Source organism: Durio zibethinus, chromosome 6 (genome assembly GCF_047325235.1).
Source record: "Durio zibethinus cultivar Kanyao isolate XHJ-2024 chromosome 6, ASM4732523v1, whole genome shotgun sequence".
Taxonomy (NCBI): domain Eukaryota; kingdom Viridiplantae; phylum Streptophyta; class Magnoliopsida; order Malvales; family Malvaceae; genus Durio; species Durio zibethinus.
In genome coordinates this window covers 12,042,459-12,114,547 of record NC_143167.1, presented here as the reverse complement: position 1 = coordinate 12,114,547, position 72,089 = coordinate 12,042,459, and the positions used below count along the sequence as shown (strand labels likewise).

The window sequence follows — 72,089 nt, the reverse complement described above, 5'->3', positions numbered from 1 at the left end:
ATAGCGACAATAACGATCCGTTATTGTCGCTATTGTCCGTTACGCTGTTATTTTACGATCGTTACTCTCCGTTTTGTTGTGAATGAATTTCTCAACCGTTTTCTATCTATTAACGGTGACGAAAGGCAACGCTATCGTAATTTTGCGGCCGCTATTCCGTTATCAAACTGTTATTCGAATCCCTTGATCCACTCTTTATGGTAGCATAGAGCTGCAAAATATGTAAATTGTTATTTTAATAGCTTAAGTACAAGGAATGAGTAACATTCACACCAATATAGCGGATGCAGTAATTCTTCAAGTAGATAAGTTTGATCTTGAAACAGGTTAGAAAATATCACCAAAAAAAAAAAAAAAAAAGAAAAAGGAACCTTAAATGACAGCAAGACAATATTTGCAAAATTCGAAATCTTCATGGCTCTTTCATGTTGTGCCTGTTCTTCGTCTTCATCCTCTATGCCGTCAATGCTTTCAGAGGATGCATTCAAAGCATCGACTTCTTCGAAGAATTTCAAGGTCTCAAATTGTGTTTCATAGTTTTCCTTTTCTCCTATTGAAAAAAAAAAAAGAAATGAAAAGAAAAAGAAAACATGCTTTCTTTCTTACTGTGAAGTGAAAGATAACCAACAAAAGAAAAAATTGAATGAGAGACCTGTTGTTAAGCCTTTGGTTTTGGAGACATCAATGTGAAAAGGGGACTCAGCAGCCAGACCAGAAGAAACCTTTTCAGGCAACCTCGACACGAACTCGTTCCTCAGGGAGTTCACCGAGACATGCCTAATGAACCGCCCACGTTTCCGCTCTCACTCTTCACCAGCAACGCCGCCCTTACAACCGAACCCGATTCATTCTCCATTTTTGGGATCAACCTATGCTTTGCTTCTAGAATCCTGACTTTCTTCAATGAGATGATATTCTCAAGAAAATAAAGATTTTGATTGTCTCCTAAATCCTAACAGACACCATTTTAGACCTTATTAATTTGTTTAGGTTGGTACAGTTCGTCCTTGACTTCTTGTCTGGAGTGGATTTTCTTTTCTTTCCTCCAGGTGGTTTGCTTTTCAGAGGAATGCAATTGGATTCAGAGTTAAACCTTCTCATTATGGTGGATGCTGGTGGTATCCTGCCTTCTTCAATTCTTACCACACAAAAATATAAATAAATAAATAAAAGTACAACAACAACGACGACAAAATCCTTCTCATTATGGACTTGTTTTCTTCTCTCGTTTTGTTTGTAAATCCATGCGTGATTTTGATATTGCCAAAAAAATTAATATCTTTTATATTGAAATTTTAATAAGTTTTTAATAAAGTTGTGTTTAAAAGTAATAGTCAAAATTAATATATATATATATATATATATGTAAGCGATGGAATCAAAATCCGAACGTTAATAACCTGAATTTTTTAAATTTAAATTTAAATTAATTTAAAATCAAATTAATTTGAACAAAATGATCAGAACTAAAATTATTTGAAACGTTTATTTTGAATAGAAATTAAATTAATTATAATTTTTTAAAAATATTAATGTAATTAAACATAATAAACATATTGTAGATTGTTAATTTATTAAAATTTAATAGCTTCGCATCATAATTTTAATTATTATTATTATTATTTTAATTATGTATAAAAAATTAAAAGAATTATTTCTATTATTATAATTAATTAAAATTTATATTATTAAACAATTAACATCATAGAATAATTTAACCTTTTTTTTTCTCTTGGTTTAACTAAAATAAAAAAAATAAGCAAGGCAACATAAATTTTATTCTCCAAAAGATAAAAATATATATGACTAGATTTACTCATAAATCGAGTCGGATCTAATATAATATTTCAATATTTTAAGTAAATTTCGGTTCAACTTAATTTTTAAAATTTTATTTTTTATTCAAATTCGTTCCTACATATAATAATAAAATTTAAACTCATCCAAAGTATTGATATTTAAAATTGGAGAAATTTTTTTTTATATTTTTAACATTATTAATTTAATTAATTTTTAATTAAATTTATGAGTCATTTAAGTTTGGGTTCAATTTAATTTTATTGAATGCAATTTAAAATTAAATCATTATTTTATATAAATAAAAACTGAACTTTATCATATTATAAATAACAAAGCAAATGAATCTTATCTATTATAAAAAATAAAGTAAATGAATTTTGTTTCATTATGATAAAAAGTATTTTTGTTTTTTACTTTTTATGTTAGACTAAGCTGGATAGAAACTTAAATAGTAAAACCTAAGTTTGGCCCGCTTTTTTTTTTATCAAATCTCATTTATTTTTTTAAATTCATTTAATAAATTTAATATTCATATTCAAACTTCTTAAAATTTGAAATAAATTTTTGAGTTCAAACAAGTTATCTGACTCATAAACATATCTACAAATAATTCTCTAATTAAAATAAAAAAAAATTATCATCACTTGCATGTTTGCTTATAATCTACGAACAAAAGGAAAATATGATACTTGTAAATAGATAGTTAAATTCTGTAACACCCAAATATAACAAAAGTTACATAGATTCAAACCAACATGTATCACATAACCCACAAGTAAATATCCCAAAAAAGAAAAAAAAGAAAAAAAAACAGTACCACTAATCCTTATATCATGTTGCGAGCGCAAATAAAAATAATCAAAATCTTTAACTAAAAATTAAAATTTAGCTCAATTAAGCAACACAAACCCAAATTTTTAACAAAAATGAAAACTTGGCCCCATTAAGCAACAAGCCGATGGCCGAACCATTAATTAAAAGTTGTAATGCCAACTGCTTATCAACTTTCAAGTCAAACATATAGTTCTACATAGTCAAAATAATCCAAAGTCAAAAAATTAAATTACTAATTCTAAGTATTAAATCAAAGGAAACAATTAAAAAATTCATAACTATTTTATTACATATATATATCTTAACCTCGTATCCATCCGTATGATCGATTATAAGCAGTAATTATCACATTTGTCCATGAAAGAAACCCTTGCCACTATCCTCTTTAATGATTAAAAAATTTTTGATTTGGAACCAAAACTTTTTCTCCTTTTTTATTTTATGAACATGTCTATTCTATGTTAAAAAAAAAAATTCCCATTTGTATACGTGTCATGGGGCTTGAATATGCACCCGAAGACCCTAATTCCGCGTCTGCGCCTCGGGTGTGTGCCCACGGCCTATGATATAGGCATGAAGATAGAAAACAACAAATTGTACCTTGCAGCAATAACTGGGCGGTCCTTAAAACGATTTGATGTTGGGTAAGGTAGATAGAATAATTAATTTTCTATCTTTATAAAACTTTAAACGTTTACCACTTGAAGAAATCAAGAGTGATATCGATAGCTTAATTAAAGTAGAAGAGAAGGGACAGTAACCTTTCTAGAAGTTAATATGCTTTTAAAAGTAAACAATTTCATGGTGATATATTTCAATGACGATGAAGCAAATAAGGTGGCCAATTCTTCATTCCGATTAGAAAACTATTTAAGCCACGGCAAACATGACCAATGCGTTGAATAATAATCATGTGACAACACAACCAATTAAAGAAACAACAAGCATTCGATGTTTTAAGAAAGTCAGCTCTTTTAAGTTGAATGTTTGATGACATAAATGCAGTCTTACAGTTGTACATCCTTGTCATTGAGCCATCCACTCTGAAGAGCGTAGCCAGCTGAGCACAACGTTAAAATGTAAATCATTAAGGAGAGCAGAGTTTCTGTAACACAGTCAAAAAGAGTATCTACCAAAATAATTCAAAAAGCTTTAATGATGGTTGCTGTCACTGTTATTAACGTCTTCACTCCAAATTAATATCACCTCTGAAGTTTACAACTGTTAACAGCAAAATAATAAAGTTCTGATAATAACCTTAATTTAAATGTAAAAAGCAAAGTAATTAATGTTTAATCAGATAATATTTTGATTTTTTTAAAAAATATAATATATATTAATATCGGTTGTTTTGATATTTTATTTTAAATTTTTGATTTAATATAAATATGCATAAATATATTATAATATTATTAATAAGTCATAAAATAAATATGCAATATATTCAAATCAAATAAATAAGTTTAAAAACATAAAAAATAATATCATAAGTTTTCACGATATTTTTAAACACTTAATTTGATCATATGATATTTAAATAAGTATTTTATGCATATAAATATTAAGATAAAAATTAAAAAATTAAAAAAAAAACTTTATGATTATTAAACTTTATAAAATGAGTATAATTGTTTTCTTGAAAAGATAGAAAATACTTATAAATTTTAGTTTGAAAAAATAAAAAATAAAATTATAAATTTTGGTTTTAAAAAAATAAAGTAGAAAAAAAATTAAAATAAAAAATAAAGAAACTCAACTTTTTATTAGGTTAAAAATAGTTAAATAACAAAAAATATGTTAAAAATTACAAAATATATTTCATATCTATGTACCGATCGAAATATACTATTCTACTGAAATTCACTAAAACAAGTTAAAACTAATAAAAACAATTGGAATTATCTGGTACCAAATTCGATACAAAAAATTATCCTTAAGTATATCGTATTTTTGTATAACTGGAGCAAACCGACCGTACGACCGATACCAAAACAAAATTAATAACTATGAATAAAAGAGATTGAAAATATATTGAAATTAACTATAGGAAATATTATGGCTTACCTACTGCATATTTAAATTTAAATTTGGGAAAAAGAGAAAAAAAAGGATGGAATTAATAAGTTTTGAGCTTACACTACCAAAATTACAGTTAATATTGATGGAATTTTATCGACAAAATTTTTTCATTATTAAATATTGATGGAATATCGACATAATTTAAAAAAAAAAAAAATTTTATCGATGGATTATCGATAGATTTAATTTCATTGGTAATTTGTAAGTGATAGTTTGGTGTGAATTGCTCGAATTTTACTGACGAAATTTTTTATTGGGAAAAGATTCCTACGGATTTAGTGACAAAATAATCCATTCGTAAAAATATTTGCAAAAGAAAAATTACACATTATCGATGAAAATTTCATCGCTAAATCTGTCAGTAAAAAATTTTGAAAAAAAAATTACATGTTACCCACAAAAATACCATTGTTAAATCCATTAGTAAGATAAAAAAAATTTGAATTCCTAATTAGGCAAACATTGATTTCCCCTAATTGTTTCTTCATATCCTTACCCTTAACTTTTCTCCCCTCCCTTTTCCCACTCTCCCTTCCCTCTTTCCCTATAGGCAACCAAAGTCCTGCCTACTGTCCGATTGCACCAACCGGCCAATCAAGTCTCCCTTTCTGTTTGATAATTTTTTATTAAATATTTTATTTTATCATGTATTTTGTGTAGTGTATTTGTTGAGTTTAGGGTTTAATTTTTTTGTTATAAATTTATTGAAATTTGTTTGGGTTTTGCTTACTAATTTCTTGAGTTTTTGTTGGTTATTTATTTGTTAAAAATTGTTTGGGTTTTGGTTACCAATTTGTTGAATTTTTTTTTATTTTATATTTGTTGAAATTTGTTGGGGTTTTGGTTATATATTTGTTGAAATTATATATTTTTGTTGGATTTTTTATTATGATATCCATTTTTTGCAGAAACTCAACCTTCTCATAACAGATTCAATGAAGCCCCGTTCTATCTTATCGTATGCTTTACTCATTTCCAATTTTATTGCCCCATAACCAGTCTTACCATTATCTTTGAGTTTTAGAGTATGCATCAGTTCATATGTAATGAGTACATTGTTTGTGAGACAAATGCACTTTGGTTTTTGCTTATACAAAAAGGTATAACTTTTTTTAGCCTATTAGCTAAGGCTTTGGCAACAATCTTATCGAGAACGTTATTGTCGCAACATTTCGAGTCCAAGGAGCATTGGGGGAATGAGAAAAACATGGGCTTAAAAAAATTTATTTTTCGATGAAAATTAAAATAAAGAGTCATCACAAATTTTTTTTGGGTGTGATTGATTAGCTATCAAAAAATTTGTCCCTTGAATAAAACATTTAAAAAGTTTATAAAAAAAACAAATTTATGGTCTGCGAAATCAAATTTTGGCATTACAGGAGATTAGATTTTTAGTGATGTCAAAGTGAGACCGCATGGCTTCAAATCTTGGGAATGCATGTATGTAATAAAGAATGAAGGAAATAAGGCGGCCCACTATTTAGTAAAATTGGCTCTGGAGAATGGTGATAGGAAAGTGTGGCTAGAGGGATTCCCAAACATGTTAAATGTAATAGTCGAGCAGGACTATGCAGCAGTAAATTAATTAAGTTTATTTCTTTCCAAAAAAAAGAATTTATGTGATTTCACTTGCCTACACTCATGAGTAAATAGTTCTTCTGCTATTAAAATATTAAAATACAATAAGTATCTTTCGATGGTTATCCAAACCAACCCAAAGAATCTTTGCACGCATTCTCTCTCAGTAGCCTTGCAATACCCCCTAAATATTGTTATTCTAATAGCTTATAGTAGTAAGAATTCTAATTAATGTTGTGTTTTGTTATTTATTAGATAATATTACCAAAAACAATTCCCTAATAAATATATATATATATATATGCATCTCTTTCTCTCTAACCTTAATATAAAGGAGCCTCTAGTATATCTCTCTAGTTGTACACACTAGAACCTTGAATAATGTATAATACTCTTGCCTATATCTCTCTTGTTCTGTTTAGCTTATATTACGTAGTAGCTTGGGTAGCTAAACCTTAGAATAGTTAAATCTTAAGAGTCTTTTATGCCCACGTACCTAGTCCAAGTAGAAAGTTGAGGTTCAAAAGCCACTGCATAAGATACAAATTATGTTTTGATAGGACATGTGTTTTTATTATTATAAAATTCATAAATAAAGTAAGTTACAAATTCAGTGTTCGTAGGACATATATTTTTATTATTATGAAATTCATATACAACGAAATTAATTCGTGAGGTTACCGACATATATTTCTATAAATATAAAATTTATAAACGAAGTTGAAGTTACAAATTTCATTTCAGCAAGATATATATTTTTATTATTATGAAATTCATAAATAAAGTAATTAATCCTGAAGTTATCTTTATCCTCTTTTTGTAGTGATGAGGTTGAGGTTCAAGAACTGCATAAGCCAAGAGCTGAGTTGAGTAGGTGACCATACAAAAATTTCATATTATTGTCTTTTCCCTTAATACAAAGTTTTCATCTTTCATACAGTTCAGATATAATTATAATAATTGTAGTATAATTAATTAATTGTAATTTAAAATTATATAAAATTTATTAAAATTTTATACGAAGCACTAAATTTATAAATAATGAACTCTTTAATAATTTATTATCATTATTATAAGTTTATAGTGCAAAATAGTAAGAAAAATTCTCTCGTCCAAGAAAAGTAGGAGTATGCACTTTCAGCCTTTCTGCTTTTCTCATTTCAAGGAGGTGCCGAGTTTTTTTTTTTTTTTTTGGAACTGCAATATGGGTTTAAGCATTGAATTCTCTAATTACAATCAAACAAACCAGATATTATGCCATAAAGCTGCTTTGCTGTCCATGTTACATCAACAATGCTTCCAAGTGGAACTGCAATCTCTTCTGCAATTGTCATTAGCAGGACCCTGCATTCTGCAATACACCAGCGGTCATTTTAAAGCATACTTCAACTCCACTATTTCTTCTTTCAATTGCAAACCATTTATATTTCCCATGGCAGAAACCTCCATGGTTAAAAGCTATGGTTTCTTATCATTGGCTGTAAAAACTTGAACGAAAGAGTAACAGGATACCCCTGTCCTCCAAACTAGATGCTGGGGCAACCAGATGTAGGGTTCTCTCCATTTCTGGTTCTCCACATGGAACGTTTAGATTGTTTCTCACTACAAGTTTTAAGAGCTAAATTCAGCACACAGGTGAGGGCTGAGCTCTATGGTTCAATATTACAAATGTTACTTTTTATTAAAGAAATGAACTAAGCAAAAGTTGCTAACCTGAAATTTTACTCAAGTTCAGCAAAGATATTGAAGCAAGAACCTTATGTTGAACTAGTGCACCATTTTCCAGGCTCTGTTTCAGCTGAGAGATAAGAGTAAAGAAGGTAGAGAGCTGCAACCGAGCATCAGTTATTGAAGAAAGTGCACCGGTCAACCACGCTACAGTAGTTAGGCAGGCAGTCACCAAATCTGAGTTTCCCGAGCCTAAACACTTAGAAATAGCCTCTAAAAATGATTTTTTGCCACTTCCAACTAGTGATGTTGACAAATTCCTCAACCACTCTTCATTGGCACATTCTTCATCTTCCTGGTTGGTAATTAAAAATTCATAAGATAAAAGCAAGCACACACTTTTTCTGCAATAAATATGAAGTTATCTCTCTCTTTACTTTCCCTTATTTTCTGTTTAAGGGGAAAAAAAGCAATTTTTCTTCCATCAAATTGTTTTGCTTCAGAAGATAAATCGTTGTTATTTTTGCCAGTAATGAATAACAAACACTGAGAGGCAACAATTTAACTATACCCGGTGTCAGGTTTTAGATGCATTCACTTGATTCAACTAAGCCACATAACATAAATCAATTGGTTCCACTGCAGCCTTGTCCCTCAATAACAAAGAATTATGAGCAGTGAATTTAAATTCTTCAACAACAATACCAGTCCTATATAAATATCATGGAAGAAAGGAGAAACAATGGTGAATGGACCGTAGAGACGAAACTTACCAATAGAATAGTGTCATCAACCTCTAAATCCTCGTCTTTTTCAATAAAGTTCACTTCACGATCATCATTGAACCCTGCTAGCTTCAGAATCCAACCCTCTGTCAATAACTTCCCAGACACAGTAAAACGTCCTCCCAATATAAACAGTGCTCTGCAACAATTTTCTCTAACCTCCTCATCAAGTAAGCAGCTATCTAGTGCTGCTGTAATGACATCAACAGCCTCCTCTCTGTATAAGCCATAGTTTGGAGGATCTGCCTGCTGCATGTGTTGGTCGCGGTCATGGCAAAAAGACTTGGTCCATTATTAAGAAATAACATCAGAATAAGAAAATGAGAAAAAGAGTAAACAATCAGAATATATCAGAAAAAAAAATCAGAATACACTGCTAAATCTAACGTCAGAACCTTACCAGCAGATCTATGTTCAACAAAAGTGTAGCAACCAAGGGTCTTTGATCAGGAGGAGAACTTTGGAGATAGACATGAAGAGCATGCATAACATCCATTATCTCTTCATGCTGCAGGTCACTCAGAAATAGTGGGACATCTTTCCTCCTGTAATGATGAAGACAAAACATGGAATCAGTGGGAACAAGGAAGGAATGCTCATCTAAATCAATATCAAATGAATCAGTCTCACTCATGATTAGCCCATGCTTTCGTAATTATATATATATTTGCTACGGTTTTTTGCTTTAAGGTCACTTCCGCAATAGGGAAATACTTTATTGACAATCCCCCTTGACTTATAACACAACATCTAGAGGATACTATTGAGTGATTTCACCATTTTTATTTCAATTATTTTATTAGGAATATGTTGCTACAAACACAATTACAGGTGATAATGGCAAGACAGACAAAAGGGTCTTTTTCAACAAATATTGGACAAGTCATCTATGATTAAGCATCACAAAAGAGAGAAAAGAAAATTAAAACATGATTATTAGGGGTTTTGAGTACTAAATAAGAAAATGGAGCTAGAATCTGCAAAAACTACAAACCTGAGACCAAAATAGCCTTGCAGCATCATGAGTTCAGATCAATAAATAAATTAGAAGCATCTGAACAGGTGATCGTGGATTTAAACATAAACAGAATTTTAAATATAATAATTTTCTCGAGTTTAGATATGGATTATTCCAGGGACATCAAGGTACATACAAAACTATACCTCTCCCTTACCGGAATAGAAATAGGACATATATACATGCTCCCCCTCCTCACTTCAAATACACACACTCTCCCAAAGAGAGGAGAGTGAGGTGGAGTAGAAAGATTAGAAGGAACTCTTCTCAGAATTAAATTCGTCACTTCCCCTCAGCAATTTTTTCCATCTACCCTATGTGCTGCACAGAATGGGAAGCAAGCAAACATGTAGAAACTGTCATAGAAAGATTAAATATCACAAACCTGCTCAAGCATATCAGTTCAGTCAGTAACAACACTGCATTTCTTCTTGACTTAACCTGCTTGCTGCAAACCAGCTCAAAAAGACACTGTTTTTTAATGTCTCTTGCTATGTCATATCTGCAACCTGAATCTGCTTCAATACAACAGGAAAGAAGCATTGCAACTCGTGTTTTCTCTTCCATATTTTCTGATTTAAACCTTTGAATAAGAAATGGCAAGCCTCCAAGAGAAATAAGGTGTTTGATATTCATTATTCTTTCTTCTCTGCTTAAAGTCGTTATACATTGCTCTAATATGAATGTAGCTGTTTCACCCCTGCTTGGTGACCCATGTTCCCTTGAATTCCCAACTATTAGAAAGGCCAATGCCAAGGTATGCCTACAATTCTCCAATTTCCAACTATCAATAACACGTTTCAAAATAAAGTTGGTCAGCGGCACTGACAAATATTCCAACATTTTTCCTGTTACTGGACAAGTTTTGTTTCCCTGATTAAACCATTCCTTGATGGCCTCTCTCTCAAAGGTTTGACCTGTCTCCAGGGTCACCGGCTCTTCAAACAATTTCCCTGTCAGACGGCAGATAAAGTCCTTGGGTATGCTTGAGAATAAGGATCTTTCATCAATATATCTATCACTTTCTAGCAACTCTGCACTGGGACAAGACCAATATGAGCAATCATTTCAAAATCTTGAATATAAAGCACAAGCATTCATAATATTTTCCCTTCAACTTACCTTCAAAGGAAGGCCTGAATTTACTTGGCTTCTCCATAAAAATAAAATAAAAAGAACTTATTAGTAAATAACAACACATCATACCATAGATAAAAAGGGAACACAAATGTTTAAGAGAAGAATAATTTGATGAATGCATACATTTTCAAGAGAACTGTGCATCGGCTCCTCACTAGGATTTTGAAGACTAGAGAGAGTAAGATCATCAGTGCCCTCAGTTTGTTGCGGCTCAAATGCAGATTTTGCTAGCTGCTTGAGCATGAGTTCATTGGCAGATAAAAGAACAGGTGCCTGTAGCATATCAGAATCTCGTGCGGTTGTTTGCCGTGTATTATCAGCTTTAGTGCTATTATTGGTACAATGGATATCTTTTTCCCGCAGCATACTTAGTCCTGGCAGACTCCATTCTTCCTCAGCCGTTGAGGATATGCGATCTTCCTGCAGCATAGTTAAATCCTCAAAATTGTTACTCCAAAACATTCCTCTGAGATGAAAGTTGGAAAAAAAACGCCAATATTAGTTATTTTCTGAATGATATGCTTCTAATAGAAAAGCCTCTAGCACTTAAATAACCCAGCATGCAGAACAAGCTTTATGTCTAATTGCCTATGTTATGCATCTCAAGAAAATCATCTTTGATGCATGCAATTGTTGAAGCTTAATTACTCACATGATTAAATCAGCAGTTAATTTGGAAAAAAATGGAAAGTATTGGAATAAATACAAAAGAGTATCATTATGTGAAATTTTCATTGTTTCCAACACACCAACATTGTATGTGAATTACTGGCAGATTCTATTCATTTCCAATCAAGCAAATCTAAAGCTGTATTGGTATTAATGAGAGGCGATAGCAGATTCTCGCATGCTAAAACTCAACCGGACAACTAATAATTTTATTTGTTTGATGTACTTAGAAAATAAAACAATTTGTAATAGATAAAGTAGCAATAGCAGTAAATGGCATGATCGAACTATAAATGATATATGCATGAAAGCCAGAACAAACAGTCTTCAGCAAAATGGGCACATCTTAAGTGCTTTCATCATTTACTTTCTTGTTTTCCACACAAACAAGCTACTAGAAGTTGCTCATATTCTTTTGAATATGAAGATGAAAGCATTTTTTCTTCCTGATTTTTTTTCAAATTTCTTGTAAAACAATTGTCTGACTTTCAGGTTTTATTATATTTGTCATTATGACCTGTTGCTAAATCAATAATGCAAAGATGGCAAATACAACAGGCAACAGAATGTAATGTAGTTAGGGATAGTTATGAAGAGTAAAGGTATATGTATTTGGGAGCAAAACTTGATCATGCAGTAATGAACCTCCGTTAAAAGGAGAAACACTCAACTTTAAACAAACATCCTGAGAAAGCAAGAGGACCGGCGCCTTGGCTCTCTCTTAGCCCTGTCCATGAAATGGCGAAAAAAAAAAATGAGGGTGTGTGTACGATAGAAGTTACTTACAAGAAAGGATGCATCATCCTGTGGACTTTTGGAGGAAGCTTCACCAATATCTTGATATGGATGTTTAACTTCCTCATACGAGTATGTTAATGTTTGTTTAACATCAACAGTAGAACCATCACAGCTTCTCCTACATGTATCATAGCTATGTGACTCCGAATTATCTTCAGTTTCCTCTAGTCCAGGTTTACTGGATCGGCCAAATACAGCATCGTATAACTTTTTACTCACCATTGGCTGAGGTGAGAAAGGACCAGCTGGACTACCTAGATCTGGAGAATGAGGAGGTGAACCCTCCTGCAGAACATTTCCAACTGATACAGATGGAACATGGATGGAAGGAAAAGAAGGAGCTTCAACCCCCTCTGTGAGCCAATCCTTGTAATAAACAGCTAACTGATAAGTGCTAGAATCCATAATTTCGTTATACACTTTCTCAAGAAGCTTCAGTTTCCTTTTCTTGCTTGGTGCATCTGATAGAGAATTAGCTTCCTGATTGTACCAAGCCTTCAGATGTGAAAGATGCGGAAAAAATAGGTTGTCCCACAGTTCAGGCAACAAATTCGTCCGTGCCTGAGAAGGTGAATCACAAAACACTTGCAAGAGATGCTTTGCTGAAACCCTGTCTTTTTTCTGTAGCTTATATATCACACTGAGGTAAAGATGAGCACACGATGACAGCATAGCATTAGGAACCCCAAATGTGAAGCCATCCTTCAAATCATTTGAATTCAAGCCAGTTATCACACTAAGCTGCAATGAAGCTTTTTTCAGTTCTTTTGCACTTACAGACTCTTCAACGGCTTTTTCTACTATCTCAATTGCTTGTTCAAGGTTGACAATGATTTTGCCCTCAATGTTATAGTCTTCTAGCATGATACAGTTAAGGGAGGAGAAACAGTTGTGGTGAAGGGCAGTCCTAAATTCCTCATTTTGGAGAAAACGTTTAATATAACCACATAAGATGGATACAATTGCTCTAATAGCAACTCTATCAAGAGCAGGATGAGAAACTGTTGGTACCAAATCATCACGCTTTTGATGCTGGCCATCTTGAAAGCTTTTGCTAATCTGTGAACCTCTATTAGCTTTGTCATAAGCAGTCTCCCGCTGCTGCAGGCTGTTTCGATGCTTGTCACTGTAGCTTCTTCGTCCAAGCAGATGTTTAGAAGAAGCAATATCATTCCTCTTACCTCTTCTCCCTAGGCTATGCCGCCCTTCATTAGCAAAGACATCCTTCACTCTCTCGTTTTCTTCCACACCAATCTCAACTATCTCATTTCTCTGAGAATCTTCTGAAGAATTGATATTCAACCAATTATCTTCTTGCCTATCAATAGAACCTCTTCCTTCAAGTCTTTCTTTATTTTCTTTCTTTAATTCACCATTTATTTTCTCTCTTCCAACAAGTAAATCTCGTGGCCTCCTACCGATGGTACTATCACTTCTTGATAATTCCCCTCTCAAGTTGTTCCAAGAGACATCAGACCTTCTTCTCTCAGTCTTAACTCTGTTACTAAATGGAGAGTCTGTCTTGCTCAAAGCTTCTGATCTTAAGGAGGATCTTGACCTCGCACCGGATTTTCTTCCTCTAAACCCTTCCTCTGCAAGAAGCTCCTCCAAAGATGACTCCATTTCTTTATGCTATTAGACTTCCCCCCTGTACAATGAATCCTGCAGGAAAGAAAAATGGGCAACAGAAAGTGAGGAGATTAGAAATATAGTACTAACTGAAATCAATTTTCTTCCATCAAGTGTCCACTAAAACCAAAAAGATTCATAGAAGGCCAACATTCAACCAGTAACATCAAGTGGGAGAGAAAATTGAGTTGATATAACCATATAAATAACTATAAATTTACTTAATCCGAAATGGGATTTCACCAGAATAAATTCATTTTTACTATTCAATGGAAACTCCATGGAAATTTCACTTCTGAATGCCAGCATTTCATAGCATAAACATTGTACTCTCCTGGCCAAAAAAAGAAACATTGTACTCTATCGTTGACAAGAAAGTGTCTACCAAACTCTGATGCAGACCTACCAATTGAGACACATACAAAACCAGAAAGATAAATATGATCCAACTACCTAAACCACCTAAAATAGCATGCATTAAACACCAAACTGGCAATATTTTCCATCAAAAAATGCAAAATACCTTATTCTATCTACTTCAAACTTACTTTCATTAAATTCGAAAGAAAATATAAACAGTAATTCTAAAGTTAGTATATACAAATACTTGCTTTTCACTCGCATAAAATCCACTGCAGACAGAAAAAGATGGTGATATCCTCACTTTTGCCTTTGTAATGTGATCCAGTTGGAAACAGAATTTGACACGAAACCCGAAAATCAAATCTTGCTAATAGACAATAGAAACTGAGCTGTGAAGGAGGCTTAGTGGGTGGAAAGCAGATATGAAGAATAATGAAGAATTAATCATAGAATGTGAAAAGAATGGAATAAAGGAGATGCTGTGTGAGGAAAAGACATTGGGGATATACATGAGTTTTGGAGACAAGGACTGCAAAACAAAGAATAAAACAAAGAAAAAAGAAAGGCAAAAAAGAACGGTGAATGTGGAGGGACATAACAACGGGCAACAATGCAAGAGCCCAGGCTTCAAGACTGACAAATGAAAGCAGACAAAAAGGAGGGAAAGGAAATTGTCTAGCTTTTATCATGTACACAATATGACTCATCTTTCACGTTTTTCCCTTTTTGTTTATTAAGTATAACACTTCAACGGTCTCAACAGCCGCCCTTGAGCTTTCCCTATATATAAAACTTTTCCCAGCTGGGAATTGGCCGGTTGCTACTGTTACTATATATAAGTTTTAAATTGCATTGTTCTCTGCTTTGTGACATTTACAACTACTAGTTTTTTTTTTTTCCTTTTTTGGGTACATTAATTGAATCTCTAGTGACACTCCATTATACACACACAAATGAATCAATGCCAGTCATTAACGAGAAATTTTTAAAAGAAATCAAGTTTTTGTGTATTTAATTTAAGGATTTGTCAAAATTTATGTTTGCATAGTTCACTGATCTATACACTCTCCATGCATCAAATATAAAATCTAAAATAAAAACTTTGAGAGGCGCAATATATTGACTAGGTAAGTACCTAAGGATAAACCAATGTTGAGGCGAAACAAATTCGACGTGGAGATATATCAAAGTGTAGGATCGAAGTGTTGTAAAGTAAATACTCTCAAACAAACAATCCAAGTATTCTTTACTCAACTTATGTTTGTTCTGTCTATTAATCCATCTGTATAAAACCTTATCTAAAAGACAAGCCCCACAATCCCAAATCATCACTTCATTTTTTTATCAAGGTTGTCTATTTGATGTCATGATGGATTTGAGTTGAGGTTGCCAAATTCCTTTTTATGATAAGAAAAAGAAAGGTAAATATGTCTTGGTATGAATTTGATGTGCAAAATCCATATTTGCAAAAACGATAGTGAAAGAGATAATGATAGAAGATCCCAACTGTGCAAAACAAGATGAGAAAGAATTATGTGCATGTTTTATACAATTTAAAAGATACGGAAAATAATATTAAAAAAAAATACAAAATTCATAGGAGTTAAAATTTTGATAGAAATTATATAAAAGTTTAATAAAAATAAAAAAATTATTTTATTTTCATATCAATACAAATTATAATATATAATTTTAATTAAAATATAATATAAACATATAAATTATTAATATTTTATATAACACAATTAAATTAACAAATATAATATTATCTTCACATTCATTACTATAGTTATATATTTGCAAGCAATCAAGCTCAAATGAAAAAGCTTATACAGTAGGTGTGTGAATTTCTTTTTTAACCAGCCAAGTACATTCGGCAAGATCGGAGTGCTTTTATTTGCACCCACATATTTACTTTAACCATCCAAATACTAAATGTACCGCATATTCAAAACTTAAAAACGAATTTTCACTCGTAACATCCCATACCCTAAACCTTCATTTCTCATACACCCTCACACCCATCACACTCTCAAACCCAAATCTCTGCCATAAAACCGATTCACCCTCTTTCAATCTTTAACCCAAAAATCACCCCAAAATACTAAGATTTAGAATTAATCAAGTCATCAAACTTAAAGTAATTTCCTTTAAATTTGTTTGATTTTACTTAAGTTGCATTTGATTTCACAAATTTGAGTTAAAATTTGTATTGGAATTCATAGCTTTTGGATTCACATATCTAGAAACTTTTGAAAGTTTCTGAATTTAAAAATTTGGAAATTTGCAAAAGCTTCAGGAAATACAATTTTGAAAACTTGTAAAAATTTTTAAAAATATAAATTTGAAAACTTATAAAAATTTACAAATATGCCAATCCAAAAACTTAAAAAGCATCCAAAAATGTAAAATCAGAACCTTAAAACCCCAAAGTTTAAACCTCAAATCATACGTATATACCCTTAGGTCATTTTGGTACAAAGATTATGATATAATAAAATAAGATAATATTATGAATAAGATTAGATTAAATAATATCATCCTATCTTATGTTTGATGTGTGTAAGGATTAAGATGGAATAATTTATTTATTGGTCAAAATTATCCTTCCTTAAAGTCTATACAATTTAAATTATTAATATAATTTTTAAGGGTATAATAACATATACAAGTTTAATCCCATGAATTAAAAATAATCTCTTACCTTTCTAAAGCATAGAGTTATTCTATTAGCATAGAATATTTAATCCTTTCAATAATATAATCATTTATTTAAGTACATAACAAACGTGTGATAGGATGATTAATATCTTATCTTTCAATTAATCCTATATGCCAAATGCAACCTTAAACCTTAAAACCCAAACTCCAAAACACTAAACACTACTCTATAAACCTTAAACCATAACCCTAAACTCAAATTCTAACTACTAAACCCCAAACCATTTTGTTATATGTTAAATTGTTAAATTGTTGAATTCTTTTGAATAAAATGATTAAGTGTTTGATATTGTGTTCTATGTCATAATAGATATGGTACAAATGAAAGGAGATAATGTTGATGAGGAGGCATTCAACTATATTTGAAAGAAGACAATGAGTTAAAGAATATGTTGCTTAGAAGGTTAATAATACTAGCATTTTTCACCCCATAAAAATTGATTTTTTATCTCAATAACATTCTTATTCAAGAACAAGCCCACTTATTACAATATCTTATATGATGAAAACTATCTTATATGATGAAAACAATCTTACTGCAGACATTAGCACTCAAGATGCTAATTTGAAATTCTTTTCATCATACAAGACATGGTAATGAATGGGCTAGCTTGTTCTTTAAATAAGAATGCTATTAAGAAAAAAAATCAAATGCTGTGAGGTGATAAATGATAGTACTAACAACTTTCTCATCAACAACTGTCCCATTAAACCTAAACATGTTTATTTGCAAAATAAAACAGAGAGTGATTAAGACTTTATATGTAAGTTTCTTTTTAGCATATATTTGTACAAAGATATTGATTTTGTAATTTAAAATATATTTAAATTTATGTTAATATAACAACCGATAGTCATATACATGTATTTGTACAAATTGCTTATGGATATTGAAGAACCTGTTAAAAAATATATAACATACAACATAGTAGTCTGGTACATAAACCTTAAAAGCTTGCTAAAGAACCTAGTAACATATAACACATCGATTTAATATTAAACTTACTAACATGCCACAAATGGATTTAATAAAAAATATTATTCTAACAAATACAATTATTCTAACTTATACATAAATAAAAACTCAATATTGAAATAAATACAATTATTCTAATGTATCAAAGTCATCAATTTAGGCTAATGGTTTCTTAAGTAGCCATATCAAAGTTTTTGGTAAATAATAACTTGAAATCCTCGATACAAGATACATATGAAGCGCTTTATCCCTGAACATAAACATATCGATGATTATGCAAATTGCAAGCAATCGAAAGGATTGCTGAGACAGGATTCATTAGTCATACAAAAAAAGATTTGTTAAAATGTTTATGGTATATAACTATTTAGATATAAAACATGATAAATATTAAATATAATTCTTAGTACCTACACAAAATGATAATCATTAACAAATTTAACCATAATGACTAAGTACTCCAATGGTATAGGTGGTACAGATCTAAGTGAAAGATATGTCAAACACTGTTTTGAACTGATGTAGGATGATGTCATACCATTAGGCTATCAAAGGATCCACATTAAGTAATGCTATCAACTTATCTTATGAGGCATAAGTCTCGAAACTTAATAAAGGTTCTAACTTCTTAACATGCTCAATAGTTCACACAACATCACATATTCACCTCAATATCCATTAAACTCATCAATTAAATCTCATCTCACCTATGCCCAACCGTCTAAATTCATTTCAAATAACCCAACAACAGAAATAAAAACTACAGTGTCCATTTATCTCAACATCCATGATATCTTATATGTATCGATGTAACTCCAAGGGTAAACTATTCAAATATAGCATTTTTCGTTTACCTTGGGAATGATGAATGGAAAATGTATTCATCTACATTGTCATTTTCACTCAACTATCTTTGCAGATAACACAATCTATCATACAAAGGGTCATATCATGTAGATATATCTGCTTTTATAGTTCAATGACCATTTGTCTTAGCCATTTCAGTGGTTGAACAGGAAAATTGTTAACCGATCATCTAATTCTCTTAACTTTTTTTCATAGCTAATTTACCAACTCTATCACATTTGTTAAAACATTTTATGATTTGCTTGACCTCAAATATAATGGTTAACTTAAAGGATACCTCATTAACTTTGCTTTTTAGTAAGTCTAACTTCGTCCAATATGATGCAATTCAAATAAAAAAATTAGGCTTTTCATCCTTATATGCTGTACAATTTCAAGAGCACAATATAATTTATGTGTGTATCTAATCATGTAACCACAAGTCAACTTGTCAATCCTAAAATGATTTGCTCCTTTGGCTTTCATCAAAATCATATTAAATGGGCTACTCGATATCAAACCTCACAATTTTTTAAACAATGTTGGCTTGTAATTATATTTAATAACCATAAGACTTCTCTTAAATTAATCCTTTATCTCTATATATTGGAGCTCAATAAGTGAGTTGATTCAAAATCCCTTTAAGATGATTCAAGGTGCCTCTTCAACTTTGCATGTACACTCTAGACTTTAAATGAATTTAGAAAGGTATATTACAATGATTGTTTTGTTATGAATTGTGAAAATCAAAATAATCTTAAGAATGCAATAAAAATCATACTTATTTGATTGTTTTGTTATGAATTGTGAAAATCAAAATAATCTTAAAAATGCAATAAAAATCATACTTATTTGTTGTAACATTATCACAGTACATTATTTTGTTTGACTAAATAGTAATAAATTTGTCTTTATATTTTGTCTTCCCCTGCTCTTTCAAATATTTGATTGCTCTTGGATAAGTTTAGTAACCAATTTCCAATAAACTTAGATGCCTTTAGTACTCATCATTGGTAGAATAAAACACAACGATGCTCTACCTTGACATGAATGCCTCTAATTTCTCTTTGCACTTAAAAAACTTCTTACAATTTGCAAATACATTTCTTAAAATATGCAATCTGCACAAAAGATTATTATACTGGTGAACATAGTCTGTACTATATTCATCAATGCCAAGTCTCTATAGTAACAATGACAGTAAAAAATGTATCAGAAGAAACTATCATAATGGTTTTGAATACCGGTAAACAAAAATTTTAAAAATCTCAAAATAAGAAATTATCACTAATCAAAATAAAAAAACAAAAATAAGAAATTAAAATATGTATAAATCCTAATACACATCAAACATAAATTAACCAATATAAATCTTACATCTAAAAGTTAATAAATTTATAAGAAAACCCAACAAATCTCAACAATAATTTCACAAATAAAAATAAATTACTCAACAAATAATAATAAAAAAAATCCCCATCAATACTAAAAACAAATCTAAAAAAATTAACAATACTCAACATCAATACTTAACAAAAATTCCAACAAAAATATGTAACCAACAAATTTCAACAAATATATACCAAAACCCAAACAAATTTTAACATATAAATAACTAATAAAAACTCAACAAATTGGTAATAAAAACTCAAACAAATTTTAACAAATTTATAAAAAAAAATTAAACGCTAAACTCAACAAGGGGAGAGAAATAAGGTGAGTGAAAATGGGAAAGGGGTAAAGGATTTGGGGAAAAAATTGGGGGAAATGAGTGTTTGCCCCATTTGGGGGATTTTTTTTGTTTTATCGACAAATTTACCAATGAAATTTTCGTTGGTAACATGAAAAAAAAATTCAAATTTTTTTTACCTAAGGATTTTTTTGTTGCTAAATTCGTAGGAATATTTTATAGACAAAAAATTTCATGAGTAAAATTCACAATAATTCACTCAAAACTATTACCTATGGATTACTGACGGAATTAAATGCATCGATAAATTTTGTTGCTAATCGTTGGCAATCTGTCAGTAAAAGTTTTTTTTTTTTAATTATGTCAGTATTCCATTAGTATTTAGTGACGAAAAAATATTGTCAATAAAATTTCATTGGTAATAGTTGAATTTTTGCAAGTGTAATATTCTTAATTTCTATTATTTATCACAATTTTGGTTTTTTTTTTCATTTTTTAAAAATTTTATCCTTTTATTTAAAAAATATATTGAAACCTTATTATTGAAAAATTCTCAAAATATTCTAGTACGTTGGTAATATTAGGAAAAATTTTCTCATATATGGGTCTGTTAAAAATCACTACTTAGATTTCTCAAGAATTCTATCTTTGACTATTCATATTTATCTTTACAATCAATATTTATAAAGCATATAATAAAATATGATAACCATAAGTTAATTTAAACAATATTTTTTATTTTTTATAAAATTTCATTTTTTATTTTTTGAAAGAAAAGGTAGAAAAAATTATTGAAAATTTCAACTAATCTAAATACTTCAATACTTTGGTAGTATTTTAAAAAAATTTTCTCGTATAGAGATTTTTTAGAAATCACTACTCAAACTTTTTTAAAATCTCATTCATAGAAAAATTTTCGTTTACTTTTAAATTTTATTACATTTATATGGTTGAATAAATATAATTACACCAGATTAAATTCAAATTATAATCTTAATCATTTAATATGTTTTTCAAAAAAATATTTTTTTATCAGCAACAACTTAAAATAATTAAATATATATCGATTCAAAAAGAATGCATGCAAAAATAAATAAGTAACTAAGTGAATTAAAGTAAGGTTTAAATTCATCCCACTGCTAGCAATCTCTCTTGGTGAATGATCAATAAATCTAATGTAAATCCTCTCTGCAGCCTAAGGTATGCCCCAGCGTTGAACAGGGAAACCTTCCCTCACCTTAAACTTTTCTTAACCAAAACAAAAAAAAAACACTTATCTAATGTTTAAAATAAATGTACAAAATAGCTATTTTATCCCTTAATCAAAAAAAAATATTCTAAAAACATATATTATATAAAATTCATGTGTCTCATTCCATTGTTTAAAATTAAAAATATAAATAATAAAAATTAAAGAAATATTCTGAAGTTTAAAAAATAAAAATAAAAACACAAAATGAGAAGTAATCAAAAGTAGAGGAGAAAAGGAATAAGCCGTTCATTTCATAAGCATTTATAAAAGAAAATTAGGGAAGAAATTTGGATAAAGAGTTTCAAACTTTGTTCTTACGGTTATTGGGTTTTCTAGATAACAACAACAACAATAACTTGATTAATAAATGTTATTTGAATTAATTAAATTGCAAACCACCCTTCAAAAAGCTAAGGATAACTAAACTTTTAGATTAGATTTGGGAGCTGAATAGCTAATAGTCCATTATCGAATTTAATAAAAAGAAAAAGAAAAAGCCATAATGGAAAGCAATTTTGTTTCGTTAAAGGCAGGAGTGATACTAACATTTTGAAAAAAAGACAATAATCAATATAATTATACACAACAATAAACAATGACATTAGCAATTAACAGTAGCATTGCATAAAAAATTAATAATAGCAAAAAAAAAAGAATCAGTAAAAAAAGATAAAGGTTTTTTAGGACTTTGATTTGGGATTTATTGGAACTTGAAATCATTAGTTAGGGAGAAGAGAATGGAGGAAACAGTTTTAAGAGCTGAGGCTTTTTTGGTGGTGTGAACAAAGAGAAAACATGGTGACATTTTTTAAATAAAAACTTAGATTTTGGGTTTTTTGTAAAAATTTTCAAAGATCTAATTTGGAAAAAGGAATGAAGAGACTAATAGAATTTTGAAAAAGGTTTTCTTTTCAATTTTGGTGATAAAAAAATAGTGACTTTTAACCGTTTGTGTGAAAGAGACGGTAAACAACTTGATTTTGGGTTGAGACAGGTGTTCTTGAGAATAACGAAATAGTAGAGAGAATGGAGAGAAATTTCATGGTAGAGAGAGAAAAAAAAGTGAAAAATAAAAGAAGTTTGCTCCATTTTGAAGTTTTATCGTAGACCAAAACTTTTCAGGAAATAGCAACCCGCTTCAACAATTTGATACCCATCCATATTCAACCTAGATATGCTTTAATGGCCCGTGATTCACCTGATACAAACCAAGCCCAATTGAATTTCATCAACAATTCTAGATTTGATTTTTTTTATCTTGGATTAAAGCTCAATTTTAATACTATATAATAAAATATTTTATTTATACTATTATTTTATAATATAAAAAAGAAATAGGAGAAAGTATAAAGCTAATATGCTTCATTAAGATTAAATAATGCATGTGAAATAATTTTTTATTTTATACGTAAAATATGTATTGTACAAGAAATAACATAATACATGAAAATTATATTCATGCTTAACCTTTTTTAGTTTAATTTTTGAAAGATTGAGTTTGAAAACTAACTCTTTAATAGGCACTTACATATATTTATTATTAAATAAGATCAAATTATACCAAAATTCATTATATTATATTAAAATTTGAAATTTAATTTATGTATTATAATTTATATAAATTTAGACCTTATTTTGATTTAATAATCTAGTCCAATTACTAATTTCATCAATTTTTTATCTTTAAAAATTTTAAAATAGTCATTGACTTGATGTCATGGACAGTGATTTTACTAACGTAGCATTAACTCTGCTCACACAACAACTTGAATTAATAAAATCAATTATTAAATTATATAAATAGTCACTTTACTTACATAAAATTTAAAATTTATTACATTTAGTATAATTTTCTAAAAATCATGTTCCTTTACAAGTTAAAATTAATAATGTTGGTCTAATTACTAATAAAATTTATATTTTTTACTTTTTAAAAATCATATTTTAATTTTTTTTAAATAAATATTTCAATTTTCTTATAATCTTTTTCATATTTTTAAAACATTAAAATTACTATTTTAAAAATATTTTATGTTAAAAAACATATATTTTTTAATTCTTTAAAGCTATATTTTTTAAAAAAAATCAACAATTTGAATCTTTTTGGAAATTTTTTAGATTTTTTGAAAATATTAAATTCACTTTTTTCAATATTTTAGTTTTATAAAATTCTTTTTTTTTTAATTTTTACCTTTTATTTAATCAAAATATTTAATTTTTGTAATTTTATAAAATTTTTTTACATATTTAAACAAACAAATAAATAAGTTATTAAGAAGACATGGACCTTAAAATTTATTTTGTATTGGCATATTTGAGGTGGGAAAGCGTAAAGATTTTGGATAAAACAAAGCAATAACCAATTACAGAAATATTCTTATTCTTATTTATTCTTCATATAATAACATAAAATAAGTGTAGAAAATTTTAAAATTTTATAAACTCTTTTTAAAAACATAAAAAAGAAAAAAAGAAAATTTTATAAAAAATTTTAAAGAATTAAAATAATAAAATTAAATATTTTGTTTAACAAATGTTAAAATTTTACGAAATACAAAAACTTTCAGAAAAAGAAATTTAAAAAAATAAAAATTTTAAATTTAATACTTAATATTTTTTAAAAAATTTAGAAATTTTTTAAAAATCAAAATTTTGAATTGTTTTACAAAAAAAAATGAGTTTAAAATTTTCCAAATTTTTTTTTAAAAAACTAAAATATTTAAAATATTAAATTTAATATTTTAAAATTTTAAAATTCAAAATATTATTTTTTAAAAATAAAAAAATAATTTTATGAATAATTAGACTAATATTATCAAATTCAACTTGTACGAAGACAAAATTTTTATGATATTGTACTCTATGTACTAAAATTTAAATTTCATATACATATAAAGATTATTTGTATAATTTGACTGCTAATTTCATCCATCTAATTTTTATATTAGCAAATCAATATTACGTCAACAAAATTAATGTCCACATCGTCAAGTTAATAATTACGTCAACATTTTTAAAGATAAAATTTGATGGATTTAATTATTAAACTAAAATTATCAAATTAAAATAGTATGAAAATCAAATTTTAAAGTTTGATTAAATTTGATTAAAATAGAATGAACATCAATTTTCATTTAATCAAGATTAAATTGGGAGAAAATATATATATAAAAGTTTAATTGGATAAAAATATATAAATTTAAGAGCTCAATTGAATGAATATAATAATTTAAGAAACTAATTGATTGTAATAAAACTATAAGCAGTTGATTAATTATTTAATTTTTGTTTAAGAGTTATTTTATTCATAAGTCATTAAGAACCTTTCATCAAGTCGGCATTTGTTATGTTGACTAACGTGGACACGATATTAACCAACTTGACTAATAATAATATGATTGTTGATACGGCATTTATCATCTTGATTGATGATAGCATGGTGTTCAAAAGAAATAATTTTTTATTTCATAGTTTTTAAAATTTTGGAAATTTAAAAAATAAATTGTTTTCGATTTTCAAAAATTTAAAAGATAAAAAAATAAATTTAATCTTTTAAAATGTTGAAAAACTGCAAAAAATAATTTTTTATTTTTGAAAGTTTGAATGGGAAAAAAATAGTTTTTTCTTCACTAAAAAGTTAAGAAAATAAAAATAAAATGATTTTTATTTTTTAAAATTTTTAAAATTAAAATTTTTTTCTTCGAAAATTCTAAACAATTGAAATAGACATGAATAATATTTTTATTTTTTAAAAAATATAAAAAATTTTAAAACATAATTATTTTTTTATTTTTCCACAACGCATGAAAATTTAAAAAAATGAAAATGAAAGAGATCATAAAGAGCGAGACAGAAAGGGTCGTCGATGAAGAGGAGAAAATGGGTAGAATAGTCAATCATATTTATTTGTACCGTATGGCATCGATCCGGTGACAAGCAAAAAATATATATATCATCAACAATTATTATAATAAAATAAATTAATTATAATTCATATAATAATTATATGAGATATATAAAAATTTTATATGAAAGCCGATTGACCGTTATATAATTTTTTATTTTGATTAAATAATTATAGGATTGTAGTAAAAAGAATGGTCGGTGAACTACTCCATTTAAAAAGAAAGAAAAAAAAAGCAAGAAAAATAAAAAGAGAGAAAAGCCAAAATGACTCTCTTTATTTTCTATTTTTCAAAATTTTTTTTAAAATAAAAAATATTTTTAAACTACTCAAAAGTTTTTAAGAGATAAAAATTATTTCTAGTGGTTTTAATATCGGAAATTTTTTTTCAAAAACTAAAAAAATCAAAATTTAATAAAAAAGTATAATTGATTTTTTAAAAAATTTAATAATTAAAATTTATTTCATTTTCTCAAACATTAAAAAAAGCATTTTTAGCCTTTTTAAATTTTCAAAATTTTTGGAGAATTATTTTTTTATTTTTTCACATTTTAAATGAAGTAAAATTATTTTAGTGTTTATCAATCTTTTAGAGTTTTTAAATAATAAAATAAGTATTTCTAAGTTTGTAAAATTTTTCAAAAAATTTTAAAAAAGAAAAAAATTACTTATAATCCATCCCACATCAACAACGAACTTGATCAACTTAATATGCCTACTCCACCAGTCATGCTACTCTCGTCACTGATGTTTATTCGTTTTCCTGTTGCATTGTTGTTGACACGTTCGTTTCTATTGCATATTGTCCAAGATCATACTATATCACACCAAATCCTAGCTCACTCGTTTCGCTTAGAACTCCAATTATCATCTGGAATTTTGAAAAATTTGTAAATTATAAAATCCTTTAGTTAATATTAGTTTCTTGTTATTAATATGATAAGCATGTGACATTCATTGTCTATGAACACATTATATAGTGTTATAAATGTTTTGACATGCTATCTAGTTTAATTTAGGTTTTATCAATTTATTTTCAACTATGTTTATTTTCAAAGATGGAATATATTTCCTCTATAGTAAATCCACATCAAGTCTCCAATGTATAATTGTCATTTAAATTAGTTAAGTATTTTTGCATAAATATTCGTTGGCAACTAATATTATTAGTTGCCGTTTAGTATGACATATAGATTAGATCATTTTATCATTCATGCAATTTTTTTCTGGTTACTTATTAATAAAATTAATAGCATGAATTATTTTATTTTTCCGCATATGATTGTTATTACAATGATTGCATCATTTTAATGGTCATTAGACCATCCGAGATTATCAATCCATATGTGTATCTTTAGATACATGGATAATAATGTGGGACATTAAATTGATCATTAATTGCATGATATTATGATTTAAAGGGTGATGTGTACTCTTTGATTCATAAGCCAAATAAGATACTATCTTAAATGCAAAGTAGAAATTAGGTTTATCTCAAGTGAAATTTTAAAGTTTTGATTCTTTTAATATTTTATGTCGAACTTCTAATGTATGCTTTTTGGTAAAGATAAGATTGTAATTTTAATATTGACATCCATTCTTGAGATATAAATAAATTGATCGATGACCTTTAATCAATCAAAATCACTGTTAGAGAATGTAAATTATGATATCTACATTACTCACACATATTTTTTTATTAATTGATCAATGAAAAATAGCATCATATATAATAGAATTTTCATCATTTTGAACGAGATTTGAATCGTTATTAATATGATGATTTGATCAGTTTTGATTATGTGAAATCATTGTCAAATAAGGTTTTTCCTATTCAAGTTACTAGTGACATGATGAGCTAATCACAATGAATAGATGAGTCTAAATTTTAAGGTGATATGTATAAAATGCCATCTAGAGGTTTAGATAACAGCAAATTAGGTGATTAATTTATCAATACCAAACCCCTTCATTATGCATAGTTTTATTTCTTCTCTTAAAAACAAAACATGATTTTGACTGACAAATTAACAAGTTATTATCTCATTTTCGTCCAAGGAAATTCACTTTCCTTCCCTTACTTTTTTTTAAGGTTGTTCAATAGTGATTTTTTCAATTCTTTCAAAAGTCATATGGAAATTGATTTTGATGATGAAAAGTCTCATATTAACTTTCTCTTATTTTTTCGTGATTTTTTTCATGCATTATTATATTATAATTATTAAAATATTACAAATATTATAAAATGTTTCAATCTAAATCAAACATATAATTAAAGTTATACACGCAACATATAAGAAACTTTACTAAGCAACTAAAATTTTGACATAATTGAAGAAGGGTAATGTTTTTGTTCAAAAGCTTAACAATCTTTCCTCTTAAAATTGTTTATGTTGCATGCATTCATCATATTCGTTGCAAGGTTAATTTATGTGAAAATTGATAGGCCAATTATATGAAACAGTATCTTGGATCTCTATGAATTTTGATTGCCTTCAATTGATGTAAGAGACTTATTTGCTTAATGACATTATTGGTGTATGCTACCTAGATATGAATTAGTTTTTTTTTTTTTTTGTAAGAAGAAATTCGAGGGTAGATAAGCCGCTCAGTCCCCCAAGTTAGGACAATATGTGCCATACCTGATAGCCTAAGACAGGTGACTGCGGGTCATGCATTTGAAATGATCCCGACAAGTGATTACCGGCAGGACTTGAACCCAAGACCTCTTCGATAATGAGGACGGACCTTAATCAATAGAACTAATCACTTATTGGTTTAGATATGAATTAGTTACCACTTACTATCCTACTCTCATATATATATATATATAACTAATTACCAACTAAGCTTAACTTAAATGGCATGAGGTCTGCTGCATTTGAGAGCTAAGCACAATTTGAGAGATAATGTATTCCTCGTAAGTAAGTAGTTGGGTTAAGAGGACTTTAAAAATAGATTAAGAAATTAAAAAAATAATTTATTAACTCCCATTGTTGAATAATTTACTAATTAAAAATACATTTATCAAATTATATAAAAATAATATATATCTTCATATTTAACACATAAAACTTGTGGAAAGATTATCTTTTCATGAATATTTGTTATTTGTTATGAAGCAGCTATTAATTTTAGATTAGACCCTATATTGGAGCTCTATTTGAGAGGGATTTGATCATAAATATAGCAAAAATCTTTCAATCAAGTTATCAAATGAATTCAAGAAAAAACGTGGGATCTACTATAGTATTAGCATTACTAATTTCAAATAATCTAATTTAATAGTATTTGAGTAATCCCATATCAAGCAAATTAGATATTGGTTTATTAAAAAGGAGGAAGTCCTAAAATCATGAAGTTTTAAATTCAAATATCATTATAGTTTGATTGTTTAGTTACGTTTTAATTTGTTAGTTGATTATTCAATGATAATAATTGTAATATGATGTAATAGTTGATCATGCAAATATACTATTTGATTATGATTAATTACAAAGGACTATTACAATATAATAATTGATTATTTAAAAGATTATGTGAATGTAATATTTGATTATAATTATAGAAGAAGAATTCACTTATATTAATATAATTCTTACACTTTTTTAAATCCAATGATCAAAATTATTAAAATTAAAAATATTATTTTGATTTAAATTAATCATATATTTAATTTTGATTAAAAATAAAAGAAATATAAGAATTATATTAATGTGCATTGATCGTACTCATAATTATAACTTAAAAATATAATTATTTGATTATCATTATAATTTAAAAAATTAGTTTCGTGTCAAAATACTACCAGCATTTAAGTGGTATTAATAAAAATAATTAATAATATTAATTATAATATGTTTGTTAGATTGTTAATTTCTTGAAGGCGATTGGGTGACTCAAAGTCTCGGTGATCAATCGAATCATGCCACGTCACTATGAAGAAAGCGGACTCATGTGCGACTGTGGCTCCAGCTGGGAAAAAGCGTTCTGGGAATTTCCGAGTTAGGACAAAGCAAACCGACAATTATTTCCAACCGTAGGATCAGACTTTGAACTGTCCATTTCCCGCCCTCTTTTCACCAAATCTCTAATTTACCCCCATCCAACTGGGACACAAACAAAGAGGATTAAGAGGCGACTTGTGAATTTACTGTACAGACTTAGGTCATGTGTAATTTTGTAACACAGTTTCGTACCTGTCAGGTAAACTGCGAATCTAATAAATTTACTGAGGCTAAATTGGTATTTTCAAGGATCGGAAACGGCCTTTTTTTTTTTTGAAAAGGCTACTTTCTCTTTTTTCCCGATAACTTTGCTTTGGATCATTAGGAATCTAACCTTTTTGAAATTTGAAATCGGCTAGCGTATATACCCTTGATTTTCTGTGATTTTTCATGCCTGTCCCTACTTGTCACTGTATTACCCCATACCATCATGAATGCTAAGTGCTAAACAAAAGTTTCTTTTTATGTTTTCTTAATAATTATCGTAGTAGTAGAATGTGGAGCATTTATAATTGAATAAAAGAAGAAAAATAATGCTACTAATTAAGAGTTGAAGGTTTAGTCTGGAGAGTGGCAAGTTCGTAAATTTAAAAAACTTGAAGCCTCATTCTGTGCCATTCCCACTCGGCCGGTAGCTGTGGGCTGTAACTTTCTTTTTTCTTAGCTTGGGTCTCCAGTTTGCTATCTTTGATGCTAAGTAGCTTAAAGTAGCTGTCCATCCCTTCTGTCTCGCACTCTCTCTCTTTGTTTCTCCCTCTATATTTGTCTTTCTCTCTCTTAGGGTTTTTCTCTGTGAGCTCTCTTTCCCCTTCAAACTTTCTCTTCACATTGCCTTTACTGTTTTAAGTGTTTAATCTGTTCCTGTTTTTGCAGATGATTTAGTAGCTTAAAAATTAAAATCTTCTCTTTAATCACCTGGTACTTCACTTTCTTTTTTCATCTCCTATTATCTTCTTTTTTTTGGAGCGTGTTTTTGATGTTTGATTAGGGTTTTGGTGCTTTACTGTAGTTTCTTTTCTTATAAGAGCCTTTATATTCTCTTTTGAACGTTCGATTTACTTGCTTTTGCTTTGTTGTTTTCTGAAAATTTCTTTCTTTGTTTTATTTTTTATTTCTGGGGCTTTATCATGTACTATTAAGTTAAGAGAAGGTTAAATTTTGGGTTTGATTTTGTACTTCTTAAAAGCATGATATAAGATGAAAAGAATGCTTATTTTTTCTTGCAGGTAAGTGAGTGTTTTTCCCACTTTTATCTGTTGAGGTTTTGGGTGGAAGGCGGGGGCAAAAATGTCCTCGAGCAGGGGGTCAGATTCATCGCAACCGCCGCAGAGGCGGATCACACGGACGCAGACTGCGGGTAATCTAGGAGAGACAGCTTTTGACAGTGAGGTGGTGCCATCTTCTCTTGGCGAGATTGCACCCATTCTCCGTGTTGCCAATGAGGTCGAATCAAGCAACCCAAGGGTGGCTTACCTCTGTAAGTTTCTGTCTTAGTTTGCTTTCATAATATGGTTATGGATTTTCTCTGTGTTTTAATGCCGTTAGTTTCAGTACTATTTTCATATATGTTGTGATGAGTGCATAAAGTATAGCAGTTCAGAATCACAATAAATCTAACCTGTTTTTCTGATTCTCTGTGTACGTTGTATGCTTCTGGATATACGTTATGTTGTTTGCACATGTGGGTGAAAATATACTTACGCATGCAGCCGTTGACATGTTAGTGTACACTGTTGTCTACATCACCGGGTTAATTATTTTGTAGTGATACTTTGATTTGCATCTCACTTTTTTGTTAAGATACTTAAGTTAGAAATATATGCCAAGCTAGAACTTGCCAAATTTATAATGCTTGAAAATGACATTTTGTGGTTTCCTATTGTTGTGTTATTCAGAGGCATTTCATGAAGAGGATGTATTTTCTTCCCTGTAATCTTTTATAAAATAAGTAGAAAGGATTGACACTGTGAAGTGTGAACCAATAAATGTTTGTGACATTTTCTAGTTTTGAAGTTATTTTGCTAAGAATTTAAAAATAATGGTGTTGTTTACAGTTGTCTACCGTCCTCCTAGATCTTAAAAGCATACTCTATAGAGAGCAGTGATTTAGTGGGTGTTAAATGTCCCTGCCTATTTGGTTTTCCTTGAAGAGTGACATTTCAAAATCTTGCTCTAGATCTGCTTCTTGCTTTATGGTTACTTGCATTGTGATTGTGTCAAATATCTGCAATCTCAAGTAGAATCTATTCCTTGTGATTTTCTGTGTAGGTCGATTCTATGCATTTGAGAAAGCTCACAGGCTGGATCCCACTTCCAGTGGACGTGGTGTTCGCCAATTTAAAACTGCACTCCTTCAACGTCTTGAAAGAGTGAGTATTGTTGTGTTCTTCTCATCTAAAGAATTTGCTTAGCATATATTTTCAATGCCTTTGAAATGTAGAACTGATCTTCAATTTGGGTAGAGTAGTGTGAGAACAATGGCATGATTTATAGGCATTGCGGCTTAATGATTGTGGACAATTAATGAATTATTTATTGAGTGTATTTCTGGGACTTTTTCAAAATTTTTGTGGAACCTTGTGTTCTTGTAGTTGCTGTGCTGAAATTCAGCAGCTTAATACAAGAGAAAAAGGGGAAAAACATAGAAGGAAACAAGGTTTTCAGTTTACACCCTTTTATAATTACTGTTTTCTTGTTGGTTATAGTTGTTATTTAGAACTTTGGGATCTGGTAGAAAGTTGTGTCTATGCTCTCCCTATTGGCTTTTTTCTTAAAAATGTGAGTTACCATTCCTGCAGCTCATTTCTCTTTTGGAAATCCATGCCTGCCAAAATGGTTTTTATAAATTTGTGTAACTGAGAATGAGCTTATGTGCTTGTTCAAATTCACTTATATTGTAGAAGTCCTCTTAGGTTCTAAGTCAACCCAACTCTAAATTACTGTCCTTCTCCTTCCTTTCTCTCATGCATGGCGTATATTTATTTTATGTAACTTGTTTTTCTTTTTTGTTAATGAATTTTTATGCTTAGTTAATTTTTTTTAATGAAAACTTAAATTAGCTTTTACATATTTTTTTAATTGTATGCTTTGTGATTCATATCCCAAATGGTGGTTATATCTCTTATAGTGATTTGTGACATGGGCCTCAGTCTGTCCCAGAAGGACATTGACTTTGCAAGACAAATTGCCTGTGAGTGCCCTGGAATTTAGAAAAGGGCCTGCAATATTTGTTTAAAAAATATATTTTGTGTGGGACCTTTCTTATTCATTTATGTGATACTTGTGTTAATGGTCAAAGGAAAACATATTATTTTGTTTGGTCTTACATAGTTCTTACAAGTTACCGAGTTGGATAATCAAAACTTTCATATTCTGGCCACAGGTATGGTTAATTGTTCGTGGATAGAAGTGTCCTAGGCACGCTCATAATAGTTCATGGTATAGCTTCCCTAGGATCACTGGTTGCAATATTGTAGATCCTGACAGGACAGATCTGATGTGGAGTGCTTGTTAGCATGTAGAATTTCATTTGGAAACAAAGTTTTTCATGCCAAAAGACTAAAGTGCACCTAAGATATAATAAATTTGGTTATAGTGTCTACAGGCATTCATTTGCGCTTATACTTCTAGCTCTTGCATCCATGTTTTTTGTTGTTGGTCTCATGAGGAGGTATTGTCTTATTATTACAGGAGAATGATCCAACTCTACAGGGAAGGGTTAAGAAAAGTGATGCTCGTGAAATGCAAAGTTTTTATCAACACTATTACAAAAAATACATTCAGGCGCTTACAAATGCTGCTGATAAAGCTGATAGGTAAGTCCTTGGATTACATGGTGTTATTTTAATATTAAGTTAATTTGGGTGATTATTTTGGGAATTGCCATTGGTAGTTCTTTATTTGACGTAAATTTTGTGTTCTTATGCAGGGCGCAACTTACAAAAGCATACCAGACTGCAAATGTTCTCTTTGAGGTTTTGAAGGCTGTCAATTTGACACAATCTATTGAAGTTGACCGTGAGGTGAGACTATTTTAGATATCTTGAACTGTGATCTTTTTTTATAGTGTGTTGTTTGTTGTAGGTATCTTTCACTAGCAAGATTAATTTACTAGGAAATCATGAAGTTCAGATTTCAATTTTTTGCATGTGAAGGATGTAATAATTATTAGGGTTTGTGCAGATTTTGGAAGCTCAACATAAAGTTGCGGAACAGACACAGATCTTGGTCCCTTACAATATCCTTCCTCTTGATCCTGATAGTGCGAACCAGGCTATTATGCAATATCCTGAGGTAGATTTGAACTTGTATCTTATCTGATAAGCTGTTTTGAACTTCCAATCTGCTTTTCCCTTCACTTGCTTACAAATCGTTATTTACATAACTGTAGATCATAGCAGCTGTTTATGCTCTTCGTAACACCAGGGGTCTTCCATGGCCCAAAGATCACAGGAAAAAGAAAGATGAAGACATTCTAGATTGGCTTCAGGAAATGTTTGGGTTTCAGGTGAAAAATAAACTAACCAGAAGTACCTTTATGCAATACAATTGAGTGTTGTTTGCTCCCTTGCAATATTTGAAATCTGCTGATAAAATATTGTTAATAGCCAATTCAATCTTTTTGGATGGTACTGATGTCTCAGTTGTTATCTCTTCAGAAAGATAACGTGGCAAATCAAAGGGAGCATCTGATCTTATTGCTTGCAAATGTGCACATACGGCGATTTCCAAAGCCTGATCAACAACCCAAGGTTTGCTTGTCAACTATATATATTTTTCTCTGTGAGCATGAACATTTTATCTCAAATGTAGAATGGTGATGGTTACTTTTATCCTGGTTTCCTCCTATATATGGCCCATTTTATGCTTGAATTTTTATCAGAAGTTTGGAATTGTCCCTGAACTTTTCCAAATTCTGATCAACAACCCAAGGTTTACTTGTCAACTAGATATATATTTTTCTCAGTGAGCATGAACTTTTTGTCTCGAATGTAGAATGGTGAAGGTCACTTTTATCCTGGTTTCCTCTTATATATGGCCCATTGCAGGCTTGAATTTTTATCAGAAGTTTGGAATTTCCCTAAACATTTACTAGGGTAAATTAGTATTATGGTGCCATTAAGTTCAATCAACAATCCCAGGTTTGGTTGTCGACTAGATATATATTTTTCCCTGTGAGCATGTTGTTAATATTAGAATGGTGATGGTTGCTTTTCTCCCCTTTTCCTCTTATAAATGCCCCACTTCATATTTGAATTTTGATAAGTTTGGATTTGTCCCTAGTGTAAATTAGGATTTGGTGCTATGAGTTTGATGAATAACCTGAAGGGCATTTTAGTTATGTGTACTTTTTGTTTCTTATTTTTTGGTTGGACATTTTATTCGGTTAGATATGATGATTTGGTGGAAAATGGACCCAATCAACAAAAATATATAATTCTTTCTTGATTTTCCTGTTTCTTGAATTTTTTTTCCAGTTATTCAGAGTACTTTTCTCATTTCATCTTATGGATCTCTATTAAAGTCATTCTGTAGTTTCCTGCTTGTTAGTGCTAAGCCAACAATGCTGGTTTCATATTTTCTGCAGACAATTGTTGCTCACTAAGGTGCTGTTGGTAAAAGTTCAACTTTCGAAAATTAAGTAATGAATTTTTGGTTGAAAAATTAAGAACTCAATTTATGATATAGAAATTCTTTGGTACCATAATGAAAATTAAATGCTAAGTAGATCTTTTTTATTTAATCTTTTGTAAAAGAGAGATTTAATTTTGTAAATATTGTGATTTTATAAAAGTTATAAAGGAAAGAATAAATGATTAAAAGGAACCAATATAAGACTATTCTAATTAAACAAAAGAATTTTCCTTGAATATAATTAACTTAATACCTAAGTAGCTAAAAGCTACTTAGATTTTTAGCATTGTAAATCTTTCGTTAAGTGATTTCTAATCAAACACATTGAGAAAATTAAATTGTTGAAAATTTAAATTTTCAAAGGTTTATTATTAAACACAGCCTAACTCCCATCTTTCTTGTGGTTGTGACACAATTTCTCATTGTTAATCTTTCATTAAGTGATTTCTGAAATGAGTTATGGAACATATTGAGAAAATTAAATTATTGAAAATATCATTTTTCAAAAGTTTAGTGTACACACCTAACTCTCATCTTTCTTGTTGTGGAGCCACCATTCAAACCCAACTCAATAACCACTATAATATAATTCAACCCAGGAACGATACATCAATGCTATTTTCTCTATAAATTCCACCCAAACCGAGCACAATTTAACTAAAATTGTCCTTATTACTGTGAAATTTCAAGAGCAAAAACACTGTTAAGTATCAAAATGTCTATCTGGACAAAAACAAACAAATAAGAGGCAACAAATTGCTTAATATATAAGGTAACAAACTTGAGCTTTTACCATGTTAAGCATCCTACTAAAACAATTTGGTGATGGGTGGAGAGGTCCAACTTAAGTATAAAAGGTCACAACAAATTTCTATGAACTTAATGATATAACACCATTTAACCCTTGTAATACTAACAATTAACACAAATGGGTGGCCTAACATGTGTCTTACAATTACATGACCAATTTTATGTTGTTTGTTGACCATTATTTGTTAGCCATGTGTTAGGCTCATTTATTTCAGTTGTTAGTATTGGCCTTCACATGAAGGGAATGTTGAATGATATTATCCCATATCAGATAAGCTTAGAGTTTGTTATGGCCATATATATATATTTTGGCCAAATGTTATGGCTGTATTTTTTTTTTTTTGGCCAAATGTTATGGTCTTATGTTTAGGTTGGTCCTTTCTACATATTGCCAAATGGTTTTATTTTGAAAGCTCAACATGGTATTAGAGCTAAGGTTGTTTCTTACCTCGTTTATTATTGTGGTTTGTTGCCTGCTATTTTGTTGCATGTTAGGTTCATTTGTTTTAGTTGTTAGTATTAGCTTGAACACGAGGGGGAGCTTCAATGGTTTTAGAGTTTTTTATAGCCTTATAGTTGAGCTGTTCCACCTATTACTAATTGGTTTTAGGTTAAATGCTTAAAGGATATATAGTCATACAAACAACCACCCATTAACCCAATTTGACGAAGTAGCTTAGTTTAAAACAATTACCTGCCATTCCAAACCCAAAACTGTAGTTATGATTTATGAACTCACGGGTGAGCACAAAACTAGCAAATATTTTGGACCTAATCTAGTTTCTTGAAGAGCAAAGATGCAAAGTTCTTGATCTGGGTCTGTTAAAAAATGTTTTTTTTTTTTTGTGCTTCCAGCTCTTTTCACTATGTAAAATTCCAAGGCGTTTCTTGCTTTCTTTCATGCTTGCTTGAGTTTGGGATTGGAGCATAAACAATTGGATCTTATCTTCTAGCTCGAATCTGATTCTTTTATATTTCCAGTTTTTTTTTTTTTTTTTTTTTTTTGAGGGGGTTGTGGGGAGGGGTATAGTTATGGACTTCAATCTAAGATCTTACTTAAAGATTGGCCTTTTTTTTTTAATTCAGTAACCTTCATTGTCTCAAAGGTTATATGGCAAAAAATTGTCTGACATAATTTTTTTCTTGAACAGTTGGATGACCATGCACTGACAGAAGTGATGAAGAAACTTTTTAAGAACTACAAAAAGTGGTGCAAGTACTTGGATCGAAAAAGTAGTCTTTGGTGAGATGAGATGCTATTATTTAGCAGTAAAATTTTGCTGGACTATAACTTCAATGGAAGCTGTTTTATGCTGCTTTAAGGATATATTTTAAGAGAAATACATGTCATGAGTTAAGTTAATATCAACATAAATCTAAATGGTTCAACATAGCACAGTGAACTCCATTCTGTAAATTTGGTGAAGGACCACTTATTCTATGTAGGGGGTGCTTGTTATGTATCTTTCCTTTGCAATTTAGACCTTGCCTTTCAAGATGTTGAACTGCATTCATGTTCTATGGAATAGATTTCCTATATTTATTCTGTCTTAATTCTTCTTGATATTTAAATCTGCAGGTTGCCTACCATTCAGCAGGAAGTGCAACAGCGAAAATTACTATACATGAGTCTGTATCTTTTAATATGGGGTGAAGCTGCAAACTTGAGGTTCATGCCAGAATGCCTTTGCTATATCTATCATCATGTATGTCTGAAAAACTCCTCTTCTTGCCGTAAATATGCCTACTCGGACTCATGTATTTTTAGCCAAATGGGTTTAGGCTTTTGTGTAACGTCTATGGAAATAGTCACCTGACCCCTATGTTTCCAATATATTTTTAGCCAAAAGGCTTTTAGCCAAATGGGTTTAGGCTTTTGTGTAACGTGTATGGAAATAGTCGCCTGACCCCTATGTTTCCAATATTATTGGCATTATTTAGATTGACTTTGATATGAAAAGATTAGCAATTGGTATGAAGAAGTTTTTCCCAAGAGTATTTTTGTATTTAATGAGAAATGTTTTCGTGTAGAATTGGACATTATCACACTTGAATATCTTCATGGGTGCCCTAGAGGCTAGATGTTAAATTAGAGTAGGTCCTCGTTTGATAGTATCACATTGCTCTTTTCACTTTTTAGAAGAGGTTATCAAACTTAATTTGCTATGGGAGAAGTTGGCAAAATGTGAGCTCATTGTTAACAAAAAAAAAAAAAGTTCATATTGTGGAAAAATTAAAAAATAAAATTGTATGGAAAACTAAGAGTAAAACTAAATATATATTTAAAAATTGCTCATTAAGAATTATACAAGCACCTTAGTTTTATATACATTAACTAATGGGTAAGTTGAGAAACTAAATCTTTTTAAAACTAATCCTATAATTGAGGGATTGTCTGTCCTGATTTTTTGTCCTTCTAGGGATACAAATTTTTAATTCTCGATATACAAATATAAATATATAGATTACAAGATTTCAACTAGTTGTAAATAAGTGTTTTCCCACATTCCTGCTCAAGTTGGTGAATAGGTGTTTATCATTCCTAGCTTAGAAATAATTTCTCGAAACATTGCACTGCTGAGACTTTTAGTTAACACATTTGCAAATTGACCCTTAGTTGATATATACAATGTACCAATCAACCCACTGCCTAGTTTCTCCTTTGTGTTTACCATTCCTAGCTTGGAAATAATTTCACGAAATGTTGCATTGTTGAGACCTTTAGTCAACACATTAGATACCTCTCCTAGGATTGGCCTTCAAATAGTGCAATACACAGTAGATAGATTGTTGGTGAACTTCTTTAGGATTATGCATAAATTGACTTATCACACTCAGCATATGTTATATCAGGTTTAATAGATAAGAGATAAATGAGTTTACCAACTAATTACAGGTATATCTCTCTATCTATAGCAGCATCTTCATTAGCTTCCCCAAGTTTATAATTAGGATCTACTTTAATCTCCCTAGCTTTTCTATCTTAAATTCTTTAGCCAAACACTATTTTAGAGATTCTCTCTCTTTTTCATTATCTTCGATTACAGTTATACCATCAACATATACTAATAGAACTGTGACTCTCTTTGAATTAGAATGTTTGATAAACAATGTGAGATCTTTTTGACTCTGCTTATATTCCATTTCTAGCATCACTTTGGCAAATCTCTCGAACCAAGCCCTAAGAGACTATTTAAGGCTATAGAAAACCATTTTTAGCTTGCATACTTTGTTTGTTTCTAGATGACCTCTAAATTCCGGTGGAACCTTCATATATATATTTCTTCTTCCAAATCACCTTGTAGAAAAGCATTCTTTACATTATTAAATTGTTGGAGCTGCCAATTGTAATTTGCAACCAATGATACCAAAATCCTAATTGTATTCATCTTGGCAACTGGAGGAAAAGTTTCTTGATAATTCACTCCATAAGTTTGAGTGAAGCCCTTAGCCACCAACCTGGTTTTATACTTTTCAACTGTACCACCCACATTGTATTCTACAGTGAAAACTCATTTACACCCAACTGGAATTTTTTCCTTTAGGCAACTTTACTAGTTCCCATGTTTTATTTTTCTCTAAGGCCTCGATTCCTATTTTCATAGCTTGCTTCCATTTCTCATTGGATAATGCGTTGGATAGTGTAGTTGGAATAGAAATAGTGTTTAGGCTCACAAGAAAATTTTTGTGTAATGCTGAGAATTTTTCAAATGACACAAAATTAGAGATTGAGTATAGTGGATGCTTAGTACATTCTTTGGTTCCTTTCTTAATGTCAGTAGGTAGATCGTAATCACTAATTATAGTTTTAGGAGATTCATGCTCGTTTTGAGAAACAGAGTCAAAGACTATAGTTAACTCATTTCCAGAGTTAGGATTAGATTTTTGGACTTGCACTAGTTTAGGATATGGAACTTTCCTTCTTGAGGACACTTGTAATTCCTTAATAGAATCAAGAACAATATTATCCTTTGTCACATCTTTTGTGTTTGTAATGGGTTTAGACTCAAATTTAGTGTTTGACTTAGACTAAAAAGAAACAAGGTTCGACTTAGAAAAATTAATGGGTAAAAATATTGAAATGGAAGACAAATTAAGCAAAAAGAAGTCTTTATCCTTATCTTCTATGAATGAAGTCTTCCCCTGAAGATAAGGTTAAGTAAAAAACGATTTACTATTTTCAAAAGTGACAACTGTAGACATATAATTTTTTGGTAGTAGGATGATAGCACTTATACCTTTTCTGAGTTGATGAATACCCCACAAAAATGCACTTAATTGCTCTAGGATCCAACTTCCCTCTATTATGGTTGTGAGCTTGAATAAATGATGTACAACCAAACATCCTAGGTGTGAGGTTGTTTGTGGTATTAAAGTTGGGATAGTATTGTGAGAGTAGTTCCATAGGAGTTTTAAATCCCAAAACCTTTAAAGGTATCCTATTTATAATATGTGTGGCAGTGAGAACCCCCAGTAGGATTTGGGTGCATTTGCTTGAAAAAGTAAAGCTCGGATTGTGGTTACTAAATGATTGTTCTTCCTGTCTGCCACTCTATTTTGTTGTGGAGTATTAACACAAGATGACTTATGAATAATTCCCTCCTTTTGGAAATAGGTAGATAAACTTTGATTGAAATAGTCACTTGCATTATCAAACCTAAATCTCTTGATTTTCACTCCAAATTGAATCTAGATCATGTTTTGGAAGCTTAAAAGCACACTATTCACATCTAATTTGGATTTAAGTAAAAATATCTAAGAGATCTTGGAACAATCATCTATGAAAGAAACAAACCACCTTGCATAAGAAATATTAGGAATTATAAAGGGATCCCATATGTCATTATGAATCAAGTAAAAAGGAGAAGAACTTCTTTTATTGCTAATTGGAAAAGACACACGTCTATGCTATGCAAGTTCACAAACATCACAATGAAAAGTTTTGGCATTTAATCCTTTGAACAAAGAAGGAAACATGTTTTTCGAAGTTTCAAAAGAAGGATGTCCAAGATGAAAATGATAAAGCTAGATTTTGTTTTTATTGGGAGATATTTCAAAAAGAAATGACAAAGGTAAACTATTCTTGATATTAGTTGTGTTGTTTGATGTCTCAAGATAGTACAATCCATCTTTCTCTTTAGCATGTCCAATTCTTTTCCCTGAACTTTGGTCTCGAAATTCACAATAAAAGGGATAAAAAGTTACTTAACAGTTCATGTCTCTGGTAAGTTTTTGTGTAGATTTCAAAATAGTAGACAATCCAGGAACATGAACATTTTTAAAAACAAACGAGGGATTAATTTGAACATCTCCTAATTCTGCAACAATAATTTTCTTATTACTAGTATATAGGGTATATGCACTAAACTTATGTGAGGAATGTGTCGTATGGTTTGTGGCTTTTTAGTCAATGAGCTAAGAACTCGTAATAGGCTTAACCAAGACATTTAGTCCATGAGAACTAGAAGCTTTACGTGAACTAGAGACCTTACCCAAAGAACATACTCCAGTAGGCTTTTTGAGAGTTTTCAATAGGCTTCTTACTTTCTCAATCTCTTCTCTGTCCAACTCTCTTTGTTCATGAGACTTTTGTGGCACTCTGGTGGTTTTACCACTTGTCACTTCTTCAAATCGGGTATAGTGGTAGATTTTACCATCTCTGGCATGGTTATCTTTCTTAGGACTAAGATGAGTCTTGATAGTAAAAGTTTAACCAGAGACGATTCTAAGCAATGAAGGCCAAAGAAGGAAAAAATAAGATTGAAAAATTTAACAAGATTTGGCTATGAAGGCCTAAAATAGAATTCAGCAATGACGGTTGAAAAAATTTTCTTCCCAAGAAGAGCCTAAAGCTTTGATACCATTTGTGGAGACCCGTACCTAACTTGTGAGGTATTATCCGCTTTGACCCGAAGGTCTTGCGGTTTTGTCCCACAAAAGGTGCCTCAGATTTAGGTTTAGGCCTCTACATATATATCATAGTAAATTCTCAAAGCATCTCGATGTGGGATTGGGGCATTATAAACTCCCCCCGTTAAAGCTTGACGTCCCTGTTAAGCCCAACACAAAGTACACAGATTCACTGAATCACACCAAACATTGGGCAAGCCCAGCACAACGCACACACATATCACAAGATCACATTAGAAGTTGGGATTCTAGAGGGGGCTCCCACAGTGTAGCACTTAGCTCCTGTAGGATTCTAGAAGTGGATCCCACGATGTAGCACTTAGCTCTCATCTGGCTGGTGACCGTTTTGATACCATGTGAAAAAACTAAAAAATAAAACTGTATAGAAAACTAAGAGTAAAATTGAATGTATATTGAAAAACAGCTCATTAAGAATTATACAAGCATCTTAGGTTTATATACAACTAACTAATGGGTAAATTAGGAAACTAAATCTTGCTAAAACTAATCATATAATTAAGGGATTATGTATCCTAATTTTTTGTCCTTAATTCTATGTATACAAATACTTAATTCTAGAAATACAAATATAAATATATAGATTACAATCAATTGCAAATAGGTGTTTTCCCACACATATGCATTTGGGTTCTTCAATTTTACGTGTCAATTGTTGTTAGTCTGAATGACGATTGCCGATCATTTATATATTTGTAAAATTGGTCTTGTCATCATGCTGCACTCAAGTTTCTATAGTAGTTTCATGTTAATTCAAGTTGTTTTTCATGTTTTTGAAATTGCATCATGAATACATAGCTGTCATTTTTAGTTTATGAATTGTTGAGGGGTGTTTTCATACATTGGCTAAGTTTGGGGTTTGTTGCAACTTATATTCAAGTTAATATATTCTACCTATTTTCGATTGGTGCTAGGTTAATGTTTAGCGCTGTTTCAAAGCCTAGTTTGCTTGTTGCCTTGTTTGTTTTGTTGGTTGTTGGCACTTTTCTATTTTCGACGTTGTAGATTCATTTGTTTAAATTACTAAAATTGAGCCTACATACGATGGAGAGTGTAAGTAATACAGCTCACATCAGGGTAAACTTGGGGTTTGTTTAAAATTTAACAATCAAAGCAAGTTGTCCGTTATTATTGACCCCTTCAGGATAGATTTCTTTTGCCTGTGTGAAGTTCATGTTGCAAAGTAGGGTTGTAATCCACTACACAAGTACATATCATGTCATAGGTCTATTATTCCTACATATGAGGGCGAGTGATAGTGGTGGTAAAAATAAATCTCATAATGATTAAAGTTTGGGATCTCTTAGGATTTTTAATTTGATCGAAGCCTCTACCTATACCCAATTGGTTTTAAGTTAAATGCCTTATAATCTATTTGATATGGACTTCCTAATGTAAATTCTGTCCTCCCATATCTCACCAATGTTAGAGAAATGACATTGTTGCCATACCATGTATATGGAGGCGTCCAAGGGTTGGGCTATCCACCCAAGCCACAGGCTTGGCCTACTTTGGGCCAGGCTTGGGCATAGTTTTTTAGGCCTGAGCCCTTCCTGATTAAATTATCTTATCAATAAATAATACATATTTATTAAATTGTAATAATAAAATATTTAAAGATGTTAATATAAAATAATATTTTATTATTTTAATAATAAAATAATATGTAAATGGTCAAGTTGGGCTTGGGCTTAGCTTTTAAAAAGGGAGGTTCAATATGACTAGCCTCTCTCATCCTAGGACACTTCTATATGCACCGCTCAAATGTTAATAAAAGAAAATTGTTCTTAATTGGCTTTTATCTATTTTCATTCTTGTCAACTGAGCCCCCCCAATTTGTTGCCATCTATAGTGGCATTTTCCATGTCGTTATCAATCTTCTTTAATTAATAGTAAATGCTTCTTTCCTTTGCTTACTGCAGATGGCTTTTGAACTGTATGGTGTGCTTGCTGGAAATGTCAGTCCCATGACCGGAGAAAATGTGAAGCCAGCCTATGGAGGCGATGAGGAAGCTTTTTTGAAGAAAGTTGTTACACCTATCTATGATGTTATTCGATGGGTACAATATGCAATTCTTGTCCACTTTTGCATCCATTTTACTCTATTTCTCCTCTGTGCTTGTGTGTGTGTGTGTGTTCTCTTTTGTTAAAAGGCGCTTATGCTGGAGAATTGGTCTTTCTGTTTGTGAAACAATTATGACTTTCTTTTCAGGAAGCTGTAAGGAGTAAACTAGGGAAATCCAAGCATTCACAATGGAGGAATTATGATGATTTAAATGAATATTTCTGGTATTGATTTTTCAGTAAGTTGTCACTCTGCTTTGTTTATATATTCTTAGAGATTTATTTACCCATTTCTAATTGTAGGTCTGTTGATTGTTTCCGGTTGGGCTGGCCAATGCGTATGGATGCTGATTTCTTTTGTTCGTCCGATGAACAACTTCGTGAGAAAACTGTGGTAAACATATTTTTGGATCTCTGGTTTTGTTCCCTTGCACTTGTTAAACCAAAAGAAGAATGTTCAAATGGGAGCAATGAGTTATTTTAGCTTTGGTTCTGAGCTTTTGCATCTGGGAGGCTTTGGACAATTAAATCTATTTTGGCAATCCAAGTAGTTTTGTAAATAGTCCCATCATGTGGTTCTAGCTGCTTGTTTTGTATTTGCTTAATTAACTTTAGGTCATTGACTTTATAATGGACATTCTCGTTGAAGTAATTTCAACCTGCTGTTTGTTATGAGTCTCACTACGTTATTTTTTTCTAATTCCTAGAATGGTTGATGGGTCAACATTTTGAAGGTAATGAATGTGGTTAAGGAAATTGGACTATGTAGTCTACAAGTCCAAGTGACTGGAGATTTTAAAGTTGTGTTGGTTACTGAAAACATGCGACAAGGTAGCAATAAGGGCACCTGGCTAATCTAGGAAGCACGAACGTGGCTGATCCCTTTGCATACCAGTTTTGTACTGGTTTCCGACATTGACATGCTTCTGACATGCCACAATACATACGGAATACATGGGGACAAGGCAAAAAAATAAAAAGTCAACTTGGACACGGTTGGATATGGTCAAGACATGTTGGATGTGGGGTGAGAGACAGAAATAGGATGAAAATTTTGACCCCAAAAATCAAAGGACTTGTCAAAGGAATTGGCAGGACCAAGTTTTGCGTAGGACAGGGTGGATGGATAGGTAGGCATTTGAAAAAGATAGAGTGGGAGAAGGGGGCACAAGGAACATGGAGGAGGGTGGTGGCGGTTGGTACAGTGGCGGTGGTTAAGTCGAGTGGACCCCAGACGTTGGGTTTGGACATAACTGCACCTGCTTCAAGAACAACTGTTGTTGATGGATCTCTGGATTTTAAATACAGTAGAGTAAGAGAAGAGGATAGATAGTATTAGTAATAGAGGGAGGAGGGTTTGGGGAAGGAGCAACCAAAAGATAACCATAAACTGATACTGTGTTAAATGATGGGTTTACCTTCCATGTTTGGGCTTTTGTTTTTAGTTGATTGAGGTATTGGCTCTTCAATTGAGCCTAATCTATGTATATTGGGCTTTTCAGATATTTTTCTATATCCAAGAATGACAAAATTAGGGCTTTTCCTCTTGTTAAAACTTGGGCTTCTTTGTCTGCATCCAAGACCAATGACGAAGAAGAGAGAAAATTTGTGCAACTTTTGACTTATCTCTCTCGTTCTAATCAATATTCACATTTACATTAAATATTTTTGCATAAAAATATATATATAAATAATTTTTTATTGTCATGTCTTGTCGTACCCGTGTCCTCCTTTTTTGAAAATTACCGTGTCAGTGTCATGGCATGCTCGTATTACATGTCCGTGCTTCATAGTGGCTAATTGTATTAGATTGTTATTTACGGTGAACATTTTCTTTAACAATATAAACTGTTTACAGTTTGTGGCTGATATTTCATGTGTAGGATAACAAGCCAGCTACTAGAGACCGATGGGTGGGGAAAGTTAACTTTGTTGAGATACGTTCATTCTGGCATATTTTCAGAAGCTTTGATCGAATGTGGAGTTTTTTTATTCTGTGCTTGCAGGTATCACTTACCTTTCTTGCTCCTAATTCTCTATATCTTCCTTTGAGAGTGTTTAATTTTTGGTATTGATAGTGTCTGATTGTTTTAAGGCTATGATCATTATTGCTTGGAATGGCTCGGGGCAACCAAGTTCCATCTTTAGGGGTGATGTGTTCAAGAAAGTACTGAGTGTCTTTATTACTGCTGCTATATTGAAGCTTGGCCAAGGTGAGTGAATCCAGTTAATCCTGTTCAGTGTCTGTCATTATCATTTTAATTGTTGGCAATAGAAGCTTTCTTGATTGAGTGGAACCTCTTGAAATGCTAGGTAAATCATTATGAAGATAATAAAAAGAAAAGAAAGCATCCTGTTGGTTTCTGAATTCTGAGGTTACACTGGTGAAATTATTTTCAAGTTCTCTGTAAGAAGCACTTTATTTGCTCTAAAACCTTGTTTCCGATGCAAGGCTAACAATAAAGAGATATAGTTGGAAACACTTACTAAGCGGATTTGAGTCATATTCTTTGAAGGGGCACATATATTTTCCTTATATGTGATGAATCATGACCACAAATATCCATTTTCCTGGTTGTATTAATGCAACTATGCTTTTGTTATGGTATTGTAGATAACATATCATTACTGTAAACAGCATTTCTGGCATCCGAATTCTCTACTCTTATATTGTTTACATTGCATCTTGTGGGGTCACCCTTTACATTTCTTTCATTATTAATTAATTAGTAAATAATAAATAAGACTGGTCTTGATCTGTTATATACTGTTGTCTAATGGATGCCTTAAATTTAAGGTGCCAATTACTAGTGAGACTATTTTTCTAAGGTGCCAATTACTAGTGAGACCTTTTTTTAAAAATGTTTCATATTTTAATCTACCTACTTGTATGTTAGTTGGAATTTTCTTTCTGCTTTACTTTTTTTTTCCCTATGGTATATGCATAGTGTTTAATGCCAAGTGAACCTGATAATGAAGTTGTTGCATTTTGTGAGAAGTGAAAACCTTTTCATTTTACTCAATGACAGCTATGTTGATGGTTTTTTTTTTTTTTTTGGTTGAAAGCAATGTTGAAGGTTTTTTGGTCGAAAGCTATGTTAAAGATTTTACTGATATTTATTTAATGTCTTGTAGCTGTCCTTGATGTAATCCTTAGTTGGAAAGCACAGCAGAGCATGTCATTTCATGTTAAGTTAAGATACATATTGAAAGTTGTGTCAGCAGCTGCATGGGTGATTGTTCTACCTGTTACTTACGCTTATACTTGGGAGAATCCTCCAGGGTTTGCACAAACCATCAAAAGTTGGTTTGGCAATACCTCAAATTCACCTTCCTTGTTCATTTTGGCTGTTGTGATTTACTTGTCACCAAATATGCTAGCTGCGATATTGTTTCTTTTTCCTTCTCTTCGTCGGTTCCTGGAAAGTTCACACTACAAGATTGTGATGCTTATGATGTGGTGGTCACAGGTAGAAATAACTTTTGTTATATCATCTTCTTTTCCCTATTTGTTTCTATTCTGGTTCACTTATTGCCTTGCCTGAATCTTTCAGCCTCCTCTCTATGTTGGTAGGGGGATGCATGAGAGCACATTTTCTCTCTTCAAGTAAGAGTTCATTTTTTGAAAGATTGACTGATTGGTTTTGTGGTAACCATTTGAAATAATTGATTTCTAATTTTTTTGTTTGAACCTTCAGGTATACAATGTTTTGGGTCCTACTTATAATCACTAAGTTGGCATTCAGTTATTATATTGAGGTGTGCCTTTCATTTGTTTCATCCTGAACTGTCCTGCTTCCACACACAATCATACCCTTTTTTTTTTGCACTAATCATTAAATGAACCAAAATATTGTTGTGGTCATGTTATTGATGCCAAAAGGTGGCCATTATTAAGCTAATGATGAAGCTAAGATTAAGGCACCCCAGAATCACTTCAGTCGGAGTTTTGTTTTTTTATTCTTAAATGACTGCCTTTTACATCTACCTATTGCTGATAATCATGGCAGATTTTGATATGTTTTTTGAGACTCATTCAATCTTTATCACTTTTTCCTTTCTTGGTCACAGATAAAACCTTTAGTTGGTCCCACGAAAGCTGTTATGTCTGTTCGGATAACTAACTTCCAATGGCATGAATTTTTCCCAAGAGGTAATGAACTTTAAAATGTGGCATTCTCTTATCTTCCCATAACAAAAGGTTCATTTCTTGCTTGTCGTTTTTGCAGCAAGGAACAACATTGGTGTTGTCATTGCTCTCTGGGCGCCAATCATTCTTGTATGGTTTATGTCATTTTCATAATTGATCCAAGTTTTTCTCTTATCACTTGACTCGGATAGTTTGACATCTAATTTGCAAATTTTGCTTTTTCTAGGTCTATTTTATGGACACCCAGATTTGGTATGCAATATTCTCTACATTATTTGGAGGTATTTATGGTGCATTTCGACGCCTTGGAGAGGTTAGTTGAGCTTCACATAATTAGTTATTGCAATTGTTTGTCTTATTATCTTTTACTTGTATGCTCATTTTTTCTAATTTTTCAACAAAAAAGTCTTGATTTTGCCAAGCATTTTCATGAAACATTCTCTATGGTGGTTGTTTACCTTTTTTTTTTTGCTTCCTTCACCTGTTTTATGCAGATGAAGTAAATCATAGAGCGTCTTTCTTTTTTATAAACTTTGCTCAATGAAAATTACTGGTTGCACTTTAAATTGGAGTATTTTTATTTCTTCAGTGTCTGGATATTTATTGTTGAGTTCTTTTTGTCTGTATACTTCAGATTCGAACGTTAGGAATGCTCAGATCTCGTTTTCAATCATTGCCTGGTGCTTTTAATGCCCGCTTAATTCCAGAGGATAAGAGCAAGAAGAAGAAAGGAGTTTGGAGCTTTTTCTCTCGCAGCTTTGACCCGGTCAAACCTCTTTGATATTAAATATTATAACTTGTGATCTCTCTATGATTTTGTTGTAGAAGAATTACAAAATACACTTGCCATCTAATACTAGTCTATTTTTTCAGCCACCATCTAATAAAGAGAAAGAGGCTGCAAAATTTGCTCAGTTGTGGAACAAAATAATCAGTAGTTTTCGGGAGGAAGATCTTATAAACAATAAGTATTTTATACTCTTTGTTCTAAGTTATATAAGAGATAATCTATTCTTTCTATGTATTGAGCTTGTTTCATTCTCAGGGAAATGAATCTGTTGCTTGTCCCCTATTGGGCTGACCGTGATTTAGAACAAATCCAGTGGCCACCTTTTTTGCTTGCTAGCAAGGTTTGCTTCAACTTATTTTTCTCAGGTGATCTTGAGAGTTGAGTATCTTGATATTAACTATGAATCTTCATGTAGATCCCAATAGCATTAGACATGGCTAAGGACAGTGATAGCAGGGATAAAGAGCTGCAAAAGAGAATTGAAGCTGACCCTTACATGTTCTGTGCAATTCGCGAATGCTATGCTTCATTCAAAAGCATTATTAAGTTGTTGGTAGAAGGGCAACGTGAGAAAATGTAAGCTATTGTTTAGAAAGTTAGCCAGAGATGTAATTCATATTATTCAAGCTGCAACTTTCCTCTCATTAGGATTTTTATTAGGTGAAGCCTACTGTTGTTTAACATAGTGTATATTCATTATGATGTGTTTCCAGTGTTATAGATGACATATTTTCCAAGGTTGACAAACGTATAGAAGAAGGTAGTCTAATCAAGACTTACAAAATGAGTGCCCTTCCTAGTCTCTATGACCACATTGTGAAGTTGATCAAATTTTTGGTAATATTCGAAAACTAGCTTGGTTTAAGAAGATTTTCATACCTATTGCATTCAACAACAACAACAATTAAGCCTTAAATCCCATAACTCTGGGGTCGGCTGCATTTGGGTGTAATGTGAAGTGCTATAATAACCTGCTTGAATTTTGCAGTTGGACAATAAGCCGGAAGAAAGGGGTCAAGTAGTACTTTGTTTCCAGGACATGCTGGAGACTGTGACAAAGGACATAATGACGGAGGAGGAAATCTCCAGGTTTGGCATTTTCACATGATTATTTCCTCAAATGCATGTGTGTCCTAGTGCTATGGCTCACTTCTCTTCCCTTTTTCTTTTTTTTTTTTTATACCCTAAAAGTGTGGTGGATTCCACGCATGGAGGGTCTGGGCATGATGGGATGACTGTATTTGATCCACATTATCAATTATTTGATCAAAAAAAGGTAGATCAATTGTTCGCTTCTCCTGGAGCTATCAAATTTTCAGTATCTCCTGTTACAGAAGCATGGAGAGAAAAGGTGAGTTCATTGTTGGAGATTAAAGCTTAAAGAACTCTCTAGATAAGTCTATTAATTGTTTCTATCATGTACTTTCCTTATTTTATTTTGCAGATCAACCGGCTTTATCTATTACTTACCACAAAGGAATCTGCAATGGATGTACCATCTAATTTAGAAGCTAGGAGGCGAATTTCTTTCTTCTCAAATTCTTTGTTTATGGACATGCCTGCCGCACCCAAAGTTCGCAATATGCTTTCTTTCTCGTAAGCTTTCTCCCAGATTGATTGTTTCTTTCTAATAGTTTTTTTTACTCTTCATATGTATCTCATTGAGTATAAACTAAAGAAAATTTCATATTGATAATTGAATGGGAAATTGGAGAGCATCTTTGCACTATTTTTGACGTAATTATTGCCATATAACATATAGGATTATCTTGCAAGAAAGTCGTGTTTGGTTTGTCCAACAGTAAAAAATCTCCAATTTATTTGTATTTGGAAGGTTCTATAGTGGTAAACATATTGGTAAACCTTGGAAAAGAAGAGAAGCATTTCCGGTGTTACTTTGATTTTGAAAAAAAAAATTCCAATCGTGTAAAACTTAAACAAATTGGGCATGCCAGCTATTCAGCATTGACCATTGCCTTACAAATGTGATGCTTTAACCTCCAAGCTAAGCAGGCTCAAAATAACAGAAATATTTCTACCATTAATATTCAGCAAACTGTTAGGATCTTCATTATTAACTATAATAGCTATCATGGTTATTCATAGTTAGCATGAAATCATAATTTATAAACCCAAAGCTCTATGTGGTTTTGAATAGTTCTAGATTTTGTTGATATAAAATATACAGAAATATCCGTTGAATAATTCAAGTAAAACGATATATGGTTTTACTTGCAAAGTTTCTATGCCTTTTGCCACTGTTAGAGATGGCTATGTGGATCACATTGTTCACTATACCCCATTTAAGACTATTCTCAATAGGCTAAATAAAATGAGGTCCTTTCTTATAGTTCCCCCACATATTCTCTTTGTACTTCTCCTGCTCTTGACATGGATATCTTCTATTGAATCAAATCTCCTCATTGGGGCATTTGTTTGTCTCCTCTTTACGTTTCCAAACTGCCTTAAATGATGTAATTGCATGAACAATTAAATAATTTACATAATGAATTTTATAAAATTTAAGGACAAATGGATTGACTTAAATTCTTTTTTCTTCATTTTGTCCATGATTAAGAAGCTGCTTATTTTTTTCCTTTTCCTTTTCCTTTTCCTTTTTAAGATCATTAGCTTGAAGTAATTCCTATTGCCAAAAATTGAGCTGACCATCATAAGTTTCTGTTGCATATAATTTCGAAATCTCTAGCTAAATGGTAAAAAATGAGTTATAATGCCGTATCTGTCTAGTAAAATTTTGATAAATATTGTAATTCATTTTGTTTCTAATACATGTTGCTAAAGTGATCAAACTTGTGTTTTGTAGTGTTTTGACTCCTTACTTCACCGAGGAAGTTCTCTTCTCCTTGCAAGAATTGGAAGAGCAAAATGAAGATGGTGTTTCCATTTTGTTTTACTTGCAAAAAATCTTTCCAGGTTTACATTCACCTGTACTCTGGTAATGTTCAATCTTTAAATTGTTCTTCCATTTATGGCTGATTGCCGATTAATAATGTCCAGATGAATGGAATAACTTTCTTGAACGGACAAAACAAAACAGTGAAGAAGAACTTAAAGAATCTCCTGAGTTAGAAGAACAACTTCGTCTGTGGGCATCATATAGGGGCCAAACTTTAACGAGAACTGGTTCTTTCTCTCTCTCTGTGTGTGTGTGTGTGTGTGTGTGCTTGCATGCATGCACTTGCTTGGGCACCATGTGTATGTGTTTGCAAATTCGTTCCCAACTTTCCTATAGACTAATAGATCATTATAAATGCCAGTTAGAGGTATGATGTACTATCGTGAAGCATTGGAGCTTCAGGCTTTCCTCGATATGGCCAAACATGAAGGTATACGTTTCTGCTTCCTGTAAAATTGCAGTATAATTGACTGTGTGCTGTTAAATCTCCAATTGCTCTTACATCTTCATTACTAATTGTGGAAACTAAATGTATATTGAAAAACTGCTTATATTGAATTATACAAGAATCTTAAGTTTATATACAACTAACTAGGGGTTAAACTAGGAAACTAAATCTTCCTTAATTCTAGGGATACAAATACTTAATTCTAGGGATACAAATACTTAATTCTAGAGATACAAATATAAATATATAGATTACAAGATTACAATCAGCTGTAAATAAGTATTTTCCCACACTCCCCCTCAAGCTGGTGAATAGGTGTTTTCCATTCCCAGCTTGGAAATAATTCCTTGAAATGTTGCATTGCTGATTGCTGAGACCTTTAGTCAACATATCTGCAAGTTGACCCTTGGTTGATACATAAGGTGTACAAATCAACCCACTGTCTAGTTTCTCCTTTATGAAATGCCGGTCTACTTCAATGTGTTTTGTTCTGTCATGTTGTACAGGATTGTGTGCAATGCTTATTGCAGACTTGTTATCACAGTAGAGTCTCATTGGTCCATCCCACTTGATCTTCAAGTCTTCTAAGATAATCTTTAACCATAGTAGTTCACAAATTCCTTGAGCCATTGCTCTGAACTCTGCTTCAGCACTTGATCTTGCCACCACATTCTGTTTTTTACTCCTCCAAGTCACAAGATTACCACCTAAGAAAGTACAGTAGCCTGAGGTGGATCTTCTATCAGTTACTGAATCTGCATAATCCGCATCTGTATATGCTTCTAGAACTAACCCCGAATTTCTTTTGAATAAGATACCTCTCCCAGGATTGGCCTTCAAATAGTGCAATATACGGTAGACAGCCTGTAGGTGCACTTCTTTAGGACTATGCATAAATTGACTTACCATACTCACAGCATATGCTATATCAGGTCTAGTTTGTGAGAGATAAATGAGTCTTCCAACTAATCTTTGGTACATCTCTCTATTTACAGCAGCATCTTCATTAGCTTCTCCAATTTTATGATTAGGATCTATAGGGGTATTTGCAGGTTTACATGTAAGCTTCCCAGTTTCCTTCAGAAGATCCATCACATATTTCTGTTGTGAGATAAAAATACCATGCCGTGAGTGAGCTACTTCAATTCCTAGGAAGTACTTCAATCTCCCTAGCTCTTTTATCTCAAATTCTCTAGCCAAACACTGTTTTAGAGATTCTCTCTCTTTTTCATCATCTCCAGTTACAATTATATCATCAACATACACTAATAGAACCGTGACTTTCCCTGAATCAGAGTGCGTGATAAACAATGTGTGATCTCCTTGACTCTGTTTATATCCCATTGCTAGCATCACTTTGGCAAATCTCCCGAACCAAGCTCTAGGAGACTGTTTAAGGCCATATAAAGCCTTTTTTAGCCTGCATACTTTGTTTGCTTCTAAATGACCTCCAAATCCTGGTGGAACCTTCATATATATTTCTTCTTCCAAATCACCATGTAGAAAAGCATTCTTTACATCAAATTGTTGAAGCTGCCAATTGTAATTTGCAGCCAATGATAACAAAATCCTAACTGTATTCATCTTGGCAACTGGAGCAAAGGTTTCCTGGTAATCCACTCCATAGGTTTGAGTGTAGCCCTTAGCCACTAACTTGGCTTTATACCTTTCAACAGTACCATCTGCCTTGTATTTTACAGTGAAAACCCATTTACACCCCACTGAATTTTTTCCTTTAGGCAACTCTACCAGTTCCCATGTCTGATTTTTCTCTAAGGCCTCCATTTCTATTTTCATGGCTTGCCTCCATTTCTCATTGGATAATGCCTCGGATAATGTAGTTGGAACAGAAATAGTGTTTAGGCTCACAAGAAAATTTTTGTGGGATGGTGAGAATTTTTCAAATGACACAAAATTAGATATTGGGTATAGTGGATGCTTGGTACATTCTCTGGTTCCTTTTCTAATGGCAATAGGCAAATCATAATCACTAGTTATAGTTTTAGGAGATTCATGCTCATTTTGAGAAACAGAGTCAAAAATTGTAGTTACCTCATTTCCAAAGTTAGGATCAGGTTCTTGGACTAGCACTGGTTCAGTATCTGGAACTTTCCTTCTTGAGTACACCTGTAATTCCTTCATAGAATCAAGAACAATATTATCTTTTGTCACATCTTCCGTATTTGGAATGGGTTCAGACTCAAATTCAGTGTTTGACTTGGGCTCAGCAAAAACAGGTTTCGACTCAGAAGAATTAATGGGTGTAAATGTTGAAGAAGGGGGCAAATCAAGCAAAAAGAAGTCTTTATCCTTATCTTCCATGAATGAAGTCTTCCCTGAAGATAAGGTTGAGTAAAAAATGGTTTATTTTCTTCAAAAGTGACATCTGCAGACACAGAGAATTTTTGGTAGGAGGATGATAGCACTTATATCCTTTTTGAGTTGAAGAATACCCCACAAAAATACACTTAATTGCTCTTGGATCTAACTTTCCCCTGTTATGACTGTGAACATGAACAAATGATGTACAACCAAATATCCTAGGGGTGAGATTGTTTGTGGTATTAAGGTTGGGATAAAATTGTGAAAGTAGTTCCATAGGAGTTTTAAATCCCAAAACTCTTGAAGGTAACCTATTTATAATGTGTGTGGCAATGAGAACAGCTTCCCCCAATAAGATTTAGGTACATTTGCTTGAAAAAGAAAGGCTCGGGTTGTGGCTAGTAAATGACTGTTTTTCCTCTCTGCCACTGCATTCTGCTGTGGAGTATTAACACAAGATGACTCATGGATAATCCCTTCTTTTTGAAAATAGATGGATAGACTCTGATTGAAGTAGTCTCTTGCATTATCAGACCTAAATCTCTTGATTCTCACTCCAAATTGATTTTGGATCATGTTTTGGAAGCTTAAAAACACACTATTCACATTTGATTTGGATTTAAGTAAAAAGATCCAAGAGACTCTAGTACAATCATCTATGAATGAAACAAATCATCTCGCACCAGAAATATTAGGAATTGTAGAGGGACCCCAAATGTCACTATGAATCAAGTAAAAGGGAGTAGAACTTTTTTTGTTACTGATTGAAAAAGACACACGTCTATGTTTTGCAAATTCACAAATATCACAATGAAAATCTTCAACATTTAATCCTTTGAACAAAGAAGGAAACATGTTTCTCAAGGTTCCAAAAGAAGGATGTCCAAGACGAAAATGATAAAGCCAAATTTTGTCTTTATTGGAAGATTTTTCAGAAAGAAATGACAAAGGTAAACTATTTTTGATACTACTTGTGTTATTTGATCTCTCAAGATAGTATAGTCCATCCTTTTCCTTAGCAAGTCCAATCATCTTCCCCGAACTCTGGTCCTGAAATTCACAATAAGAGGGATAAAAAGTTACTTTGCAATTCATATCTCTGGTAAGTTTTTGTATAGATATAAGATTAATAGACAATCCAGGAACATGAAGAACATTTTTGAGAACAAACGAGGGATTAACTTGAACATCTCCTAATCCTGCCACTGTGGTAAGTGAACCATCAGCAACAACAATTTTCTTATTACTAGGACACAGGTTATATGTACTAAACTTTTGTGAGGAATGTGTCATGTGGTCTGTGGCTCCTGAGTCAATGACCCAAGAACTCGTAATAGGCTTAGCCGAGACATTTAATCCATGAGAACCAGAAGCTTTATCTGAACTAGAAACTTTACCCAAAGAACATACCATAGTAGGCTTTTCAAGGATTTTCAATAAGTTTCTCAGCTTTTCAATCTCTTCCCTGTTGAACTCTCCTTGTTTCTGAGACATCTGTAGTACTCTAGTGATTTTCCCAGTTAACATTTTCTCAAATTGGGTGGTAGTGATATCTTTCTTTGAAAGGGTTCGGCAATGAAGGCCTAAACAGGATTCGGCAATGAAGGCCTAAAAAAGTCAGCAATGAAGGCTGAAAATTTTGCTTCCCAAGAAGAGCCTAAAGCTCTGATACCATGTGGAAACTAAATGTATATTGAAAAACTGCTTATATTGAATTATACAAGAATCTTAAGTTTATATACAACTAACTAGGGGTTAAACTAGGAAACTAAATCTTCCTTTATTCTAGGGATACAAATATAAATATACAGATTACAAGATTACAATCAGCTGTAAATAAGTATTTTCCCACACTAATTTTTCTGCTTGTATGAATTAGTGGCTGATCTGAGATTATTCAAACTCACTTGGTTTTAATTTCAACCTGCTTAGATTTGATGGAAGGCTATAAGGCCATAGAATTAAATACAGAGGATAACAAAGAGGACAGGTCACTGAAGGCACAGTGTGAAGCAGTAGCTGATATGAAATTTACGTATGTGGTGTCTTGTCAACAATATGGCATTCAGAAGCGGGCTAGTGACCAGCGTGCACAGGGCATTCTGAGGCTTATGACAAAGTAAGCATGCTAATTTTCTTTAGTATTAAGCAAATATTAATGTTAACAAGTAGACATATGTTTCATTAAGTGGATATATCTTTTACTTGCAGATACCCTTCACTTCGTGTAGCATACATTGATGAGGTTGAACAACGTAATGAGGATAGATTGAAGAAGCTTAATGGCAAGGTTAATTATTTTTCTGTTCTAGTGAGGGCTGTGCCAAAGTCCAGTGATTCTTCAGAGCTGGTGCAAAATCTGGACCAGGTAATGTTTGATCTAGTGTCAAGATCATATGTTGCTAGCCATTTAGATTGAGTGTTTGCACCATGTGTTTTTATAAATTGATACTATCTCACCGTTGTTAAATTTGGGGTCTGTTGTGATTTCGTATTGAGATTCTATTGGAAATTGGGTTTGGATTGGATTCCTTTTATGGGTTCAAAGCTTAGGTTATTTTGTTGTCTCTTGTTTGTTGCCTCATATTTGATGTACAGGTGGTAACCTCATTTGTTTCAATTATTAGATTGTGCCTCCTCATGAGGGGGGCTTTTAAGCGGTGTTAACCCCCACATCATTCATGTTTGGGAGTGTTGTTGTTATTTTTTTTCAAGTGGCACTCTCCACCTATTATTAATTGGATGCTTACCACTAGCAAAACAGTAGGTGTACTTTTTTCTATGAAAAGCTGGTTGTAAGTATAAAACGAATTATAACCAGCTTGAAGCAATTACTGTTCTTTTGCACTTCTTTATTCTTGAAAGATATTTAAAATAATCTTCCTTTTTATTTTTGATGTAATAAATTTATACTCTTCTCTATTCACATTTAAAATAGTCGAAATTGACAACAATTTGAGGATGATTCTGGGCATTAGACATTTATTTTTTAGTTTTTACATCAATTCTTGTTATAATTCAATAATTTTTTGTTTCAGTTTTCAGCCGCGTTTAGTTTTTCTCTTCTTTCAAATACTAAAAGTTCTATTATGCCCATAGGTCATCTATTTAGCATTGGGGAAATGAATGAACTTATTTTACTGAATAAGTGTTTCATGTTACCAAAAAATGAAATCAACTTTTTGTTTGTAAATATTCTTGTGCAGTTGTCCCTCCAGCTGTTTATATTTATTTTGACATATGGCAATACATGTGTAAATTGAGAAGCCGTTTCTATATTTTCTTAATAGTTCTCCTTTGACAAATCCTTAAGAAAGATCAATGACCAGCTTTCAAAGAAATATAATACTGGCATTTAAACTACATTTTCCTAATGTTTCTGTGGTTTTTCAAATATTGGTTAGATGCACAGTTGGTATTACTTGATATATTTTTAATATATATTTTCAAATATTTGTTTTATCTCAGTTACATTGCAATTGAATCTCCAAATATAAAATGTCATCAAACTGGGTAAAAACAAAAGCTTTTGGACATGTGTTTTGCTTCCAATATGCATTTTGTTCTGGAACTCTTTCATGTTGTGCATAGGATATTTGAAATCTCTAAATTCAATACATGAAATTCTTTGATTATTCACATTTTGTTGTTTTAAATATCCACATTTGATTTTGCATATATGTCACTCTATTTCAGCATCCTAAAGTTTTTCCTTTTTATTGTGATTATTTCCGCAAACAGGAAATTTATCGGATAAGACTTCCAGGACCTCCTATCTTGGGTGAAGGGAAACCTGAAAACCAAAATCATGCCATTATCTTCACTCGAGGAGAAGGCTTGCAAACAATAGATATGAACCAGGTATGATAGTTTTGTTTTTACTTAACATTATAGTTCATAACACTTTCTATTATGTGTTTTATTGCTCATTCGCATAAGGATAATTACCTTTTCTTTTTTTGAATGAATGGCATAAGATAAGTACCCTTTTTTTGGAATGGATTGCTTAGGATGATTGTCTTTTTCTTTTTTCTGAATGAATCACTTAGGATAATTACATGGAAGAGGCCTTGAAAATGAGGAATTTGTTGCAAGAATTCCTCACAAAGCATGATGGTGTAAGATACCCGACAATACTTGGGCTTAGAGAGCACATATTTACAGGAAGGTATGATGGTAGCCTGTTTTATCTTAGTAACTGTTTTGTTGTCTTGTTTATATGATGGTTGATACGTCTACTGTTTGGTGCAGTGTCTCTTCTCTTGCATGGTTCATGTCAAATCAGGAGACCAGTTTTGTTACTATTGGTCAGAGACTGTTAGCCAACCCTCTAAAGTAAGTTGTTATTGCTTTAAATCTTTTTGAAAGATTTATAATTCTTTTTTATTTATTTTGGGGGGGGGGGGGGGGGGGGGGTTGGATGTTGGGATTTTAATCCCTTATAATGAAAGATAAGTATCCATTAATTCTTAGATCTGTTTGTTTCCTTTTGTAATTTATGATCAATTTACATCCCCCTTCTTCTAGAAGGGAATTAAAAAGGACTTATTTGAGCTGTTGTGAATTCTTTTTAAGTTGGATATTTGACAAGGTATTAGAGCCTTGGCTTTTTGTTGATCTTTTTATTTTGTTATTTGTTGTTTGTTTTTCTATATTCATGTCGACATTGTAAGCCCATTTAGTTGAGTTGTTAGTATTGAGTCCAGAGAGGAGAATTGTTAAATGGTGTTATCCAACATTGATCAAGTTTGGGAGTTAGTTTTGAGTCTAGACAAGAAGTGTTAAATGTTGTTATCGAACATTGCTCAAGTTTGGGAGTTTGTTGTTTGGGCCTCTTCACTTATTATTAGTAGGTTTTAGGTTTAACGTTAACAATAAGGCTGGGAATAATCCTTCAAATAGAGGTTTTAGGTAGCTCAAATGCATTCTAGCTCTGAAGCTCAAACTGCATGCACCATTATTAACGTGTCATTTGTAATCATTATTGTTAATTCTTTTTGGTTTTAAGTTAATAAGAACACTGCCTAAAAGTTGTGCAGTCCCCTTTTGGGCAAAACCATAAATTGAACAAAGTTTGAAAGATTATTTTTCAATATGATTAAATCTTGGTTGTATTATATAGCAGCAATCTTGAGAAGACGCAATTGCTATGCCATTACCCTCTTGAGAAGATTCAATTTAATGGACACTCACGTCACGTAAGGGAGATGAAGACCAAAAAGGACTTGGAATATACTACAATTGCGTGATATGATCCAAGATATAAGCATATTTGTGAAAACTTTAAATTTAAGGTGGATTGGACATGTAAAGAGTTTACCTATAAATACTCTCATGAAAAGATGTGATTTAATGGAGGATACCCGTCAAGAGAGAGGAAGTCCAAGGAGAACGTTGATAGAAAATATGAAAATAACCTCATTTTTAAGCATATTTGGATATGATCTTAAATAGAGCATAACGGCTTGACATTAATGGAAAGAAATAAAACTTTTGATTTTGTAGCTGGTATGCTTGATAAATTATTGAAATGAATCAAGGTTCCCAAGGGAAATTTCTTAGTAGTACAGAGAATTGAGCTTGCTTAGGAATCTATACTGATATATGTTGGGAGAGTTTGAGTTAGTATCTCACGTTAAAATAATTTGAATTAGTTGACTACTCATCCTTATTTTTCTCTACTTTCAAATTAGATGTTAAAAAATACAAGCAATTTTTTCTTATTTCCGAAATTGTCTTTATGAGTATCATTTTTTTTGTAAGATATCTCAAATAAAAATGTCTCCTATTTTTTGACCTGTTTATCTCTAAATGTTTTCTATTATGCTTTTTTTGGCCAGTTAAAGTAATTTCTTTTAATAAAACAAAGAGCAATCAAAGCTGTATATGTTAAACTGCTAGTATCTGTAATTCTAACGCCATAAATTTTAATTCCTATGCTCTAAAGAATAAGTCTGTGAACTGTATATTGGCATATGACAAATAATCCATGATGTTGTATGTTATTATAATTAGTCTTTCTCATGATGGTTAGATTTTTAATGATGCATCAAACCTGTAGCTATACTACTATGGTCCAATGGGTTTTATTCTAAGGAAACCTTTCTTTGTGGAGTTTTATCATGGGAAAAAAACATGCTCTTTCATTCCATTTCCTCTGATTCTCTTACATTTTCATTACATCTTTTTTATTGATCAATGCTGGATCTCTTATGTATAAGTTTCCTGTTTGTATAGGGTTCGATTCCACTATGGTCATCCAGATGTATTTGATAGGCTCTTTCACCTCACAAGAGGGGGTGTCAGTAAAGCGTCCAAAGTCATAAATTTGAGTGAAGATATTTTTGCTGGTATCAAATGCCTCTATATTTTGTTGCCATATTTGTTTTGCTGTTTCCTTCTGTCTTCCATTTGTAACTTTTGTGATTTGATTGTAATTGCAGGCTTCAATTCTACACTTCGAGAAGGCAATGTCACCCATCATGAATACATACAAGTTGGGAAGGGAAGGGATGTGGGTCTCAATCAGATTTCTATGTTTGAGGCCAAAATAGCTAATGGCAATGGAGAGCAGACATTGAGTCGAGATATATACCGGCTTGGACATCGTTTTGACTTTTTCAGAATGTTGTCTTGTTATTTCACTACAGTTGGTTTTTACTTCAGTACTTTGGTAATTCTGCATTTTTTTTCCCTTTTATTTGTGGCTTTAAAATATCTTGACACTCTCCACCAGACCTAATATCATTCTCTGTTCTTTGGCAGGTGACAGTGCTCACTGTCTATGTGTTCCTCTATGGTCGCCTCTATCTTGTACTGAGTGGCCTAGAGCAAGGATTGAGCGAGCAACCAGCAATTCGTGATAATAAGCCTCTTCAAGTGGCTCTTGCTTCTCAATCTTTTGTTCAAATTGGATTTTTGATGGCATTACCTATGTTGATGGAAATTGGCTTGGAAAGGGGTTTCCGAACTGCATTAAGTGAATTTATCTTAATGCAATTGCAATTGGCTCCAGTATTTTTCACATTTTCTCTTGGAACAAAGACCCACTATTATGGAAGGACATTGCTTCACGGTGGTGCTAAGTACAGGCCAACAGGTCGAGGGTTTGTGGTGTTCCATGCCAAGTTTGCTGAAAACTATCGGCTTTATTCTCGTAGCCATTTTGTGAAGGGTATTGAGATGATGATCTTGCTGCTAGTGTACCAAATCTTTGGTCATACTTACAGAAGTGCAGTTGCTTATGTATTGATCACTGTATCTTTGTGGTTTATGGTGGGCACATGGCTTTTTGCTCCCTTCCTATTTAATCCTTCTGGGTTTGAGTGGCAGAAGATTGTTGATGATTGGACTGATTGGAATAAGTGGATAAACAACAGAGGTGGCATAGGTGTACCTCCAGAAAAAAGTTGGGAATCATGGTGGGAGGAAGAGCAAGAGCATCTTCAATATTCTGGGAAGCGTGGTATTATTGCTGAGATATTGTTAGCTTTACGGTTCTTTATCTACCAATATGGGCTTGTCTATCACTTACATATTACAAGGACAACCAAAAGTTTTTTGGTATGTCCCTCTCTATTTCTTTGGCCATTTTTCCTTAATTTCATCTTTATATATTTACATTGGGTATTTTCATTCACTGGTCACAGGTCTATGGTGCATCATGGATGGTGATTGTTCTGATATTGTTTGTGATGAAGGTAGGTGGCTAGATTCTTCAAAATATTGCCCATGATATGTTTCTAAAAGCCCTCTTATTAATTGTTTATTATCTTCCTGAGAGTAGACTATAGGCATAAGTTGTCATCAAGCATTTTAATTTTTCTGTTTATATTCCTGTCAGGTCAATCAGGTTTATTGTTTAGTTATTCTTTTTGGTTCCTCTGTAAAAAAATACTTGTCTTAATGAAAACCCTTTTTCAAGAAAAAGAAAACCAAGTCAGATTGTTTGCACAGGTAAATGGTGCTTAAATTCATTATGTTATGGTTTACTTGACCATGGTCAGCTGCTGATAAACAGTAGTTGCATAACAGATAAAACATCCAAATCTATCCAAATATAGTTAGTAATTAGTTGTTTCAGCATACAAGAAAGTGATGAATTTAGATAAATCTTTTAAAAATTGAACTGTTTCATGTCGTCAGTGTTTCAGAAAAACTATGACAGTGATGTTGATTGTTTGATTTCTAATTTGGAAGTTGAACTAAACTATATATGTTTAGCTCTAAGCATTCTTAATTGATTATATATTTTTGTGTTATTCTTGCTTAGACTGTATCTGTTGGAAGGCGGAGGTTCAGTGCAAGTTATCAACTTGTTTTCCGGCTCATCAAGGGATTAATATTCTTGACATTTGTGTCCATTCTGGTTATTTTGATTGCACTCCCTCACATGACAATTCAAGACATTATCGTGTGCATTCTTGCCTTCATGCCTACGGGTTGGGGAATGCTTCTGGTAAGCACGTCTCTCATTTTTTCTCTATCTTACAATTTTACAATCATATGGTGTAATGGTTTTGTACTTCTCTTCAGTGCTCAATGTGCATTTTCTATCTTGAAGTTGAAGCTTAAAAAAGAACTTGCACTTGTTATGCATTGCTGATTTCCCAAAAATTTTCCCCTCTGAATAGAATGTATATGCATTGCTGATCTGGTACAGGAATCATTTTTCAAGAAGCTATAGTGAACTGCAACACCTACAATGATTGGTCAATGCCATACTAGATTCATTGTTTTTGAACCACTTGCATTATGCATATGGGAAAGGCAATCCTAGTGCACAAGTCCTGCATTACCTTTTTCTTGAAAGTCATTTTATTTTAAGTTGACAATTTGAATGCTTGTGGAAACTCATAGGTGTCTAAAGTTCCCATCATATTCATTGTCAGTCTGACATTGAAATGGCATAATCAATTTTTGTTAATTTACTTCAGAATGTATGTTAATGCCATTTGCATGTTTGCTCACTTATATTTATCAGATTGCTCAAGCATTGAAGCCTTTTCTTAAGAAAGCTGGTTTTTGGGGATCAGTTCGAACGCTCGCTCGTGGTTATGAGATTGTAATGGGCTTGCTTCTTTTTACACCTGTTGCATTCCTGGCCTGGTTTCCTTTTGTCTCAGAATTTCAGACTCGTATGCTTTTCAACCAAGCATTCAGCAGAGGCTTGCAGATTTCTCGTATTCTTGGTGGACACCGCAAAGATCGCACTTCTCGTCACAAGGAGTAATCTTACTAGCAGCAAATGTGGTAATTATATTGATGTTATTCATCGCCTGATTCAAAATTTGAAATCCTGCTAATGGTTGTTGTACTTATTATGGATGAAGAGGGGACGTCAATTTTGTTATTTGAATCTGGCACAAACTAGCATGCCGTTGAACATTATTTGGAAGATTCTATTAATCAATTTCATCAGTATGTTTTCTGTATATGGTTAGCATTTGATAACCCATTTTGCAGTCAACTAAGCACTGCTGGGGTTTGGGTTTTTTACTTGGTACAAAGGAAGTAGGAGTTTAAGGCTAAGAGAAGAGATTTGAATTTTAAACTTATTAGGATTTTTTTAAAAATAATTACATAAATTAATAGAGTTAAATTTTGGATTTTGAAGGGATTGGATTTCATTAGAGAAGCAGTGCTGCTGGGCAAATAAGCTCAAGAAGTAATGTTTCCCACTCTCAATGGCACTGTAGTTCCCCATGCGGTAACAAATTTACTATGAACCCGTGGGCCTCCGGTTTTCGGATCAATTGGTGGAATCATTATTCGATTAGAGGAAAGTTATGACGTTCTAGAATTACATATATGAATTCTTCGAGGTGCTAAGTTATAAAATAAAATTCATTGAAATGCTTACTTAAAAATATTAAATTTCTTTATGAGATAAATCAGAAACATTTGAGAATTAAATTTCAAGTTCGACACAATTTCGACACTTCACGCCACAAGCTCTCAATGTAAACGTCAGCTATTTGGATTAATGACTCGTTATCAATTTAATAAAAAGTGAGTTGCTTCTTGTTTTAAAAAAAAAAAAAAGTTAATTTTTTTTCGGAAAAATCATCACGTTTATCATTGTGCAAGATTGAAAGTTTTATATTTGCTATTTTATTTTTTATATTAATTTACCATTTAATCATATTTTTATGCAATTCTAGTCACATATATATGGAAATAAAATATTGACAAGAGGTAAAAAAACTTTCCAACAATAGTTTAATAATTATTTAAACCTTTAACATTTTATTGTAAATCAATCAAACTCTTAATCTTTGATTTTGGATTAATCTTATATAATCTTATAAAAGCCAAAGCTTTTGACAAAAATGAAAAAAAATCAATTGTGGACAACTTAAAATGTTGATACATGGATAGTTTTAAAAATCGTCACGTGACATTTAATAAATATATTTTATTTTATTTAATACATTTTTAATGTAAAAATAATTCAAAAATTAAATGGATTATATTTATGTTTTTATTATTAATCTTAAATCACTCTCAATTTAATTAATATTAAAAGAATTAAAATTTTAAAAATTTCTTGTTTTGACAAATTAAATCAATCAATATAGAATTAATAAATTAATAAATACTACAATTACAATTATAAAATAATTGATTCTCTAATCAATTATTTGATACATTTATATTTGATTAAATATAGTATCCAATAATTGATGTATTTCATAAGTAAATATATAGCAAATATAATTCAAAAAACTAAATTGATTATATTTATATTTTTATTATTGATTTTAAATCACTCTCAATTTTATTATTAAAAGTATTAAAATTTTTTATTTCGACAAATTAAATCAATCAATATATAATGTTATATAAATATATAAAAACCAAAGCTTTTGACAAAAATGAAAAAAAATCTTATATGGATGGTTTTAAAAATCGTTACGTGACATCTAATAAATGTATTTTATTTTATTTAATACATTTTTAATTTAAAAATAATTCAAAAAACTAAATTGATTATATTTATATTATTAATCTTAAATCACTCAGAATTTAATTGATATTAAAAGAATTAAAATTTTAAAAATTTCTTAATTTGATAAATTAAATCAATCAACATAAAATTAATAAATTAATAAATACTACAATTACAATTATAAAATAGTCCATTCTCTAATCAATTATTTGATATATTTATATTTGATTAAATATAATATCAAGTAATTGATGTATTTCATATGTAAATATAAAGCAAATATAATTCAAAAAACTAAATTGATTATATTTATGTTTCTATTATTGATTTAAATTATTCTCAATTTAATTTATATTAAAAATATTAAAATTTTTAAAATTTCTTATTTTGATAAATTAAATCAATCAATATATAATTAATAAATTAATAAATACTACAATTATAATTATAAAATAGTCGATTCTCTAATTAATTATTTGATACATTTATATTTGATTAAATATAATATCCATTTGAGTTATTGATATATTTCATGATGTATTTCATGTGTAAATATATAAAACAAATATATCAAATTAATTCTCCATAATTAAATTAATGGAATAAAATATTTTATTAATTTATATTTGATTGATACATTTATATTTCATTAAATATCATTTCATTTGATAAAATATTAATGCACGTTGATTTCATTTATTTTCATTTGTAACGTTTTATAATTTTATTATTCAATATTAATGCACGTTAATTTAATTTAAATTTAATTTGTTTTATTACCATTATTAAATACAATAAATTTAATTTGTTTTATTATTCTAAATTAAGGTATCTCTAAATATTAGTGGCAAAATAAAATATTTCAATATCAATTAACTTGTCATTGTTAGACCATTATTCACTCACAATTTTTATTATTTTAATATTAATTTTTATAATTTAAAATTATCTTATTAATTGACTATATTTATGCTTTTGCTATTGACTTTAAATAATTCTCAATTTAATTCATATTAAAAGTATTAAAATTTTCTTAATTTGACAAATTACATCAATTAATATATAATTAAGTAATTGATGTATTTCATGTGTAAATATAGAAAGCAAATATATCGAATTAATTCTCCAAAATTAAATTAATGGAATAAAATATTTTATTAATTTATATTTGATTGATAGATTTATATTTTATTAAATATGATTTCATTTGCTTTCATTTGATAAAATATTAATACACATTTGATTTCATTTGATAAAATATCAACGCATGTGAATTTCACTTGATTTCATTTGTAATATTTATAATTTTAAAATTTAGATATTAATACACGCTGATTTAATTCAAATTTAATTTATTTTATTGCCATTATTATATACAATAAATAAAATTTGTTTTATTGTTCTAAGTTAAGAGATTGTAAATGTTAATAGTAGAATAAAATATTTCAATATCAATTAATTTACTATTGTTAAACCATTATTCACTCACAATTTTTATTGTTTCAATATTAACTTTCATAATTTAAAATTATCTTATTAATTAACCTATAACACACCATTTGTATAGTAGTAACTCTATTTTAAGTATAATGTATCTTTAACCACTTTTCACTAATTTTATATCTTTTGATCACTACTCAATTCTATTTTAATTTTCTCTCTGATTTTCACTTTGCATCATTTTTTTATCTGTATTGTTAAAGGTTTTTTTTTTATACTTATATTTTATATTTCTTTAACTATTATATTAGCTTTTTTTTAATATTTCTTTTGTTGATGATTGATTTAAAGATGATTAGGTATATATTGGGAAAGTCTTTCACTAGTAAAGTCATTATATATAATGTGGGTGTAACAAGAAACTATTTGAAGTTTATGGTAAATATCAATGTTATTCCTATAATGTTGATGTCATTAATCCAACTCCAAGGTAATTAGTATTTATATTTTTTATATTTGATACATAAGAAAATTATTATTTCATGATGATAATAAAAGTATTTTAATTTATTATATTATATTTATAATTGTATAATTTTGTATTTTTTATGGGAACAAGTTAAATATTGAGGCATATGATAATTCTAGAAAGACGACATTCATACTATTCAATATAAAGGCTAAGAATTTAATTAATAGAGATATTGATGATCTTTTATGAAATATTTGTTAAGATATTGAGTTAAAAATTATTTTAATATTATTTAATATTCAAATTAATTGAATGATATATATTTATACTTATGATTTAGGAAAAATGAAGATTATAAAATTGAAAAGATATTTGAAGATCTTAGAAGTAAAATTTGTGTGTTCAAGATAAGGTTAACTAAGTATAATCTTGAGATAAGTAGTATCAAACTTACAATGAATAAGGTGTGATTTTGATCCTAAGCTTGAATCTAAAAATTTATTGAAAGATGTATGTATAAACTTATTATAATGATTATGTTTATTATAAAATTATATAGTTTAGATTATAACTCAATTATTGTCGAATTATAGATTATTATTTTATCTTTCATTTCATCTTAATTTGTGAAATCTATTGACTCATTAAGTAAAATGGCACCTACTGCAAAATAGCAAGAAGAACTAGAGATTCAATTGTTACATCTTTGCTTCAATAATAACTTATGAAAGAATCTTACATGAAAAAAATTTGAATATGAGATTGATTTTAAGGATGAATTTTTACCCATCAAGGCGACCCTGTATCCCGTTACTAGTTTTTAATATGCGGTGAATGAAAGCACAAAGGGATGGTTTGATGGATGGAGCCCAAGCTTGTAGATCTGGTCCCAGAATCACTGATTTTTTTTTTTGTCACTGATGATAGCTTACTTTTTGCCAAGGTGAATATAAGTGAAAGCGAGAAGACGCAGCGCTTTGTTATGGCGATATGAACATGGCTCTGGTCAGAGAATTAATTTTAATAAGTCAAAATTATTTTTTAGTCAAAATACTAATGAAAGAACAGATTAAGGAATTATTTGAAGTCCAAGCAACAATGAATCTCGAGAGACATTTGGGATTTCCAATGATAGTAGGGATAGGACGGAGAAGAGCCTTTAGAAACTTGAAGGAAAAGATAATAGCAAAGCTAAATGGGTGGAGTAACAGATGTCTTTCACAAGAGCAAAAGAAGTTTTCATTAAGGTACTATTACAAGCTCTCTCTACTTTTGCAATAAACTGTTTCCTACCACCAAAATCCCTTCACAAAGAAATAAATGGCTTAATTAGTAACTATTGATAGAAAAAAGAGGGTAAAGTGGTTAAGTTGGAAGAAGCTGTGTCTACCGAAGTCTATTGGAGGAATAGGGTTTCGGGATATGGAGAAGTTCAACAAACCTATGCTGGGCAAGCAAGGATGGCGACTTATGACAGAAACCAATACTTGGGCTTTTCATGTGCTTAGAGCCAAGTATTTCCCTTTGGAAATTTCCCTGACTCTCGGTTGGGTGTCAATCCGTTGCTTACGTGGTGAAGTATTTAGGGGGCCAGAGGAATGTTGGAATATGGGGTGAGGTGGTAAGTTGGAAACGGGGTACATATTAGAACATGGGAGGATAAATGGCTACCATCATCATACCCTTTTATGGCACACCCTATGCATGAATGTACAAATCAATGCAGGCTATTCAAAGAACTTTTGGATGCATGCACAAAGCAATCTCTATTTTCGGAAGCGGAATCTACTAAGATATGCTCTGTACTCGTTAGGAAACTGGGTTGCCCGAACGTGTTGGTGTGGCACCATGACAACAAAGGTGTATACACTGTAAAAAGTGGATATAAACTGCTTTGTAATTTAAGGAAAGAGATTAAACCAGTTGCTAGTGGCATCAAAACAATGTAGAAAAAGTTCTGGTCCACAGAGGTTCCAAATAAGATAAAAATCTTGATTTGGAGACTCTATCAAGGTGCACTACCACAAATGGTAAACTTGGGAAAAAAAAAAGGATAAACGTAGAGAAACTTTGTTTTAGATGTGGAGCATGGGAAGAAAATGAGATGCATGCATCCTGCAAATGCGATTGTGTCAAGAGTATATGGCATCGGCTTCGATACAACTGGGAGGATGACAAACTTACATTGGTAATGGAATGGCTAAAGCAATGCAACGAAAGTTTCAATCAATAGTGGCTACAAACTTTTATGGTAGCTGTGTAGGTCATCTAGAATGCAATGAACAGGGAACTCCATGAAGATGGTAGAAGGAACCTATAGGAAACTATTAATTGCATTAAGGCATAGCAATTGGAGTACACCCAAGCCCAACAGAGGGAGGTCTATAAATAAGCTGTAATGCTAACAAATGGATTGCTCCAACACATAGCAACTACAAGGTAAATTTTGGTGGAGCTTTGGACATAAACAGCAAGACGGGGTGGGAGTGGTGATTAGAGACGATGAAAGACAAGTGACAGGAACTAGTGTTCTTAAAATTACAAAAGTTCTAAATGCCTTTACAGTGGAAGCAAAACCAACGGCAAATGCACCAGAGTTTGCATTTGATTTGGGTCTTACGCGATCATCATAGAAGGACATGCGCTTTGTGTTGTCAAAAGACTACAATCTAGGGAATTGGACTTGTCTCCAATAGTAGTGATTGTAGCTGAAGCCAGATCAAAAAGTAAGCGTTTTCAAGCTCGTAGCTTTGAGCATACTGCAAGGGATGGAAATATAGCTGCGCATAGGTTAGCAAGAGAAGCTATTAATATGCTAAATGATAAAGTGTGGGTACAAGAATATCCAGGCATTGTCGCCCATATTATTCAAGCTTAATTGGGATAGTTAATCAAATCTCATTTCCCTTTCAAAAAATTTATACCTTAAATTGGATGTAAACCATGACAACTGTTAAATTAATCTAAATTTAAAGTTATTTTACCACATATCACATAAGGTGGTAAAAAAATTCTACATTTTGGCAAGATTTTTCCATCATTTAATCTCCACTCCGCACTCGTTTATTGGTGCAAGGAAAATTAAAAAAAAAAGAAAAAGAAAAAGAAGAAGAAAAAGAAAATATTTTTATTAAAAATATCAATTAAAAATATCAAGTCTTTATCGCCACACCACTACCAACATAACCTCCATCACTACCATCAACTTAGCCCTAAAAAAATCACACAGCCGAAGACTTTTTAAAAAAAGCTTTCTTTTTATTTCGATGGTCACCAAAACATATACCAAATGAGGTTTTAGTATCATCCTAACTTTGTGAGGTAGCAACACAATTGGAGCAATATACCAAAACAAAAGAAAAATAACAAAAAACGTAAAAAAATATAGGAACAAGGCTTTTGGGCAGATTTTTTTTTTTTTTTTAGTTTTTCAAACGGGAGATTTTTTGTGTTTATCATTTTTTTTTAAATGAAGATTTGGGCATTCTAGTTTAGGGTTTAGATAAATCGAGGATCGATTTGGGCTGGGGGAGCTTGTTTAAGATTTGAGTTTAAGATTTTCTAGATCTGGGCATTCTAGTTTTCTTGGTTTTAGATAAATAAAAGTAAATGAAAAAAAAATTGTTTTCTGTGGCTAGGGGAGCATGAACGTCGGTGGTGGTAGAGGGCTTTTCAAGTCTCAAATATTTTTTGGGTTTTATTTTGGGAGACCTTGACCAAGAAAGGAGGAAATGAAGGAGCAGGCCGAAGTTATTGACCGACGATGAAAGAGATCAAATGGCAGCGAGAGATAGGCGATGGTTTCGGTTTTAGAAAGAGAGAAGAGTTGTTGCTGTTAAGGAAGAACGAAAGGACAATAAAAGAGAAGGAGAATAAGAACTTCTATTTGCACCCTTATTTTTCTCTCTACATTCAATTTTTTTAGACTGCTGCGCACTTTCAATTTTTTCTCTTCATAATCTTTTTAAAATTTTTTATAAGTAAAATTTCTTAATTATCTTTCTTACAATTTTTTAAAATTTTATAATTATTTAAAAAAGTCATAAAATTTTTCAAAAATAAATTTTTGCAAAGTTATAAACTTCTTCAAAAATTTAACTTTTATAAAAATTTATTTACATAAAGGCTTATAATTTTTTGAAAATCTATTTTTGAAAAGTTATATGAATTTTAGAAAATACATTTTTGAAAAAGTTTATGAATTTTCAAAAATTTATTTTCGAAAATTTTTGTGAAAGAGAAATGATAATTAAGTAATTTCAATTACAAAAATTTTTTTAAAAAAAAGTTAGGGTGCGAAGAGAAAAGACTAAGATGCATTTAGCAGCATTTTTTTATTACAATAATAGCCTTAAATGAAATTACTTAAATAACCTTTGCTAAATTATCCTTTAACCCTGTTCATT

General features: G+C 31.1%; 2 protein-coding genes across 14 annotated transcripts; one reads left to right on the top strand and one right to left on the bottom strand.

Annotated features, from left to right (window-relative positions):
• Positions 1-7,375: 7,375 nt before the first annotated feature.
• Positions 7,376-15,070, bottom strand: LOC111286420 (putative E3 ubiquitin-protein ligase LIN-2). 11 transcript variants are annotated; one of them, XM_089762143.1, is made up of 9 exons: positions 14,610-15,070; positions 12,358-14,031; positions 11,026-11,322; positions 10,885-10,912; positions 10,148-10,796; positions 9,145-9,289; positions 8,733-9,026; positions 8,005-8,314; positions 7,376-7,642 (listed from the first exon to the last, which is right to left on the bottom strand). In XM_089762143.1, the coding sequence occupies exons 2-9, from the start codon at positions 13,990-13,992 to the stop codon at positions 7,518-7,520; spliced, it is 3,483 nt and encodes a 1,160-aa protein (XP_089618269.1). In that variant the 5' UTR covers positions 13,993-14,031; positions 14,610-15,070; the 3' UTR covers positions 7,376-7,517. The 11 variants fall into 11 exon arrangements, with proteins under 11 accessions (XP_089618269.1, XP_089618268.1, XP_089618270.1 ...); XM_089762142.1 differs by having other exon boundaries at positions 10,885-10,915; positions 14,663-14,769; XM_089762144.1 differs by having other exon boundaries at positions 14,547-14,614.
• A 15,376-nt stretch (positions 15,071-30,446) lies between these two features.
• On the top strand, positions 30,447-64,254 carry LOC111284758 (callose synthase 3-like). 3 transcript variants are annotated; one of them, XM_022873671.2, is made up of 44 exons: positions 30,447-30,549; positions 30,631-30,675; positions 30,984-31,234; positions 32,026-32,126; positions 33,448-33,572; positions 33,686-33,779; positions 33,940-34,050; positions 34,148-34,264; positions 34,416-34,508; positions 37,353-37,444; positions 37,781-37,907; positions 44,052-44,189; positions 44,342-44,418; positions 44,497-44,587; positions 46,077-46,199; positions 46,289-46,406; positions 47,329-47,663; positions 47,748-47,800; positions 47,892-47,952; positions 48,265-48,346; positions 48,423-48,472; positions 48,570-48,656; positions 48,978-49,109; positions 49,217-49,311; positions 49,389-49,473; positions 49,549-49,709; positions 49,847-49,970; positions 50,122-50,222; positions 50,325-50,484; positions 50,578-50,729; positions 51,958-52,067; positions 52,152-52,277; positions 52,412-52,480; positions 56,753-56,939; positions 57,032-57,188; positions 58,562-58,681; positions 58,870-58,988; positions 59,072-59,155; positions 61,058-61,170; positions 61,264-61,493; positions 61,586-62,383; positions 62,470-62,520; positions 63,093-63,278; positions 63,804-64,254. In XM_022873671.2, the coding sequence occupies exons 3-44, from the start codon at positions 31,045-31,047 to the stop codon at positions 64,050-64,052; spliced, it is 5,874 nt and encodes a 1,957-aa protein (XP_022729406.2). In that variant the 5' UTR covers positions 30,447-30,549; positions 30,631-30,675; positions 30,984-31,044; the 3' UTR covers positions 64,053-64,254. The 3 variants fall into 3 exon arrangements, with proteins under 3 accessions (XP_022729406.2, XP_089618261.1, XP_089618262.1); XM_089762135.1 differs by having other exon boundaries at positions 30,447-30,675; XM_089762136.1 differs by lacking the exons at positions 30,447-30,549; positions 30,631-30,675; positions 30,984-31,234; positions 32,026-32,126; positions 37,353-37,444.
• The last annotated feature ends 7,835 nt before the right edge of the window (positions 64,255-72,089 follow it).

Coding starts and splice junctions, on each gene's coding strand:
- LOC111286420 (XM_089762137.1), bottom strand. CDS start 13,992: ATGGAGTCATCTTTGGAGGAGCTTCTTGCAGAGGAAGGGTTTAGAGGA. Junction 9,027..9,144: donor TGTTGAACATAGATCTGCTG/GTAAGGTTCTGA, acceptor TAATGGACCAAG/TCTTTTTGCCATGACCGCGA. Junction 8,315..8,732: donor TTGATGACACTATTCTATTG/GTAAGTTTCGTC, acceptor ATTACCAACCAG/GAAGATGAAGAATGTGCCAA.
- LOC111284758 (XM_022873671.2), top strand. CDS start 31,045: ATGTCCTCGAGCAGGGGGTCAGATTCATCGCAACCGCCGCAGAGGCGG. Junction 52,481..56,752: donor CGATATGGCCAAACATGAAG/GTATACGTTTCT, acceptor CAACCTGCTTAG/ATTTGATGGAAGGCTATAAG. Junction 62,384..62,469: donor GGACAACCAAAAGTTTTTTG/GTATGTCCCTCT, acceptor CACTGGTCACAG/GTCTATGGTGCATCATGGAT.